Consider the following 71363-nt stretch of genomic DNA (forward strand, 5'->3'; position numbering starts at 1 on the left):
AACGGGACATTTATCATTTTTTACGTAAAAGTATGTTTATTCAAGAAAACACGTATTTTTTCATAGTTTTTAAGTATTAATAAAAAGAAAAGGAATGTTGTTAAAGAAAATTATAGGAATAAATATTATAAATATGAAAAAGTTAAGTTGTTTTATTATTTATATAAAGAGTCGGCGGTCTTCATTTAAATTATTTAGTCTTTGTACATGACTCACCAGCCACCTGCTTTAGCCATATGCATCGAAATCAATCTAGGTTTGTTTAGCAATTTTATATGAAACGTATGAAACTCAAGTATGTGTTTCATACAGTATGAAACACATACTTGAGTATATTTAAAAAAATAATTAAATAATACCCTTTCTTCAAAATGCAAAAACAACACTTTCTGTCCTGTAGCGGGTAAATATTAAGTTAAAAATACGCCGCTTTGGCTGGGATATAGTACATTTTCTGGGCATTCAGAAATCGCTACCGTTCAGGAGGTCCCGGGTTCGATTCCCAAGGGGAGGTAAAATTAAAATAAGTGATTTTTTCGCTGTCATATTTATTCAATATTACCCTGGACTGGTACCTGAAGCGGGGGGCTGATCACCTTTCCTTCATGTGTAAACGGTCAAGATAACACTGTGTTTATATGACGCAGTGCCCTATGCACCATTGGGGTGCGGATAAGGGTTTTATTATTATTTTATTATATTAAAAAGATACATTTTGGTAAAGTAAAGTCATGTTTATATCCCAAAGATTTTATTTAGATTTAGATAATTTAAATGTCCGCCTCCGTGGTGTAATGGTCAGTGTGTTTAGCTGCCATGCTGGAGGTCCCGGATTCGATTCCCAGGGGGGGTGAAAATAAATATTAGTGATTTTATATTAAAATATTTATTTAATACATATTACCCTGGACTGGTTCCTGATGCGCAAGAGTGATCACCTTGCCTTCATGTAAGTAATGATCAAGATAACACTGCGTTAATTCGATGCAGTGCCCTATGCACCATTGGGTGTGGATAAGGGTTTTAAGTAAAATAAGTTATTAATTTTCAACCTTAAATAGTTGAAGAATTGCAGCTATTCATATTAAATATTTATTTATTGATTATTTATACAATGAATTATTTACACAACATATGGCAAAATCTATTATTTTTATACTAATTTCTTGGTTTTAAGCCAATCCAGAATCCATTTTTTGGCTTCATGTTGAAGGTATCCCTACTCAGCTCCAGGGGATCTGGTGTTTTCTTGATTTTAACAAAATCAAACTTCAAAAGGAGATGATATACAACAGCCTTGGCTTCCATCAAAGCAAATCTGGATCCTGGAAAATATCAAATGAGGCAATTTAGATTACATCGCTCACTCCTTTCAAGAACGTCATAAATCAAAAATCGTCAATTTTCAGCTGTGCATGTTTTCGGAACGCCCAGAAAATGTACTAAATCCCAGCAAAAGAGGGAAAATTTTAACTTAATATTTACCCGCTAATTTTTCCATCCAATTTACTGAGAAAGTACAGAATTCAAGGTGGATAACAATATATTAAATAAATCTATACTATCAAAAACATTGGCCAACATGTAAGCCGCGGAATGGGAGAGAACATGGCATAGTTTGCATTATGTACAAATACTGCGAATACAGATTTTTGCCTAGTACCTCTTTGACGCACGCTAGGCTGCATTTGATTTAGGAGATCAGGGCTGTTAAGAATTTTATATAACAGGACCAAATCAGTAATTGGCCTTCTATCACTAAGATTAATTAATTTTAGCCACTTCATTATGCAATTATAATCTAACCCAACAATGGGTATATTTAGTTGTAAAATGAATGTATCTAAGGAAGTTGTGTTGCACTCTCTGTACGCTGTCAGCGTGTATAGCGTAATGAGGAGACCAGACTGTGGAGCCGTATTCCAACTGACTTCTAATTACAGTGAAACCTCTATCTATCGTTTTTAAAGGGACCTATTGAAATTAACTATGAATGCGGGAAAACAATGAAAGCGGGATTAAGAAGTTTATACACAAGGAGATGCTATCGAGTGAAGATACCGTCCTCCCAATCTGAATAACCATTGGTACGTTCAAATTCAAAGAGGAATACAACGTTTAGATGTAAATAAAAATATTTATTTAAAAAAAAATACAAAGCTAAAAAGAACCAAAAAATATTAAAGTTTATTTTTTATTTTAAATCATCTGTGATCGATATTTGTTTTTTTTTGTTTACTGTTTTATTACCGTAAGTCAACAGTATGTTTTCATCTTTGCAAATATTTTTTTTCGGCATTGTGCGTAGAAGAAAGTTTTCAATCTTTCAAAGAGTGTGCATCTAATTAACAACCAAATAAATTTTACATATAGTCCATTGTTTGATTCGACATCGAATAAACACGATTCGTCAATATCCAATTCGAACCCCCCCCACTCCTCTCATCCTACAAGTATATAAGTAAATTCGATTCCTAGTCTAATTCTAATATACGTTTAACCTCGGCTCGTAACGCATGTCTGTATTGAAAACTATAGTGCATGTTGGTCTTCGGGTCGACCAAAAATCGCATATGTTAGACATTTTGTGTAGTTTTGAGTGTGTAAATGGTGCTATGGTGGTGAAGGGTAGTATTGTTTGCATGCTGTGTTAGTGATTGTCCTGACGAAGAGACGGGTACGTCTCGAAACCGGTAGACGTAGAAATCTCGGTGAGTGGTTATATACTAATTTTATTAACATTTTTGTAAAAAAAAAAAATAAGTAAAAATGACTAACCACAAAGTAAATGCTTTAAATATTAATAATATTGAGAATCTAGTGTGCATGCTTCTGAAAATAAAGGTACAGGCAGCAGCTCCCCTTCATCAATATCGACCTCTCCTGCTGTATCTGTCAACCTTTCGATAGTTTCTATCCCACACGTTGGAATATTGTCATCGAATGTAACAACATTGAGGAGAGTGTAAAAAAAAACAGCCAAAATATATCAAATATGCAACGCAAATCTAACGATGAATGCGGTAAAATGGTGATAGAGAAACGATCAATGCGATCTATTTTTGTATGAAATGAATTCGGGGTAGAAGAAATAAACGACACATCCGGGAAAACGATTATTTTAGGAACGATAGATAGAGGTTTCACTGTATACGGAGGAATGGAAAGTGTTCTCTCCCAAGATTATTGACTTACAAATGTATTGACTAACCATCACGCCGCTTCTCCGCAGGGGTAGGCAGAGAGAATAGAACGTCACGCCGCTCTGTCTTTGCAAACATTATTCGCCTCTTCCACGTTCATGCATCTCCTCATACATACCCGCCGATTGTTACGACTCCTAACCTGACCACTTTCAAGTATTTGGCAAACCTGATCGCGCCATGTTTTTCTCGGTCTTCCTCCGCTCCTTTTCCCAATTACATTCGCCTCATAAATTTGTTTAACCGTTCTTTCCTCACTCATTCGTTCTACATGTCCAAACCATCTCCACACACCTTTCTTAATTTTATAGATAATGCTTACCTCAGCTTTGCATTCCTTCCTTATTTTACTATTCGAACATCTATCATACATCGTTTTGTCGCACATTCTTCTGAGAGATCGCATTTCGACTGCATTCAGTCTACTTTCATCCTTCTTTTGCCAACTCCATGTTTCACTTCCATACATTAGAGTTAGATACAAGATAGTAATGGAACAGATAATATAAACGACTCCGTTTCAACTTACCAATGCAATTCCTTGGTCCTATCCCAAATGGTATGAATGAAAACGGGACTATGTTGTCCTTATTATCATCAGAAAACCTTTCCGGATCAAACACTTCCGGATTTTTGTAATAACGAGGGTCGTGATGTATTCCAACCATGGGGATGATCAAACTATCCCCAGGAAATAACTGAAATATGAAGGATAACATTTTAAGTAAGTTAAAATATTTTTATCGTATCCCTTTATGTATCTGCTTTATAGAGCTATTATAGTAGTAGATTCGTTTCTGTGACGCCATTAGTTACCAACTTACAAAAACAACGTTTTTAAGAAGACAAATTTTGCAAAAGAAAATGATGAATGAAAATATTCATTTTATTTTTTGACATCTCATCAAAGATGAAAAAGAATATGGAAGTCTGGGCATTCGCGGGGCTGACGACCATCATAGGCTGGTTTAATAAGATCACTTTACACACGTGTAATATTCACCAATTCTACCCATTATTGACAACCACACTTCTCAAATTCTCGGAAGTTCTATATATAAAACCAATTTTGAAACATTGTTCTTGAATCACTAGAACTTCACCAGATACATCTATTGGTGAGATGGAAAGAAGCTTTTTATTGAGCGGAAACTCTTTTATTAGTGTGTGATGTCCGAATCCTGGAATACAATCACACACATGAGAAACGCCAGAAAATATCATTTTCATTATTATATTAAAATATTTGTTCACAAAGTCTGGGTTAGTCCTCTTGGATTCTTGGGTTTGTCCTAGCATTTGGCAGGTTTTGGTGATCACCATACACTGTATTACATAAAGTAACATATTAAGTCGATATTCGTATAGTGGCGTGTCCCAATTTTCCCATAATTTGTCTTGAACTTGGGCTTTGATCTTTCCATTTTCCCCTTTTTAAACATGTTTTGATATAAATCATGTCATAAATATGATTTATAAATAATACAGTAAATACCGTAAATATGATTTATAAATAATTCAGTAAATACCGTTAATATGATCCATGAATAATGCAGTAAATACCGTAAATATGATTTATAAATAATTCAGTAAATACCGTTAATATGATCCATGAATAATACAGTAAATACCGTAAATATGATTTATAAATAATTCAGTAAATACCGTTAATACGATCCATGAATAATACAGTAAATACCGTAAATATGATTTATAAATAATACAGTAAATACCTTAAATTTGATTTATAAATAATACAGTAAATACCGTAAATATGATTAATAAATAAAACAGTTAATACCGCAAATATGATTTATAAATAATACAGTAAATACCGTAAGTATGATTTTTAAATAATACAGTAAATACCGTAAGTATGATTTATAAATAAAACAGTAAATATCGCAAATATGATTTGTAAATAATACTGTTAATATGATTTATAAATAAAACAGTAAATACTGCAAATATGATTTGTAAATAATACAGTAAATACTGTAAATATGATTTATAAATAATACAGTAAATATAGTAAATACCGGCCGTACATGTACGGCCGGTACATATATTCTCCTCTGAGGAGAATTTGGTAACACTTGCGATGCCTTAATTTTCGAAAGTTGTATAAATGCATTATTTTAACAACCGGCTTGAATAGAAATGCCATCTGTTGTGGAGGCAAAGAGCTTTACCCTTCCGACCACAGGTGATCATTTTTTATATTTATTCTCTCCTGTCACAAGATTTTGAGTATTTGTCACAAATCCCGAGCTTGTTTGCTTCGGAGTAATTTATATTTATATATCAACAGAGATGAAGAAGAATGTGGAAGTCTGGGCTGCTTTGAATGACCTCACCCTGTATTTCCTGGTGCTCTCGTCGCTCGGAGGAGGAAGGTCGTATGTCTTCACACATTTCCTGTCGATCGATGGTACAGGAGGCCAGAATCGCAAAGTTTCTGTAACGAAATTAAATTGTGCGTAAATTATTTCATCCATCAAACTAAAGAAGGTGTTATTTTTCATATTATTTTTTAACATCTCATCAAAGATGAAGAAGAATATGGAAGTCTGGGCATTTACGGGGCTGTCGACCGTCATAGGCTGGTTTAAGTGATTTACACACATATATCCGGATGCCTTGGAAACTCGGTGTGGAGAAACAAACGCATGAGAATAGAAAGTAAAATGAAAATATAAAAAACATGTTTTCGACCAATAGCCACTTGTGGGATTGAGGCAAGAGCAAATACTTCTAGAACAAAATCTCGACTTTGAACCTCCGAGATGAAGACTCTCCGATCCATAACCGGAAACACATTGCGAGACCGAGTAAGAAATACCGACATCCGGAGCATGTGTAAGACGGAGGATATCGTGAGGTGGGGACGACAACGAAGGCGATACTGGAATGATCATGTAAACAGAATGTCAGAAGACAGACTTCCACGTATCGCCCTTCAAGGAATCCCTGAAGGACGCAGACCCCCAGGCAGACCTCCAAAAAGATGGAAAGACAGCTGGGAGTCAACATCCCAAGAGCTACAAGCGGAGGCACAAACAGATCATTAGGATCTAGAAAAAGAAGAAGAAGAAGAGCTTTACACACGTGAAACATTCACTAATTCTATCCATTATTGACAACCGCACTACTCAAATTCTTGGAAGTTTTATATATTTATGAACCAATTTTGAAGCATTGTTCTTGAATTACTAGAACTTCACTAGAGACAACTAGCGCTACTAAGAATTTTACTGTTTGGCAGTGCGGTTAGCATGGAAAAACGAACGATTGGCTTGCGCGCTTGTCCGTCTTTCTCCGGATCAGTGCGCTCGATCGATGCGTGATTACGGTGTGCGTGGACTCAATCACGCAAAACTGTCGTAGTAGCTTTATTTGAAAAAAAACGGACTTCCGGACGGTAAAATTCCATGTAGTGCAAAAGCGCCCTTAGGGGTTTTGTCTTGTATACGGAATCACACGGAATTTCACCGTCACAGTTAGCGTTTTAAAACGATGATTGGCTTGGCTTTTGTCCATCCATCTTCAGATCAGATCACGCTAAACTGTCATAGTCGCTTTAGTTTTTCAAAACCGGACTGCCAGACGGTAAAATAACGTATAGTGCACAAATATCTTAACCCTTCACTGCATGGGGTATCAAATTTGTTACATACCCAAAAGTAAGTGTTAAAACGTTCTTTAAATTATCTATCTTCCCTGTGTTATGCTAATATATGTTACCTTGACGCTAGCACGGAACTTATTAATCGTCTGGAGCGTCTTCAGAATCATGGTATTCGCTTTATTTTTAACTTAAGGAAATATGACCATGTTTCACCCTGTCGCACTGAATTAAAATGGCTTCATTTTAAACAAGGCATAAATTAACAATCTCTCGCCCTACTATATAACATTCTTCACGACCCCAGTGCACCAATTTATCTTGTAGAAAACTTCGTTTACCTTTCTGATCATGGTCTATCTTCCCAAGAGAGAACACTCTCCATTCCTTGCCACAACACCGCATTCCTCAGTAATTCCTTTACTGTCCAAGCGGCTAGACTCTGGAATGAGCTACCTCTACACGTAAAAAATGCACCTTCTATCTTAACCTTCAAAAAACACCTGAAACGTCATTATCTTACCTTAGAACCCTAACTGTCCATCTCCTCCTCCCCTGACCCCTCCTCTCTTCCTTAAACTTTCTACCTGATTCCCTTTTCCCATGCCTTCCTTACTCTATCGTCATTTTGTTTTTCTATTCATGTTACCCTGTTTAAATTCTTAATTTGTAACTATGCTCTCTTATGTTTCTTTGTTTTTCTTGTCTTAACCTGTTCAAGCATTATCTCCCCACTAATTTCTAACAGACATCAAAAGGTACAAGCCTAGATCGTTCACACTAGTCTGTTCTGTCTGTCTGGTCAGCCCGCCAATGTACACACATATTGTACAAAAGTTCAAATAAAAATATAAGCAACCATTCTGTGTTGTTACATATTAGATATATTCATAACTCACGTATATAGTTCATAATTTAGCCAAAAGACGCGCTATGAACGCCAAAATAATAACTTCACTTGTCTGTCGAACACGAACTGTCTATGCAAAAAAGTCAAAAAAGGCTAAACGCAAAATCTATAAATAATCAAAGATTTCACCTGTTACAACCATGTCCATGTACTTCATGCTCTGCAGGTGGCTGTAGGAGATGGTTTGGTCGGGATTTGAAGCTGCCACCGCATCAATCTCCCGCTGGAGCTTCTTCTGAATGTCCGGATGCATCGTCAGCTCGTGGGCAAGGAAGCAGAGGAGCGTGGAAGAGGTGTCGAAGCCGGCGATGAAGAATAAGAATGCTTGCGCCGTGAGCTCATCGTCTGTCCACTCTGCGGTAAATTGATGAAATTGGAACATATATTATGGATATTATTTTTTGACATCTCAACAAAGATGAGGTAGAATATGGAAGTCTGGGCATGTACCTTCATAGGCTGGTTTACGTGATCACTTTACACACGTGTAACATTCACCAATTCTACACATGATTGACCACCACACTACTCAAATTCTTGGAAATTCTATATATATCGCTCACTCCTTTCAACAACGTTATAAATAAAAAAAACTTGAGTTTTAGGAGATCGTTTTTAAAGTTTAAAAATATGATATAATGTATTAAAAATAAATATCAAGCCACTTATTGAACTTTTTACTCTGCAACAGATCTTTTTAGGTAAAACCTGAAGGTTTTTTCTCCTTTTGAAAAATATTTTTAAAAAATAATTAAACAATACCTTGTCTTCAAAATCCAAAAACAACACTTTCTGCCCTGTAGCGGGTAAATATTTAGTTAAAAATATGCCACATTGCTAGGATAAAGTGCATTTTTTGGGCATTCCGAAAACATGCACAGCTGAAAATTTACGATTTTTGATATATGACGTTCTTGAAAGGAGTGAGCGAAATATGATCCAATTCTGAAACATTGTACAAGAATCGCTAGAATTTTCACTAGTGTCATCTGTTGGTGAGACGGTTCTATAGGTTATGGGGCAATAAATGCACATAAATGTTGAGATGTCAAAAAATAACATAAAAATAACTCCTATAGTTGGAGATAATCAAGATTTCTGTCCTGACGAAGAGACGAGTATGTCTCGAAACCGGTAGACATAAAAATCTCAGTGAGTGGTTTTATACTAATATTTATTTAATAAAACGTTTTTGTAAAAAAAATTAAAGTAAATATCAAACGTTTCGGTAGTGTAAAGGCGAAGGGGTATATTTGTCAAATTTTTCATTTTCTAAGTTAGTTCCACAAACTGTCTAAAATAGTGTTTTCCATAATCTGGCTGAAGGATGTAGCTGTAGTTGCAATGCTTATTTAGTTTTATTAAGATATGTACAACATTTTGAGTGTGTCCAAATACTTGTTCACAAAATCTGGATTATCTCCAATTACAGGAGTTATTTTCATATTATTTTTTGATATCTCATCAAAGATGAAGAAGAATATGGAAGTCTGGGCATTTACGGGGCTCGCGACCGTCATAGGCTGTAAAGTGATCACTTAAACCAGCCTATGACGGTCGTAAGCCCCGTAAATGCCCAGACTTCCATATTCTTCTTCATCTTTGATGAGATATCAAAAAATAATATGAAAATAACTCCTGTAATTGGAGATAATCCAGATTTCGTGAACAAGTATTTGGACACACTCAAAATGTTGTAAATAAATTATCTGGTCATATTATAAGCTTAATAATAAAAATGAAAATGGTATTTTCTGGCGTTTCTCATGTGTGTGATTATAATCCAGGATTCGGACCTCACATACTAATATAAGAGTTTCTGCTTATTAAAAAGCTTCTTTACATCTCACCAATAGATGTCTCTAGTGAAGTTCTAGTGATTCATGAACAAGGTTTCAAAATTGGTTCATATATATAGAACTTCCAAGAATTTGAGTAGTGTGGTTGTCAATAATGGGTAGAATTGGTGAATGTTACACGTGTGTAAAGTGATCACTTAAACCATCCTATGACGGTCGTAAGCCCCGTGAATGCCCAGACTTCCATATTCTTCTTCATCTTTGATGAGATGTCAAAAAATAATAAGATATGTACATATAAAAATACATAAAACAAATGAGTTGTTTCATTTCACAAGTTTGTTTTTGCTCTCCTCTAAACTTTGGTCCGAGACAGATATACCCCTTTGCTTTTTTGTGTGTACATTAGGTTAAAATCGTTAAAAACAAAAAAAAATGTATTAAAAAAGAACTCCACCGACAAGGCACACAAGGTGGCTTGGTGGGTCTCTGCAAAAAAAGGTTCTAAATATGTATAAATTGTGATTTAAATGAATGTATACAAATAAAAAAAAAAAAATAATAATAAATCCCTTACCACACCCCAATGGTGCATAGGGCACTGCTTCATAAAAACGCAGTGTTATCTCGATCGATTACACATGAAGGAAAGGTGATCAGCCCTCCACTTCGGGTACCAGTGTAGTGTAATATTGAATAAATATTAAAGTGAAAAAAATTTACTTATATTATTAAACCCCCCTGGGAATCGAACCCGGGACCTCCAGAACGGTAGGCGAGCATGCTGACCATTACACTACGGAGGCGGACAAAATAATAAAATAAAATAATAAAAGAAACATAAAATATGTATTTTACTTTAAGAAGCCTTTTTTATAGAGCAGAAACTGTTATATTTGTATATGAGGTCTGAGCCAGACTTCCATATTCTTCTTCATCTATGTTGAGATGTCAAAAAATAATAATAGAAATAACTCCTATAATTGGAGATAATCCAGATTTATAAACAAATAATTGTACACTCTCAAAATAGAATAGAACCCCACACTGCTCTTAGTGTGGCGTTCTATTCTCTCTGCGGAGAAGCGTTTTTGATAAGTCTGAATTTGATGAAAATCGTATTCGAAACCGTTCTTACTTCTTTGAACGGATCCTTTTCCCACTGCAGACTCCTCGACAGTCGCGAATCCAGCTTCCTTCGTGTCCTCCGACACTTCGTGTTTCAGCACCCCCTTCTTGGCTTCCATCAGAAGCTGTATCATGTCCGGCCTGACCAAGTGCTTATCGTCTCGTTCCTTCATGGTGCCTTGCACCAAGTTCCTGAAGAAGCTTTGAACCCTCGGGCTGATGAAGGGGATCCTCAGCCACTGAAAACCCAGATTTTAACTTTTGATCAGCTGGAAATGAAATTTATCGTCGCATAAGAAGGATGAAAGCACTAACATAATACCTTTTGACATTCTACCAACTTATGAGATTACAAATACAATGCTTCAAATAGGTAATGTTTAAAAGGACTCGCAGCAACGCCATACCGATTTTTAACTAAGAAATTCATATTATTTATTGATTCGGCATTAACTTTGTGGAATGACATGATTATTTTATTAAAATTAAACAATTGAACAGTTTTAATTTGTACCAGAAGATGAAAACATCTGTCGTTTTCGAAACTAGTCGTAAATAAAAATAAAACTCATTTAAGTGGTATATAATAATAATAATAATAAAACCCTTATCCGCACCCCAACGGTGCATAGGGCACTGCTTCATATAAACGCAGTGTTATCTTGATCGTTTACACATGAAGGAAAGGTGATCAGCCCTCCGCTTCAGGTGCCAGTTCAGGGTAATATTGAATAAATATTACAGTGAAAAAATCACTTATATTTATTTGACTTTTTTAGGAGATCGTTTTTAAAGTTTAAAAATATAATACAATGTGTTAAAAATAAATATCAAGCCACTTATTGAACTTTTTACTGTGCAACAGATCTTTTAAGGTAAAACCTGAATGTTTTTTCTCCATTTGAAAAATATTTAGTATATTTAAAAAAAAATAATTAAACAATACCTTTTCTTCAAAATGCAAAAACAACACTTTCTGCCCTGTAGCGGGTAAATATTAAGTTAAAAATTTGCCTCTTTTGCTGGGATATAGTATATTTTCTGGGCATTCCGAAAACATGCACAACTGAAAATTGACGATTTTTGATTTATGACGTTCTTGAAAGGAGTGAGTGATATGTAGTGATTAGTCATATTTTCTTATTTTGTTTTTACCTTATGTTTTTTTTATATTTTCTCATTTGTTTATTTTAAATGAACATTTTATAACAGAATTTCAAACAGCAGTATCCGAAAATATGTGGACACGTGGAACGAATTAGCGAGGAAAGACGGTGAAACAAATTTATGAGGCCAGGAGTCGGAGTTATCAGCGAGTATGTATGTCCTCCTCCGTAGTGTAATGATCAGAACGCTCAGCTACCGTACTGGAGGTCCCGGGTTAGATTCCCAGGGGGGGTCACATAAATATGAGTGTTTTTTTCGCCCTACAAATTACAAAATACATATCACCGTTGCACGCGAAAGTTTTTTAGCACCTTAAGGGCAAGGAAAAAAAAACAGAGAACGCAAAAACCGATTCAATACTACCCCGGACTTGTGCCTGAAGCGGAGGGCTGATCACCTTTCCTTCATGTGTTAACGATCAAGATAACACTGCCTTCATATGATGCAGTGCCCTATGCACCATCTGGAGACAATAAGGATTTTAAAAAATATACGAGGAGATGCATGAATGTGGAATTGGCGATGTTTACAAAGACAGTGTGGTGTGGCGTTTCATTCTCTCTGCCTACCCCTGGGGAGAGGCGTCGTGATGGTTAGTTAATTTTTAGTTATGCTTCATAACTTCTCAAGTGAGGGAACCGCTATGAGCCAGATTCTATCAGAGGCATTCATAAAGTGTGTTGGACAAGCATCTATTCGGCTGTTCAAACTTAAAACACAGTAAGGGACATTTTTTTTGCAGTACGTTTTTTTGCATTTTTGGACCAAGAAGAATCTACTTAGTCCAAAAATGCAAAAGAAACGTACTGCAAAAAAAAATGTCCCTTACTGTGTTTTGAGTTTGGACAGCCGTATTCTTACCCGCAGTATTTTTGGCGATATAAACATGATGAAGAATTTGATCATGTTGAACCCTGAGAAGTCGGTGGCCTGTTGACCCATCTTGAAGAATTCGTTTTGCTCGTCTTTCAAGGAATTGACTTCCAGTCCGAAAGCTGATGTGGCTATCACATCGGTCGCGTATTTGGTGAAAGCATTCTTCATTTCAACCTCGACCAAGCCCTCCGCTGCAACAGATTACAGGACAATTGGTATATGTACTGATAAGTCTATCTAATTCTGTTCTAATATTATACTAGCCTGACAAATCTGACCTCCATACTGTACTCCCGTACACTCTGCACTCATTCTGACTACAGGTACATCTACCGTACACTGTTCTACCTTTGAGGATATGGTGAGCTCCATAATAGGTATAGATAATGCTTCCTTACACTTCGCACCCATTCCAACTGCAGGTACATCTACCGTACACTGTTCTACCATTCAGGGAGTAGTCTGACCTCCATTCTGCGGGCAGTGCTCCCTTACACTCTGCATTCATTCCAACTGCAGGTACATCTACCGTACACTGTTCTACCATTCAGGGAGTAGTCTGACCTCCATTCTGCGGGCAGTGGTCCCTTACACTCTGCACTGCAGGTACATCTACCGCACACTGTTCTACCATTCAGGGAGTAGTCTGACCTCCATTCTGCGGGCAGTGCTCCCTTACACTCTGCATTCATTCCAACTGCAGGTACATCTACCGCACACTGTTCTACCGTTCAGGGAGTAGTCTGACCTCCATTCTGCGGACAGTGCTCCCTTACACTCTGCACTGCAGGTACATCTACCGTACACTGTTCTACCATTCAGGGAGTAGTCTGACTTCCGTTGTTCTACCATACGTTGTTCCTACACTGTTCTACCATTCAGAGTGTAGTGACTTCCATAGTAGATGAAGATAATGCTCCCTTACACTCTGCATTCCTTCCGACTGCAGCTACATCTGCCTCGCACTATAGCGCACCTTTGTTTTCTGGTTTGTTGGCCTGCTCCATGTAGAAGTTGGCCATTTGCTCCCCGCAGCGAGCTACGAAGTCGAACATTCCTCTCATCTTGGCGCTGGTGAAGGCCGGACTCAGGGTCGACCTCATGTCCCGCCACTTCTGACCTGAATGCACAGTATATAATTTTTCATTTTTACATTCGAACCTTATCCGCACCCCAATGGTGCATAGGGCACTGCATCATATAAACACAGTGTTACCTTGATCGTTAACACGCGAAGGAAAGGTGATCAGCCCTCCGCTTTAGGTATAATCCAGGAGATAATCCAGAATTTGTGAACAAGTATTTGGTCACCAAATTTTCTAGAAGTACCCCAGTGTAGGCAGTGAAAGGGATTAGTGTTTAGTTCAGTTAGTCAGCTAGATCTGACTCCGACCCGACGCTGGCCGGTACACAGTCGCCCACAGCCCCGACCAGCACAGCAGACGGGATGATTCTACTCTACACATTTACGATAGTTCTGTGTTCGTGTGACGATTTACCTTTTAGGGAGAACAGGCCGTTTGCGAAAAGGGGATCGTTCTTCTCTTCTATGAAGGTCACGTGGTCACTGAAGTGATCAAAATCTTTGATCGTGACCTGTTTCAGCAATTCTAGATCAGTTATCATGATAGAACGCCGCAGAAACTGCTTCATACCAATATACCTGCGAATATAACAAACACATCAAAATCTGCAATATTCAATAATCAAAAAAATTGTGCCCAGTCACATATACAGTGAAACCTCTATCTATCGTTCCTCGAATGATCGTTTTCCCGGATGTGTCGTTTATTTCTTCCATCCCGAATTAATTTCATACTAAACTTAACCGCATCGATCGTTTCTGTATCACCATTTACCGCATTTATCGTTCGTGTACAACATTTTAAGTGTGTCCAAATACATACTTATATAAGAGTTTCTGCTCAATAAAAAAGCTTCTTCGTCCCACCAAAAGATGTCACTAGTGAAAATTCTAGTGATTATTGTACAATGTTACAAAATTGTCTCATTTATACAGTAAAACCTTTATCTATCGTTCCTCGAATAATCGCTTAGCCTCGTAATGCCGTTTAATGTTGTACTTTTTCAAGATAGTGAAATATAGTGAAATACTCCCATATATGGGATATTATACGAACTGCGCACGATGGAATGTTCTTTTGGTGATTTTGTGTACATTAAAGGAAAAAATGTGTGATTTGCTCCGCGGGCCGCAAGTAGGCACCCGGCGGGCCGCGGGTTGGCCACCCTTGCTCTTATACATGAACATTTTGTAATTTAAAAGCATTGTTAACTTTGTGGTCCATACCAATCTAACACTCTTATCGTTCTCCGTGTATACCTGTCACCCGGAAACGCGTTGTACATCCTCAGAACGAATTCCAGGAAGTGCTCCTTCCTGAGCACAGCTCTGGTCATGTGCCCTATGAAGGGCAGGACGGTGGGCAGACTCCTGACTCCGCGCCTCCTGAAGTAGCCATCCTCCCACCGTCCCAACAGGAACAGGGCACTCAGCACACCGACCGACAGCAGCAGGTAGTCTAGACTGCCGAATGACATTGCCTGGATCAAACATCACACCGGAGATATCATATATGATAGAAAAAGGGAGACATTGGTAACATGAACCAAGCTAGGGCACAAAATGCCCAACCCTCTTCTACTGGAACGGAAGGCCTGTTGAGTACAGTCAGCAGTCTCTGTGAGCGGCTTCTTCTGAGGAGTGCGACGTGGTTTCCTCCCAGCAATGAGCAAATGCTGACAAGTTCCTGTATGGCCCACACTAGATTACATCCCCTTTTCCTAACATACATAATATTTTTTTTGTTGATAGTATAAACAAAAATCCTGTTGGTGACACCCTAACCCTGGATTCTGCTGAGAATATTGACATTTAAACTAGAGATGAATATATATATATATATATATATATATATATATATATATATATATATATATATATATATATATCCAAACAAACACTAGAGCTCAGTCTCTTTTTTGGAGAGGCACAGCGAAACGAAATATAAAAGTTTATGTTATGTATTAATTATGTTATACTTAAAAAGGTAAATATATTAAATAAATAATATGTATATATATATGTATATATATATAAATATATATATATATATATATTATATATATATATATATATATATATATATATATATATATATATATATATATATATATATATATATATACATATTATTTATTTAATATATTTACATTTTTAAGTATAACATAATTAATACATAACATAAACTTTTATATTTCGTTTCGCTGTGCCTCTCCAAAAAAGAGACTGAGCTCTAGTGTTTGGAGAGGGACTTACACTCGTGGTTTAATGTAATATAATAAATGGTATATACATATTATATATATATATATATATATATATATATATATATATATATATATATATATATATATATATATATATATATATATATATACATATTATTTATTTAATATATTTACATTTTTAAGCATAACATAATTAATACATAACATAAACTTTTATATTTCGTTTCGCTGTGCCTCTCCAAAAAAGAGACTGAGCTCTAGTGTTTGGAGAGGGACTTACACTCGTGGTTTAATGTAATATAATAAATGGTATATATATATATATATATATATATATATATATATATATACCATTTATTATATATATATATATATATATATATATATATATATATATATATATATATATATATATATATATATATATATATATATATATATATATATATATATATATATATATATATATATATATATATATATATATATATATATATATATATATATATATATATATATATATATATATATATATATATATATATATATATATATATATATATATCTTTACTATGCAATACCAAACAATTCCAACTTAAAATATTTGGGACCCAAGTACTGCAATAACCTTCCAGGGGATATAAAAAATTTGAAGACACGCTAAAAAATAATGAAATATTTTTTTAAAAAATTAAAAAATGAACTCATTTTACCAACAAACGTAAACAATAAATAATAAGTGTAAGTCTCTCTCCAAGCACAAGAGCTTAGTCGCTTTATTGGATAGAACTGCGTTATTAATTTTAAGATAGTAAAAATAGAAATGTCTACAAAATTGATTAAATCATTTAAAAAAACGAATGAATGAATGATAAGAGTGTTTTTTTTTTTTAACTTTTGTAACCATGTTAGATAAATTAAAAATAAATTTGAAAAAAACCTGATTGTTTTTCTTTCACGTTTTGTATTTCTTTTCCAGCTTGTATTTTTTAAGTCAATTGTCAAATATACCAGGAACTAGACGTACACAATACGAGACCGAATTCGAGCAATAATCTTCAAATGATTGCGACCAAAAACTGTATTTTATTTTGACGCGCTGGATGTCCGCACACTCGCATATGTGAGAGAGAACTAATCACGTTTTGAAGTATACTTTTCCGTATGGCAAAAAGATTGTGTAATCATTATTATGATAAATCAACCGCCTTCAAACCGGTTCAAATATATCTAGCCTTGAACCGCGCTGGTCTCAATTTACCCAGATTATTACACAGACTGCGATGTACGCTTCTGTAGCACAGTAATTGGCACGTTCGGCTACTGCGACGAAGATCCTGCGACCAATTTAAAATAAATAACTACTGATCAATTCATTTACAAAACATACATAAAACAAACTAAAATTTAAAGTGTATACATTAAAAAATTGAAAATAAGCAAGGAGACTATTGTTAAAGTTGTAGAAGAATACCCCCTAAAGCACATGGAACAGGTATTGTTCAGCATATCTTCTTACAGGCATAACCATCGACAGGTTGCTCCTGTATATGGGAATGGGAAACTATCTATGCCGACGCTGTCTTAGCTAACTATCGGGAACATACAGACCAATGCTCCGGATAATTTCAGGATTATCCATCATAGCGTGCAACAAGCGATAAAAATGCCTCATCAAATACACATTCCTTCTAGTCTCTAGACTGTTGTAGCCGAGCATACCCTGGAGGAACTGGGTCGGGTAGAGCCGAGGATAATAGCCGTACTTTTTCATGTAAAGATACCTCAGGAACTTCTTTTGGACTTCTCTACCAAAAGAGAGTTCTCAAGCTGGTATTAATAATTGACAAGTAAGATAAAACGAGTAGGGTCAGATCAAAAATTGCGGAGAAAAGGTAAAAAAAAAACGAGGTAGAATAATATGATACACATTTGGGTTCCAAGAGTTGACTGTATGTTTCAAGAGTTAGTGAATTTTCGACAGCAAAAGATAATTCACATAGGAGATATTTCGCTCACTCTTTTCAAGAACGTCATAAATCAAAAATCGTCAATTTTCAGTTAGGCATGTTTTCAGAATGCCCAGAAAATGTACTATATCCCAGCAAAAGACGCATACTTTTAACTTAATATTTACCCGCTACAGGACAGAAAGTGTTGTTTTTGCATTAAGAAAAAAAGGTATTGCTTAATTTTTTTTAAACATACCAAGTATTTTATATAATAATAATAATAAATTTGGATAACTTGAATAGCGCAATTTTCGTAAAATAATACCTCAAGGACGCTTCGGATGGAGAAAAAAACTTCAGGTTTTACCTAAAAAGGTCGGTTGCACAGTAAAAAGTTCAATAAGTGCAGTGGCTTGATATTTATTGGTAGAATAATACATTGTATTATATTTTTAAACTTATAAACGTTCTCATGAAAAATCAAGTATTTTGATTTATGACGTTCTTGAAAGGCGTAAGCGATTTATGTATTGATACTAAATATCAATATATTGATATTATTTATCGATTCGGCATTGACTTTGTGGAATGACATGATTATTTTATTAAAATTAAACACTTCAATCCACTTAATCGAGTTTTATTTTATTTACGACTAGTTTCGAAAACGATAATTGTTTTCATCTTCTGGTACAAATTAAAACAGACATTATGTTTTAATTTGAACCAGAAGATGAAAACAATTGTCGTTTTCGAAACTAGTCGTAAATAAAATAAAACTCGATGGATTATTTTGGATGGATGGATTATTCAAGTGTTTAATTTTAATTCAAATTATAAGCTTAATAATAAAAATGAAAATGGTATTTTCTGGCGTTTCTCATGTGTGTGATTATAATCCAGGATTGGGATCTCACATACTAATATAAGAGTTTCTGCTTAATAAAAAAGCTTCTTTACATCTCACCAATAGATGTCTCTAGTGAAATTCTAGTGATTCAAGAACAAAGTTTCTAAATTGGTTCATATATATAGAACTTCCAAGAATTTGAGTAGTGTGGTTGTCAATAATGGGTAGAATTGGTGAATGTTACACGTGTGTAAAGTGATCACTTAAACCAGCCTATGACGGTCGTCAGCCCCGTAAATGCCCAGACTTCCATATTCTTCTTCATCTTTGATGAGGAGAATTTTAATCAATGTATTGATACTATGTACCAATATATGAAAAGCCACGTATCTGTTGCGTATGTTTTCTGTTTTGTATTTACTATTTTTTTTGCTGTTTTTAAAGCATCTTTCAACTGTTTATGTTTCTTTTTTAATTATTATTTTCACTTTAGCTCTAAATCAAGTCCGCCCATTAATCTTCTTAACTTTTGCTGTATTTCATTCTTGCTGTTTACTTTTAACTCCTTTCAAGAAAGTCATAAAAAAAATCGTCAATTTTCAGATGTGCACGTTTTCCAAATGCCCAGAAAATGTACTATATCCCAGCAAAAGAGACATGTTTTTAACTTAATAATATACGAAATATACGAAAAGTTTGACGCTCGAAATCAAGCAGCTTAGAGGTTAACACTTGGTTTGGTGGAAGTATCAGTAATGAACGAATGGATAACGAGAGAATGACTAAGAAAATACATGTGGCGAATGTGAGAGGGAAAACAGAACGAGGACGACCGAAAAAGACTTGGCACGATCAGAACCTAAAATCTGGCGGTGTCAAAAGTTTGCGTAATGTATGACTAGATGTATGGATGTGAGGAGGCGAGGAGTGTATGTCAGGATAGAAGAGTGTGGCGTTGTATCCTCTCTGCCTACCCCTGCGGGGAAACAGGGTGATGGTAGTAGTAGTAGTAGAAGTAGTAGTAGTAGTAATGAGTCAGGAACAAAAGACAATGGATCATTGTCAGACGGGAGGAATATCTAGTTGAACATACTCAACCTATAAAGGATTGTATTAGACTCGTGAAGTGTTTATAACAGCCGATATAATCAATATTTGCATTCATCATTTTCTTTTGGAAAATTCGCCTTCGTAAAAATGTTGTTTTCGTAAGTTGGTAATGAATGACGTCACAGAAACGATGGACTTATTTCAATATTGGTAACATTGCTAAATTATAGGCGGCTCTATTTGTTGATGTATGTCACAAACGGTAGTGTAGTGGTAAACAATCAATCCACACTACTACTAATACAGCTCTCTAAACCATAGACAATAGATCATATGACGTCATAGAACGTTCGATGACGGAAATTTGATGACGTATGCGAACGCACGTTTTTCGTTTTATTAAAATATGTAAAGTTTAAACCTTCATATCTCCCTTAGTTCCCTACAGATTTCAATAACAATGTTACCGATAGTCTTGTGTTTTTTCATATTAATTTATTAGCCAATAAACCAACATCGTAAATAAAATCTATTCAATTGGGGTATTTTACATCGAACTAGGTTTGTGTAGTGTTGATTTCAACATACCTAATTGATTAGTTTATACGTATACTACTTCTATACTACGTAAAACCGACACAACTGGTTACTAAGATTTTGCAGTCACACTTTTACTGCGTAATAAAATACAATCATAATTTTTAACTAATGTTTTACTTAGTAAATACCACTATTTCTTCTTAAGAAATAGTGGTATTTACCAAGTATAACATTCATTAAAAATGGATAGATTTTACCACAAAGTGACTGCCGAATCAATTAATGAAATTACAATCATAATCTTTATAAAATAAAACAACTTTATTCATGGACATCTCTTCAAAGATGAAGAAGAATATGGAGCCTGGGCATTTACGGGGCTGACGACCGTCATTGGCTGGTTTAAGTGATCAGTGACCACTTTACACACGTGTAATATTCGCCAATTCTACCCATTATTGACAACCACACTACTCAAATTCTTGGAAGTTCTATATATATTAACCAATTTAGAAACCTTGTTCTTGAATCACTAGAACTTCACTAGAGACATCTATTGGTGACATGTGAAGAAGCTTTTTACTAAGCATAAACTCTTATATTAGTATGTGAGGTCCGAATCCCGGATTATAATCACACACATGAGAAACGCCAGAAAATACCATTTTCATTTTTATGATTAAGCTTATAATTTGACCAGATAATTTATTTACCTTTTAACAAAAAAAATAATATGAAAGTAACTCCTGTAATTGGATATAATCTAGATTTTGTGAACAAGTATTTGGACACACTCGAAATGTTATGGGTAATTTTTTTTTTAAATCTCTGGCCCCGCTTATTCCTCTCCCTACAGATATCCATCTCATCCTGGCGAGCAGGAACTTAATTATGTACCGACTGTTAGTTGTTTTTCTGAAATTGAATGGAATAAATTTATAGTTTATCTTTATAATTAACAGTCTATCATATTTTATAATTAGGAATTCAATTAACTTGACATTGGCAAATGCATTGTATTACACCGCTCACTCCTTTCAAGAATGTCATAAATCAAAAATCGTCAATTTTCAGCTGTGCATGTTTTCGGAATGCCCAGAAAATGTTCTTTACACCAGCAAAAGAGGCATATTTTTAACTTAATATTTACCCTTTACAGGGCAGAAAGTGTTGTTTTTGCATTTTGAAGAAAAGGTATTGTTTAATCATTATTTTTAAATAAACTAAATATTTTTCAAATGGAGAAAAACCCTTCAGGTTTTACCTAAAAAGATCTGTTGCACAGTAAAAAGTTCATAAGTGGCTCGATATTTATTTTTAAAACATTGTATTATATTTTTAAACTTTAAAAACGTTCTCGTGAAAAATCAAGTTTTTTGATTTGTGACGTTCTTGAAAGGAGTGAGCGACATGTGCAACGCCATTCCATATAAAAAAGTATTTGATCGGATTTATTTGAGACGCCTTTACGCCTGTAGTCAAGAGAGATAATGGGAGGCGATATCGTAGCGTTCTTACAAATTATGAAAGTCATCGTTGTTTCTTTTTGTTTTAAATCTCGCTGTCATGCTGATAAGGAATGTTGATTATTCCACCAGAGGCGCTTGGCGAAATGCGATCTCTCAGAAGAATGTGCGACAAAACGATGTATGATACATCGCTCACTCCTTTCAAGAACGTCATAAATCAAAAACTTAATTTTTCAGGAGAACGTTTTTAAGGTTTAAAAATATAACACGATGTTTAAAAATAAATATCAAGCCACTTATTGAACTTTTTACTGTGCAACAGATCTTTTTAGGTAAAACCTGAAGGTTTTTTCTCCATCCGAAGCGCCCTTGAGGTATTATTTTACGAAAATGGCTTCAAGCCGTACCAATGTTTTATGTCTGTAAAATAGGGATATAATATAATTTTATAAACGCGGTTTGTATTTGACTGATGTAATGACGTGAAAACTGATGCATTTTATGTCGCGTGCCGATAGTAAAACAAAAGAAATTTAATATGAACTTAATACAATAGCAATAAAGCTCAAATTGACTACGTTTTAGTTAGAAAACGTTTGTATGGGAAAAAGAAAAGGGCTGTTTTAAGGGTTTTTCCGGCAATAATTCGAATTTTTCTCCGTAAAAACCATCCTTGAACTCCAACGAACATTTTTAAAAAAAATTGGCCAAATTGGTCCAGGCGTTGTTGAGTTATGCGCTTACCAACACATTTTGCGATTCGTTTTTATATTATAAAGATGTACATGCAAGTAAGAATAATTTGACACGTGTAGGGGACAGGTAGTCGTCAAGAAGATGGAATTTGATTGAAACTCTGTCACAGTAATGCAAACAACATTTCTTTATTTAATTGAAATACATACACACTTATTATAAATATTCATTTAATAACCCTACAATACATGTAACTAGCTTAATGAAACGCTTAATCTAACCTGCTAAGACCTGGATCGGCCACGTGCTAAGACAAGAGGGTTTCCTGCACCAAATGATAGAGGGGACGATCGAGGGAATAAACGCCAGAGGACGCCCTCGCACAGTGTTTCAGAATGCGATATTACGAGCTACTTAAGGTGAAAAACCCAATTACAGGGAAATGGTTAATTATGAGTGATTGGGGAAGAGTATTAGTCATCCAGTTCAAACAGTAGAGTTGAATTTTCGACCCCTAATTGTTTTTTTTGCAATCATGGTTTTTCAATATCCAAAGGCGTATAGCAGGGATGTGTAATGTCACCATGGTTGTTTAATCTGTATATAGAACATTGTATTAAAGAGATTGAAAGTATGGGAATCGGAGCGAAAATGATGAATAAATCTGTTAGTTGCTTGCTGTATGCGGATGACGCCGTACTGCTAGCGAGCAGCGCGAAGATTTGCAACTAAAAGTAGTGTCAAGAATGTATGATGTATGTATGGAAAATGATCTGGCAATGAATGAAAGTAAGTCAAAGGTCAAGTTGTTTGAAAAAAAGAAAGATTTGACAGAACACAAGATTATCGTACACAATGAATCCCTAGAACAGGTGCAAGAATTTTTATATCTAGGAAGCATGTTCACAAGGGATCGAAAAGTGGATAAGGATATTGAGAGACGAATGAATGCAGGCAGTGGAATAAATGTTGCTTTGAACAGAGTGATTGCAAATAAAAATATATCCATGGAAGCCGAGCTAGCGGTTCACATCGGCGTGCTGGTACCGACGCTAATGTATGGAAGCGAAACATGGTACTCGCTAAGGAAGGGCGAAAGCAGAGTGAACGCTGTTGAAATGCGCTCCCTCAGACTGTGTGGAAAATCATTGTAGGTCTGAATTAAAAGCGAAGATATAAGAAGGGAATGTAAGGCTGAACAAGGAATAATTGAAAAGATGAGGAAGAGTTCTTTACGGTGGTATGGGCATAGAGAGCGAATGGATAACGGTAGTAATAGTATTAGTTTAGTTTGGTATCAAATTTAATGTTTATAATTTAATTGTTGGCTAATTACGAGAAAAAAAAACTTTTTATCTAAACCATGAAACGTATGTTTGATATTTAATAGACCAATTTTGATTTTACATTATTCACACAGAGAGAAGGGTTTCTCACCAGTGTGAATTGTTAAGCGAGTCTTTAAAGTGTTTGTACATGAACATTAATAATCACATTCTGACAATAGAAGGGTTCACATACTAATATAAGAGGTTCTGCTCAGTGAAAAGCATCTTTACATCTCACCAATAGATGTCTCTAGTGAAGTTCAAGTGATTCAAGAACAAGGTTTCTAAATTGGTTCATATATATATAGAACTTCCAAGAATTTGAGTAGTGTGGTTGTCAATAATGGGTAGAATTGGTGAATGTTACACGTGTGTAAAGTGATCACTTAAACCAGCCTATGACGGTCGTCAGCCCCGTAAATGCGCAGACTTCCATATTCTTCTTCATCTTTGATGAGATGTTAAAAAATAAGAGAAGGGTGTCTCACCAGTGTGAATTAAAATGTGAGCCTTTAAATAATATTTCCGTGAACATTTATGATCACACTCTGATCTAAAGAAGGGTTTCTCACCAGTGTGAATTGAAATGAGAGTCTTTAAATGAGCTTTCCGTGAACATTTATAATCACACTCTAAAAAGGGAAGGGTTTCTCACCAGTATGATTAAACATGTGAGGCTTTCAAATCACTTTTCATAGGACATTTATAATCACACTCTGAACAAGAGAAGGGCTTCTTACCTGTGTGAGTAAACATGTGATTCTTTAAATACGTTCTGAATAAAAATTTACAACACACTCTCAACAAGAGAAGAGTTTCTCACGAGTGTAAATTGACATGTGAACCTTTAAATGACTTTTCACACAACATTTATAATCACACTCTGAACAAGAAAGGGGTTTTTCACCTGTGTGAATTGACATGTGATCCTTTAAATAAGCTTTCCGTGAACATTTATAATCACACTCTGAACAAGAGAAGGGCTTCTTACCTGTGTGAGTAAACATGTGATTCTTTAAAGACGATGTTAAATGAATAGAATAAATGTTAAATGTTAGATGTTAAAAAATAAGAGAAGGGTCCCTCACCACTGTGAATTAAAATGTGAGCCTTTAAATAATCTTTCCGTGAACATTTATGATCACACTCTGATCAAGAGAAGGGTTTCTCACCAGTGTGAATTGAAATGTGAGTCTTTAAATGAGCTTTCCGTGAACATTTATAATCACACTCTGAACAAAAGAAGGGTTTTTTACCAGTGTGAATTGACATGTGATCCTTTAAATAAGCTTTCCGTGAACATGTATAATCACACTCTGAACAAGAGAAGGGTTTCTCACCAGTGTGAATTGACAAGTGATCCCTTAAATGAGCTTTCCGTGAACATGTATAATCACACTCTGAACAAGAGAAGGGTTTCTCACCAGTGTGAATTGAAATGTGATCCTTTAAATAAGCTTTCCGTAAACATTTATAATCACACTCTGAACAAGAGAAGGGTTTCTCACCAGCGTGAATTGACACGTGACGCTTTAAATAAGCTCTCTGTGAACATTTATAATCACACTCTGAACAAGAGAAGGTTTTCTCACCAGTGTGAATTAATATGTGACGCTTTAAATCACTTTTCACTGGACATTTATAATCACACTCTGAACAAGAGAAGGGTTTCTCACCAGTGTGAATTAACATGTGACGCTTTAAATGATATTTCCGTGAACATTTATAATCACACTTCGAACAGGAGAAGGGTTTTTCACAAGTATGAATTGCCATGTGACGCTTAAAATGAGCTTTCCATGAACATTTATAATCACACTCTGAACAAGATAATCGTTTCTTTCCTGTTTCTTTCCTTTTCTTTCCTGAGTTATGAACTGACCCTTGATTCCGATTCATTGAGCAAGATGGTGTAATTTTCCTGAGACCGTAATTAGAAACATGCTTAGAATTTTCAAAATTGGTGATTTTTCTATAACCTTTAATTAAATCTGAAAACAAAAAGAAAATTATTGCAAAAACTGGAATAAAGCAGCAACACCGTTAATATAATTTTGGTCAACATAAAAATATCACTTTGGTTGAATGTGGAAACGGTAAAAGTCAGGCCCCCTGGAATGAGATGCGCTATGCTCGACATCTCTCTCTGAAACCGCGTCATAAATGTGTGAATATTTTTTTCATACCAAAAAATATTACTTACTAGATTCAGCATCATATCTGCTCAAGAATTTCGCGCATTCTTGTTTGATGTCAGGAAGATCAATGTCTATCTCGGTTAGGATCATGATATCGCTAGATATTACATTGTTATGGAGATCATAAGCAGTCCCCGGTACAGCTGGCTCCTCGTTCAAGTATTCCCCAATATGGAGAGTATCATCATCACTTCCTGGTTCCTCCTTGATTATAAGATCACCCGGGATAATAAACCTGGAGTACGACAAGTCAAAATAACATTGTCGTAGATTATAGTATCCCTCGAGTAGTGCCTTTTCTCGAGCAGGGAGAAGGAGAGTATCTCCTTCTGCATCTTCCGGTTCAGCCTTGGCAGGAGCTAAAATAGGCTCCATCTGTTTTTTAAGCGAGTCGAGTTTCGGCGTAAAAGATTCTGCAAATAGAAAACCTGAATTAAATTAGGAAAAAGACATAAGATATATATATATATATATATTTATATATATATATATATATATATATATATATATATATATATATATATATATATATATATATATATATATATATATATATATATATATATATATATATATTTATATATATATATATATATTTATGTATATACATATATATATATATATATATATATATATATATATATATATATATATATATATATATATATATATATATATATATATATATATATATATATATATATATATATATATATATATATATATTCATACATATAAAATGTTTCAAAATGTGTTCAGGCGTATAGAGCTTCCAAGAATGTGAGTAGTGTGGTTGTCAATAATGGGTTGAATTGGTGAATGTTACACGTGTGTAAAGTGATAACTTAAACTAGCCCATGACGGTCGTCAGCCCCGTATAAGCCCAGACTTCCATATTCTTCTTCATCTTTGATGAGATGTCAAAAAATAATAAGAGTAGTGCCTATCCTACATAACTAGTAGTGTAAATAAAATAAAATAACATCAAAATGTTTTTATCGTCAATCCAATAATTTATAAAACAACAATTAATTATGAAAAGTATTTAAGGCCATTTAAAGAGATTATTCAAGGAAATACAAACAACGTCGATTTTTCAGCATTTAGCAATTTAGCCTGAAAAGTGCATTAATATGAGAACGTGGAAGTGTGGGCGTTTTTAAGAATGACGATCTACAAAGGCCATTAGTGATCTTTCATATACTCAGTGGTGGGATTCAGCCGGTTCGCTAGAACGGGTGCCTAAACTTTTTAGAATTCGCCGAACCGGTCCTTAACCCTTTGCTGTCACACAGTATTCCGATTGAGATCATGTATGGGTACGTACGGAACACGTTCGGTTTACTTAATCCGCCACGTTGTTAAAATATTTAAACCTCACGAAGATAAAAAATATTAGAAAGATGAAAACCACAGGTAGTGGAAAATTTCAGTTGAGTTATTGCACTTAGTGAAAAGAACATCGTGAAAGATATACGCTTCAAAAAATGTACAAGTAAACAATGTTTTCCTTTCTATAACATGCCGGTCTCGCACAGGGCCAGAAGGAGATAGAAACATTCAATGCATAAAAAAACTTATTTTTATAGGGGGGGGGGGTTAGGAATAGTACCTAAAGGGCGAACCGGTTATTGAAATTTTTGAATCCCATCACTGCGTATACTGTATGCATGTTGCAAGTGACCACACACAACGCTTTCTCACCTCAGTTATCACAAATCATCTCCCGATGAAATTGCACGGTTTTAATTTTGACAGTTCAACTTTCTTAATTGACTGTCGTTTTTAAGGGGGAAACATTAAGTATTACCAAGAACGCTTATTGTCATGACAAAACGCTAGTTTACTGCAGTGAAATATTATATTCATAACGTATTAATTTCAATAAATTAATAATTATTAGAATAACTACCTTTAACGGTAAGCGCGACGCCACCGACAGCGGTACGTAGACAATAATATCATTCATAGACAATATCGGGACATTGAGTTTCGAAAAGCAACGGCTAAGTACTTACCTTAACTTTTTGGCCCAACTCGAGTTATTTCTCATTTTGGGACATGGGAGTAAGGTTAACAAGACTGGAAAACAAAGTTCCGTAAAGTGGGTATACATTACACCAAAATATTGCATTTTTTCAAAAAATTGTCTATTCAGATCGGGTTTTTTACTTTTTCTGAGGTTTCAACTATTGCAATGTAATAACACATATACCTGTAACATGTCTGATACGTTTTTAAATTTTTATCTATTTTGCTTGTATTTTTTTTATTTTTATATTTTGGTGCACAGTATCCCGGGGTAAAGTACAACTTTGCACCATGATATTTTCTCTACACTTTTCGTACTATAATCCAAATTTATGCAAAGTAAAGGCTATCCTACATGTTTTGTTTCACCTTATGAAAGGTTTTGGCTCACAGTTTACTAAATGCAGATTATAATATTGTATAATTATGGAAAAATAAGACACTTGATGGAATTTTTTTTTTTAAATATTGAAAAATCTAACAAAAATGTTTTTTTTTTCAATACTGAAGGTTTAAAATTATATAAAATAAAAGGTGGATATTAAAACATATCGTACTACATAGGTAATAGGAATTAAAATTAAATTAGGTCTAAATATGGTCAAGTTCCGAGACGGTAAAGAAACCTCTTTTATATTGCATTTTCAGTTCTTTTATGGAACCCGCTACATCCTTCCAAGAATATTGAAGAAAGTTATCCTTCATCGACCACTTCCACGATTTGAGACTCTCCTGCATGGATTTAACAGCTCTGTCTTTCTTTATTTCCAAAACCTGTCCCGGAAATTTTTCTCCTTCATAATGAAATACGACATATTCTCCCACCTTCTTTTTTACTGGTCCTAATGAAACGGAAGAACAAATACGATTACTGGTTTCAGTCATCGTTTTTGTTCTTCTCCCTCTTCCTCAAAGCTTCTGTGTGAACTATAATCAATAATTGCTAGATATACTGGAAGTTTCGATGCGGAAGGTGGGATCATTGATGTAGTTGGTTCAGGTAGCATTTGTGTCTCGTTAGCGTTCATTTCGACATTTGGATCGTGAGCAATGCTCTTACCTGGTTCTATCGGTATCATTTTCCTGCGTTTTAAGACTGAATTCTTTGGGTCGAATCTGTTTTCTTCCAAAAACTGTTGAAAACTCTGGCGCACGTCATCGTCATACGCTTTTAATGGCAACCGATTAAGCAACTGACTAGTTTTAGCAACATTCAAGGTTTTATGTCTTTGCAAAAATGATCTTATCCATTCAGAGCCTGGTACGTTGTTATTTAATATTCGTACTCTTCTGCCAAATCTATCCAAATAGGCTATTAGAATGTAGCGAATGTTAAAAACACTCACTGGGAAACCGTACTCACTCATGTCTACTATGCAGTTTACGAAGGATTGCTCTTCGCCCTTGTCACATATCGGAGGTTTTCCCACAGGTTTTGTGTGCTGACCTTTGAGCTTATAGTTAATTGTCCTTCTGGGGATTTTGAAAATTTCTTCAGCCTTTCTTTGACTGATTGTACCATTTCGAATGGCCTCCAAACACTGCTCCACTCTCTTCGGTGTAAAATCGCAGTATCGTATGGCATAAGGCCGCTGTTTGTGTGTTCTTGACATTTTAAAAAAGATATACCACCAGGAATTAAGTAAGTACACAAAACCTATAGATATTTAGCAAACATGTCAAGTTGTATTAGCCGTTTTAAGACTTTTCATCAAATTAATTAACTATGGCCTTTTGTGGATACTTTGCACTTGGTGCAATGTTACCCCAAATGTGGTCAATACAAGTCAGTTCTTAAAAAAATATTATTTTTACATAAACTTGACAACGTAAATAAAAAATACAGCATTTGAGAAAAGCAGGGCCTATCTACCTACGATTTAGAGACCACTCACTTGTTGTAACTAGTTTCAGTATACTGATTCCACTGGATTTTTTCGGACACAATTTTCAGACAGAAAACTTTCTTTACGTTCGGACAGGAAAAACGCATTGAAGCAATAGCGACCGACTGTTACTTCAGTAAACTTAAAAGTAGATTGAAGTGCCATCTACCAGAAACAATAGAAAGTAGAATGAAAAATGACATGTATCAGAGATGACCAGCTCTACAATTTCTTTACAGAAGGTGGTGCAAAGTATCACCCATGGTGCAAAGTATACCCACTTTACGGTAACAAAAAAGATTTTTTTAAATAACCAAACTTTTACTAATACATGGCGAAACATGAAACAATAAACAGGTATAATAAATAGGCATAAGAAGCATATTTAAAAGAAATTAATTAGAAAAGCATAAGGTAAGAAGCATATTTGAAATAAACAAATGAGAAAATATAAAAACATAAGGTAAAAACAAAATAAGAAAATATGAGTAAACACTACATATATATAAATCTTTCCATGAAGTACCTTTTTAGATCATTTATTTTGGATCCCCGAATAGGTTTTATTTTATATTGAATAATATTTTATGTTGAGTTTTATTTATATTAAGTCTTTCGTCTAAAATTACAGGAACACTTATGATGAGGAAGACGGAAACGCGCATATGAAGACAATTATTTATTTATCGAAAATTATAAAAGCTATAAGGCCGAGAAGAACAAAGCGACGCCAATAGAAAAAGAACGAGCGCGACGTACATACGTTTGAATTTTAACCCATCGGCCTATCAGCCGCCATCCGTTGGCGGTAGGTATGTTTTTACATTTGCAAATCAGCTGCCGTTTAAGCCACGCCCCCATTCGTGGTGGTTCATATTATAAAGATACTTTCGTGCGATATCTTCCAATCAGCAAAGAAAGCTTTTTGTAATGCATTATTTCTTATAATTTTAATACAAATTTACTGACGACACTTGACCAAAGATGTCCCTGTAAGGATAGAATCATCCTTTTGATTGAAATATCAACTAAAATCAGTGAGAAATCAAAACTGTACATCCCGGGAGTAATGTTTTATTGAGTTATATTTTCAAGTTTTCATGTTAATTTATCACATTTCTGATCTAGACACACGATAACATACGTGCATAATAGTTATATGTACCATATTTATTGGTAAAACAGTAAAAGTTATAATTTTATGAGATTGTTTATTTTTATAACTCGGTTGAATTTGAACGCCGTTGACGCCGCAGCCACGCGCGCGGTGTCATTGGTCGGCTGTTGGACCGCGCACTAAACATCAAATGTTTAGTGCGCAGTACCTTTTTCTGCATTAAAGATTATTTCTATGTTTGTTCTCGTTATATCAGGTGCAAAATTTCTTACTTGCGGGGATACATTCAATTAGTGTATTTACATACATGTTTTGAAAAAAAACTGATATGCGGATGGGTCAATCTTATCTGAGCAAACAAATATTGGTCCTCCACCACTCATATACGATTTTAAAGGAGTTGCATGTGGTGGGGACAACATTGTAAACATTTAAAATGAACTGCGTGTCTTTGTTCTTCTCGAATACATTTATGCCATACATAATCTTAATTTCTATACATGAATATTACATTATCAAAAAATACACTTTTTTATGGCACATGCACAAATACATAAATAACTAACTAACTAACCATCACGCCGCTTCCCCTCAAGGGTAGGCAGAGAGAATAGAACGCTACACCATTCTGTCTTTGCAAACATTATTCGCCTATTAATTTATTATAAAAATTATTATAAAGCAAAAACATATAGGTATAACGTAGTATGTTTAATGCGAAATGTGAACCTGTTTAACTGAGCGCAGGCGATCTAAATTTGGAGCAATTGTTTATAGGGATGCTATTTTCTTGTCCGCCTCCGTAGTGTAATGGTCAGCACGCTCGGCTACCGTTCTGGAGGTCCCGGATTCGATTCCCAAGGGGGGTAAAATAAATATAAGTGATTTTTTCACTGTCACATTTATTAAATATTACCCTGGACTGGTACCTGAAGCGAAGGGCTGATCACCTTTCCTTCATGCGTAAACGATCAAGATAATACTGCGTTTATATGACGCAGTGATCTATGCACCATTGGGGTGCATACTAGTGCCAAAAACTAAATTTTTCAGTGTCAAACCAACTTATCACCAGGGTACACCAGTGTGCCGCGGCACACACTTTGCGGAACACTGTGTTAATGGGGCGTATCCTTTTATGTATCTGCTTTAAAGAGCTGTAATAGTAGTAGTGTGGATTCGTTTCTGTGACGCCATTAGTTACCAACTTATAAAAACAACGTTTTTACGAAGACAAATTTTGCAAAAGAAAATGATAAATGAAAATTCAAAAAGTGTGACATTCTACCTGAGAATGATACAAAAGGTTTGTTTTGGGGGCCGGCTCGGTACCCGTCACTCGGATGTCCGGCTACCGGCATCAGTTACACTCGACCCGTGCGCATGTGAGCAGCAGTGATGACGATTCCATCCACAATAGCCTACGTGTATGGAAAAATGTTACGCTCAACGAAAAATTCCTGGAGGTAGGAAAGAAACAAGATACATTTGCGTCAACTACGAGAGAAAGCCCGGCCTTTGCATCGGTGACTGTTTTCACCGATATCATACATTGCATCAGGGGTGCCCAATCTTTTTCAGCCCGCGGCGCACTTACAAGCTTAGTATTTTGTCACGGCGCCCTACTTTAGTAAGCTATTTGGAATAGACATAGTGACTATATATAGGGTCTTTCAATAAAGACTTTCAAACTTTCACAATTAATAGCGACCATATTGTTGATGCTACATCTCTGACGCACACTTCGTTTTATTAAAATTTAAAGATATTAAAGCACTAAATGAAAGATCCTGTATTTATTATAGTCGAAAGAAATAGGTACAAAAAATAAAATATCCACAGTATGAAACTGAGTTTTACTTTATTTATAAGAATTCAGAATTGAAACAGAGAACAGCAAAAAGGAGAATATTTGTGGTTTCTGATAACGATAGAGGATCGACTCACGGCGCCCCTCATTACTTTCTACGGCGCACACTTTGGGAACCCCTGCATTACATGTTTATAAAATGTAATGATAAGAGACTAGATTGTAAACATTCAATATAAAAATGAAATTGGATGTATTTGTAACCGACGCGGGTTACGGGCGATGACTCGGAAGAATATACACGCCTCGCCTTCACTCGGAATCTGCCAACTTGCCACCGTTGTACGGGGTGACGTTTCAGACGGCCCCGCCGTACCGAGTTGTAAGCTGGATACGGACGGAGGTGACTGGATGTGTGAGCCAGGAAGAGCGAGCACTGGACCGACAAGTCAACCTCAATAGCCCTGATAAGGGCTTTCCGAAACTGGTCCGTGAATCGGTGCAAAGAGGCGAAACGGTCCAGGCTGGCGGCGCGGCGAGGTGTCCAAGGAGCGGGAGCGGAGAAATGAAACACAGGTTTCAGAAATTAAAAAAAATAAAAATATAACTTTTGTATTACCATGTTAGTATTCGGCTCAACACAGGCCATGCCTAAAGAGCCGTAATACGTATAATAAATGTATATATGAAATGAATGTGTATATTGAATGTATCTATGTATTATGAAAAATAAAAATAAAAAAAAATAAAATTAATATATAGAACATCCAAGAATTTAAGTAGTGTTTGTCAATAATGGGTAGAATTGGTGAATGTTACACGTGTGTAAAGTGATCACTTAAACCAGCGATCACTTAAACAACCTATGACGGTCGTCAGCCCCGTAAATGCCCAGACTTCCATATTCTTGTTCATCTTTGATGAGATGTTAAAAAATAAGAGAAGGGTCTCTCACCACTGTGAATTAAAATGTGAGCCTTTAAATAATCTTTCCGTGAACATTTATAATTACACTCTGAACAAGAGAAGGGTTTCTCACCAGTGTGAATTAACATGTGAGACTTTAAATGAGCTTTCCGTGAACATTTATAATCACACTCTGAACAAGAGAAGGGTTTTCCACAAGTATGAATTGACATGTGAGCCTTTAAATAATCTTTCCGTGAACATTTATAATTACACTCTGAACAAGAGAAGGGTTTCTCACCAGTGTGAATTAACATGTGCGTCTTTAAATAAGCTTTCTGTGAAAATTTATAATCACACTCTGAACAAGAGAAGGGTTTCTCACCAGTGTGAATTGACATGTGACGCTTTAAATCAAATTTCACAGGACATTTATAATCACACTCTGAACAAGAGAAGGATTTCTCACCAATGTGAATTAAAAAGTGACGCTTTAAATCACTTTTCCAAGCACATTTATAATCGCACTCTAAACAAGAAAAGGGTTTCTCGCCAGTGTGAATTGACATGTGGCGCTTTAAATAAGCTTTCCGTGAACATTTATAATCACACTCTGAACAAGAGAAGGGTTTCTCACCAGTATGAATTGACATGTGGCGCTTTAGTTTGTATTTAAAAGAACATTTATAATCACACTCTGAACAAGAGAAGGGTTTCTCAACAGTGTGAATTGACATGTGGCGCTTTAAATTACTTTTCAAAGGACATTTATAATCACACTCTGAACAAGAGAAGGGTTTCTCACCAGTGTGAATTAACATGTGATGCTTTAAATCACTTTTCACAGGACATTTATAATCACACTCTGAACAAGAGAAGGGTTTCTCACCAGTGTGAATTGACATGTGGCGCTTTAGTTTGTATTTAAAAGGACATTTATAATCACACTCTGAACAATAGAATTGTTTCTCACCAGTGTGAATTGACATGTGGCGCTTTAAATTACTTTTCAAAGGACATTTATAATCACACTCTGAACAAGAGAAGGGTTTCTCACCAGTGTGAATAAACATGTGACGCTTTAAATCACTTTTCACAAGACATTTATAATCACACTCTGAACAAGAGAAGGGTTTCTCACCAGTGTGAATTAACATGTGAACCTTTAAATGACTTTTCACAGAACATTTATAGTAACACTCTGAACAAGAGAAGGGTTTCTCGCCAGTGTGAATTGACATGTGAACCTTTAAATTTCCTTTCCGTGAACATTTGTAATCACACTCTGAACAAGATAATCGTTTCTTTCCTGTACGTAATGAGTTATTAACTGACCCTTGATTTTCCTGTTTTTTGACCGTTTCATCGAGCAAGATGATGTAATTTTCCTGAGACCGTAAGATGAAAAGGGCTTAGAATTCTCATAATTGGTGATTTTTTTATCAGTTCTTATTAAATCTGAAAACAAAAAGACAATTAATGCAAAAACTGTATTAAAGCAGCGACACCGTTAATTTAATTTTGGTCATTAAAAAATATTTCTTTGGTTGAATGTGAAAACGGTTGAAAGACTTAAAATTTATGGTTATAAAACAAGTCGGGCCTTCTGGAATGAGATGCGCTATGCTCGGCATCTCTCTCTAAAACCGCGTCATAAATGTGTGAATATTTACTTCATACCAAAAAATATTACTTACTAGATTCAGCATCATATCTGCTCAAGGATTTCGCGCATTCTTGTTTGATGTCAGGAAGTTTAATGTCTATCTCGGTTAGGATCATGATATCGCTAGATATTACATTGTTATGTAGACCATAAGCAGTCCCCGGTACAGCTGGCTCCTCGTTCAGGTATTCCCTAGTATGGAGAGTATCATCATCACTTCTTGGTTCCTCCTTGATTATAAGATCACCCGGGATAATAAACCTGGAGTACGATAAGTCAACATAACATTGTCGTAGATTATAGTATCTTTCGAGTATTGCCCCTTCTCCAGCAGAGAGAAGGAGAGTATCCCCTTCTGCATCTCCCGGTTCAGCCTTGGCAGGAGCTAAAGTAGGCTCCATCTGTTTTTTAAGCTAATCGAGTTTCGGTAGAAAATATTCTGCAAATAGAAAACCTGAATTAAATTAGGAAAAGACATAAGATATATATATATATATATATATATATATATATATATATATATATATATATATATATATATATATATATATATATATATATATATATATATATATATATATATATATATATATACATATATATAAATATATGTATATATACATATATTTATATATATATATATATATATATATATATATATATATATATATATATAATATATATATATATATATATATATATATATATATATATATATATATATATATATATATATATATATATATATATATATATATATATATATATATATATATATATATATATATATAAATATATATATATATAAATATATATATATATATATATATATATATATATATATATATATATATATATATATATATATATATATATATATATATATATATATATATATATATATATATATATATATATATATATATATTATATATATATATATATATATATATATATATATATATATATATATATATATATATATATACATATATATATATATATATATATATATATATATATATATATATATTTATATATACGTATATATATATATATATATATATATATATAAATAACTGGTTCGCCCTTTAGGTACTATCCCTAACCCCCCCCCCTATAATAATAAGTTTTTTTTATGCATTGAATGTTTCTATCTCCTTCTGGCCCTGTCAGAGGGGTAGAATTGGTGAATGTTACACGTGTGTAAAGTGATCACTTAAACCAGCCTATTACGGATGTCAGCCCCGTAAATGCCCAGAATTCCATATTCTTCATCTTTGATGAGATGTCAAAAAATAATAAGAGTAGTGCCTATCCTACATAACTAGTAGTGTAAATAAAATAAAATAACATCAAAATGTTTTTATCGTCAATCCAATAATTTATAAAACAACAATTAATTATGAAAAGTATTTAAGGCCATTTAAAGAGATTATTCAAGGAAATACAAACAACGTCGATTTTTCAGCATTTAGCAATTTAGCCTGAAAAGTGCATTAATATGAGAACGTGGAAGTGTGGGCGTTTTTAAGAATGACGATCTACAAAGGCCATTAGTGATCTTTCATATACTCAGTGGTGGGATTCAGCCGGTTCGCTAGAACGGGTGCCTAAACTTTTTAGAATTCGCCGAACCGGTCCTTAACCCTTTGCTGTCACACAGTATTCCGATTGAGATCATGTATGGGTACGTACGGAACACGTTCGGTTTACTTAATCCGCCACGTTGTTAAAATATTTAAACCTCACGAAGATAAAAAATATTAGAAAGATGAAAACCACAGGTAGTGGAAAATTTCAGTTGAGTTATTGCACTTAGTGAAAAGAACATCGTGAAAGATATACGCTTCAAAAAATGTACAAGTAAACAATGTTTTCCTTTCTATAACATGCCGGTCTCGCACAGGGCCAGAAGGAGATAGAAACATTCAATGCATAAAAAAACTTATTTTTATAGGGGGGGGGGGTTAGGAATAGTACCTAAAGGGCGAACCGGTTATTGAAATTTTTGAATCCCATCACTGCGTATACTGTATGCATGTTGCAAGTGACCACACACAACGCTTTCTCACCTCAGTTATCACAAATCATCTCCCGATGAAATTGCACGGTTTTAATTTTGACAGTTCAACTTTCTTAATTGACTGTCGTTTTTAAGGGGGAAACATTAAGTATTACCAAGAACGCTTATTGTCATGACAAAACGCTAGTTTACTGCAGTGAAATATTATATTCATAACGTATTAATTTCAATAAATTAATAATTATTAGAATAACTACCTTTAACGGTAAGCGCGACGCCACCGACAGCGGTACGTAGACAATAATATCATTCATAGACAATATCGGGACATTGAGTTTCGAAAAGCAACGGCTAAGTACTTACCTTAACTTTTTGGCCCAACTCGAGTTATTTCTCATTTTGGGACATGGGAGTAAGGTTAACAAGACTGGAAAACAAAGTTCCGTAAAGTGGGTATACATTACACCAAAATATTGCATTTTTTCAAAAAATTGTCTATTCAGATCGGGTTTTTTACTTTTTCTGAGGTTTCAACTATTGCAATGTAATAACACATATACCTGTAACATGTCTGATACGTTTTTAAATTTTTATCTATTTTGCTTGTATTTTTTTTATTTTTATATTTTGGTGCACAGTATCCCGGGGTAAAGTACAACTTTGCACCATGATATTTTCTCTACACTTTTCGTACTATAATCCAAATTTATGCAAAGTAAAGGCTATCCTACATGTTTTGTTTCACCTTATGAAAGGTTTTGGCTCACAGTTTACTAAATGCAGATTATAATATTGTATAATTATGGAAAAATAAGACACTTGATGGAATTTTTTTTTTTAAATATTGAAAAATCTAACAAAAATGTTTTTTTTTTCAATACTGAAGGTTTAAAATTATATAAAATAAAAGGTGGATATTAAAACATATCGTACTACATAGGTAATAGGAATTAAAATTAAATTAGGTCTAAATATGGTCAAGTTCCGAGACGGTAAAGAAACCTCTTTTATATTGCATTTTCAGTTCTTTTATGGAACCCGCTACATCCTTCCAAGAATATTGAAGAAAGTTATCCTTCATCGACCACTTCCACGATTTGAGACTCTCCTGCATGGATTTAACAGCTCTGTCTTTCTTTATTTCCAAAACCTGTCCCGGAAATTTTTCTCCTTCATAATGAAATACGACATATTCTCCCACCTTCTTTTTTACTGGTCCTAATGAAACGGAAGAACAAATACGATTACTGGTTTCAGTCATCGTTTTTGTTCTTCTCCCTCTTCCTCAAAGCTTCTGTGTGAACTATAATCAATAATTGCTAGATATACTGGAAGTTTCGATGCGGAAGGTGGGATCATTGATGTAGTTGGTTCAGGTAGCATTTGTGTCTCGTTAGCGTTCATTTCGACATTTGGATCGTGAGCAATGCTCTTACCTGGTTCTATCGGTATCATTTTCCTGCGTTTTAAGACTGAATTCTTTGGGTCGAATCTGTTTTCTTCCAAAAACTGTTGAAAACTCTGGCGCACGTCATCGTCATACGCTTTTAATGGCAACCGATTAAGCAACTGACTAGTTTTAGCAACATTCAAGGTTTTATGTCTTTGCAAAAATGATCTTATCCATTCAGAGCCTGGTACGTTGTTATTTAATATTCGTACTCTTCTGCCAAATCTATCCAAATAGGCTATTAGAATGTAGCGAATGTTAAAAACACTCACTGGGAAACCGTACTCACTCATGTCTACTATGCAGTTTACGAAGGATTGCTCTTCGCCCTTGTCACATATCGGAGGTTTTCCCACAGGTTTTGTGTGCTGACCTTTGAGCTTATAGTTAATTGTCCTTCTGGGGATTTTGAAAATTTCTTCAGCCTTTCTTTGACTGATTGTACCATTTCGAATGGCCTCCAAACACTGCTCCACTCTCTTCGGTGTAAAATCGCAGTATCGTATGGCATAAGGCCGCTGTTTGTGTGTTCTTGACATTTTAAAAAAGATATACCACCAGGAATTAAGTAAGTACACAAAACCTATAGATATTTAGCAAACATGTCAAGTTGTATTAGCCGTTTTAAGACTTTTCATCAAATTAATTAACTATGGCCTTTTGTGGATACTTTGCACTTGGTGCAATGTTACCCCAAATGTGGTCAATACAAGTCAGTTCTTAAAAAAATATTATTTTTACATAAACTTGACAACGTAAATAAAAAATACAGCATTTGAGAAAAGCAGGGCCTATCTACCTACGATTTAGAGACCACTCACTTGTTGTAACTAGTTTCAGTATACTGATTCCACTGGATTTTTTCGGACACAATTTTCAGACAGAAAACTTTCTTTACGTTCGGACAGGAAAAACGCATTGAAGCAATAGCGACCGACTGTTACTTCAGTAAACTTAAAAGTAGATTGAAGTGCCATCTACCAGAAACAATAGAAAGTAGAATGAAAAATGACATGTATCAGAGATGACCAGCTCTACAATTTCTTTACAGAAGGTGGTGCAAAGTATCACCCATGGTGCAAAGTATACCCACTTTACGGTAACAAAAAAGATTTTTTTAAATAACCAAACTTTTACTAATACATGGCGAAACATGAAACAATAAACAGGTATAATAAATAGGCATAAGAAGCATATTTAAAAGAAATTAATTAGAAAAGCATAAGGTAAGAAGCATATTTGAAATAAACAAATGAGAAAATATAAAAACATAAGGTAAAAACAAAATAAGAAAATATGAGTAAACACTACATATATATAAATCTTTCCATGAAGTACCTTTTTAGATCATTTATTTTGGATCCCCGAATAGGTTTTATTTTATATTGAATAATATTTTATGTTGAGTTTTATTTATATTAAGTCTTTCGTCTAAAATTACAGGAACACTTATGATGAGGAAGACGGAAACGCGCATATGAAGACAATTATTTATTTATCGAAAATTATAAAAGCTATAAGGCCGAGAAGAACAAAGCGACGCCAATAGAAAAAGAACGAGCGCGACGTACATACGTTTGAATTTTAACCCATCGGCCTATCAGCCGCCATCCGTTGGCGGTAGGTATGTTTTTACATTTGCAAATCAGCTGCCGTTTAAGCCACGCCCCCATTCGTGGTGGTTCATATTATAAAGATACTTTCGTGCGATATCTTCCAATCAGCAAAGAAAGCTTTTTGTAATGCATTATTTCTTATAATTTTAATACAAATTTACTGACGACACTTGACCAAAGATGTCCCTGTAAGGATAGAATCATCCTTTTGATTGAAATATCAACTAAAATCAGTGAGAAATCAAAACTGTACATCCCGGGAGTAATGTTTTATTGAGTTATATTTTCAAGTTTTCATGTTAATTTATCACATTTCTGATCTAGACACACGATAACATACGTGCATAATAGTTATATGTACCATATTTATTGGTAAAACAGTAAAAGTTATAATTTTATGAGATTGTTTATTTTTATAACTCGGTTGAATTTGAACGCCGTTGACGCCGCAGCCACGCGCGCGGTGTCATTGGTCGGCTGTTGGACCGCGCACTAAACATCAAATGTTTAGTGCGCAGTACCTTTTTCTGCATTAAAGATTATTTCTATGTTTGTTCTCGTTATATCAGGTGCAAAATTTCTTACTTGCGGGGATACATTCAATTAGTGTATTTACATACATGTTTTGAAAAAAAACTGATATGCGGATGGGTCAATCTTATCTGAGCAAACAAATATTGGTCCTCCACCACTCATATACGATTTTAAAGGAGTTGCATGTGGTGGGGACAACATTGTAAACATTTAAAATGAACTGCGTGTCTTTGTTCTTCTCGAATACATTTATGCCATACATAATCTTAATTTCTATACATGAATATTACATTATCAAAAAATACACTTTTTTATGGCACATGCACAAATACATAAATAACTAACTAACTAACCATCACGCCGCTTCCCCTCAAGGGTAGGCAGAGAGAATAGAACGCTACACCATTCTGTCTTTGCAAACATTATTCGCCTATTAATTTATTATAAAAATTATTATAAAGCAAAAACATATAGGTATAACGTAGTATGTTTAATGCGAAATGTGAACCTGTTTAACTGAGCGCAGGCGATCTAAATTTGGAGCAATTGTTTATAGGGATGCTATTTTCTTGTCCGCCTCCGTAGTGTAATGGTCAGCACGCTCGGCTACCGTTCTGGAGGTCCCGGATTCGATTCCCAAGGGGGGTAAAATAAATATAAGTGATTTTTTCACTGTCACATTTATTAAATATTACCCTGGACTGGTACCTGAAGCGAAGGGCTGATCACCTTTCCTTCATGCGTAAACGATCAAGATAATACTGCGTTTATATGACGCAGTGATCTATGCACCATTGGGGTGCATACTAGTGCCAAAAACTAAATTTTTCAGTGTCAAACCAACTTATCACCAGGGTACACCAGTGTGCCGCGGCACACACTTTGCGGAACACTGTGTTAATGGGGCGTATCCTTTTATGTATCTGCTTTAAAGAGCTGTAATAGTAGTAGTGTGGATTCGTTTCTGTGACGCCATTAGTTACCAACTTATAAAAACAACGTTTTTACGAAGACAAATTTTGCAAAAGAAAATGATAAATGAAAATTCAAAAAGTGTGACATTCTACCTGAGAATGATACAAAAGGTTTGTTTTGGGGGCCGGCTCGGTACCCGTCACTCGGATGTCCGGCTACCGGCATCAGTTACACTCGACCCGTGCGCATGTGAGCAGCAGTGATGACGATTCCATCCACAATAGCCCACGTGTATGGAAAAATGTTACGCTCAACGAAAAATTCCTGGAGGTAGGAAAGAAACAAGATACATTTGCGTCAACTACGAGAGAAAGCCCGGCCTTTGCATCGGTGACTGTTTTCACCGATATCATACATTGCATCAGGGGTGCCCAATCTTTTTCAGCCCGCGGCGCACTTACAAGCTTAGTATTTCGTCACGGCGCCCTACTTTAGTAAGCTATTTGGAATAGACATAGTGACTATATATAGGGTCTTTCAATAAAGACTTTCAAACTTTCACAATTAATAGCGACCATATTGTTGATGCTACATCTCTGACGCACACTTCGTTTTATTAAAATTTAAAGATATTAAAGCACTAAATGAAAGATCCTGTATTTATTATAGTCGAAAGAAATAGGTACAAAAAATAAAATATCCACAGTATGAAACTGAGTTTCACTTTATTTATAAGAATTCAGAATTGAAACAGAGAACAGCAAAAAGGAGAATATTTGTGGTTTCTGATAACGATAGAGGATCGACTCACGGCGCCCCTCATTACTTTCTACGGCGCACACTTTGGGAACCCCTGCATTACATGTTTATAAAATGTAATGATAAGAGACTAGATTGTAAACATTCAATATAAAAATAAAATTGGATGTATTTGTAACCGACGCGGGTTACGGGCGATGACTCGGAAGAATATACACGCCTCGCCTTCACTCGGAATCTGCCAACTTGCCACCGTTGTACGGGGTGACGTTTCAGACGGCCCCGCCGTACCGAGTTGTAAGCTGGATACGGACGGAGGTGACTGGATGTGTGAGCCAGGAAGAGCGAGCACTGGACCGACAAGTCAACCTCAATAGCCCTGATAAGGGCTTTCCGAAACTGGTCCGTGAATCGGTGCAAAGAGGCGAAACGGTCCAGGCTGGCGGCGCGGCGAGGTGTCCAAGGAGCGGGGGCGGAGAAATGAAACACAGGTTTCAGAAATTAAAAAAAATAAAAATATAACTTTTGTATTACCATGTTAGTATTCGGCTCAACACAGGCCATGCCTAAAGAGCCGTAATACGTATAATAAATGTATATATGAAATGAATGTGTATATTGAATGTATCTATGTATTATGAAAAATAAAAATAAAAAAAATAAAATTAATATATAGAACATCCAAGAATTTAAGTAGTGTTTGTCAATAATGGGTAGAATTGGTGAATGTTACACGTGTGTAAAGTGATCACTTAAACCAGCCTATGACGGTCGTCAGCCCCGTAAATGCCCAGACTTCCATATTCTTGTTCATCTTTGATGAGATGTTAAAAAATAAGAGAAGGGTCTCTCACCACTGTGAATTAAAATGTGAGCCTTTAAATAATCTTTCCGTGAACATTTATAATTACACTCTGAACAAGAGAAGGGTTTCTCACCAGTGTGAATTAACATGTGAGACTTTAAATGAGCTTTCCGTGAACATTTATAATCACACTCTGAACAAGAGAAGGGTTTTCCACAAGTATGAATTGACATGTGAGCCTTTAAATAATCTTTCCGTGAACATTTATAATTACACTCTGAACAAGAGAAGGGTTTCTCACCAGTGTGAATTAACATGTGCGTCTTTAAATAAGCTTTCTGTGAAAATTTATAATCACACTCTGAACAAGAGAAGGGTTTCTCACCAGTGTGAATTGACATGTGACGCTTTAAATCAAATTTCACAGGACATTTATAATCACACTCTGAACAAGAGAAGGATTTCTCACCAATGTGAATTAAAAAGTGACGCTTTAAATCACTTTTCCAAGCACATTTATAATCGCACTCTAAACAAGAAAAGGGTTTCTCGCCAGTGTGAATTGACATGTGGCGCTTTAAATAAGCTTTCCGTGAACATTTATAATCACACTCTGAACAAGAGAAGGGTTTCTCACCAGTATGAATTGACATGTGGCGCTTTAGTTTGTATTTAAAAGAACATTTATAATCACACTCTGAACAAGAGAAGGGTTTCTCAACAGTGTGAATTGACATGTGGCGCTTTAAATTACTTTTCAAAGGACATTTATAATCACACTCTGAACAAGAGAAGGGTTTCTCACCAGTGTGAATTAACATGTGATGCTTTAAATCACTTTTCACAGGACATTTATAATCACACTCTGAACAAGAGAAGGGTTTCTCACCAGTGTGAATTGACATGTGGCGCTTTAGTTTGTATTTAAAAGGACATTTATAATCACACTCTGAACAATAGAATTGTTTCTCACCAGTGTGAATTGACATGTGGCGCTTTAAATTACTTTTCAAAGGACATTTATAATCACACTCTGAACAAGAGAAGGGTTTCTCACCAGTGTGAATAAACATGTGACGCTTTAAATCACTTTTCACAAGACATTTATAATCACACTCTGAACAAGAGAAGGGTTTCTCACCAGTGTGAATTAACATGTGAACCTTTAAATGACTTTTCACAGAACATTTATAGTAACACTCTGAACAAGAGAAGGGTTTCTCGCCAGTGTGAATCGACATGTGAACCTTTAAATTTCCTTTCCGTGAACATTTGTAATCACACTCTGAACAAGATAATCGTTTCTTTCCTGTACGTAATGAGTTATTAACTGACCCTTGATTTTCCTGTTTTTTGTGATTTGACCGTTTCATCGAGCAAGATGATGTAATTTTCCTGAGACCGTAAGATGAAAAGGGCTTAGAATTCTCATAATTGGTGATTTTTTTATCAGTTCTTATTAAATCTGAAAACAAAAAGACAATTAATGCAAAAACTGTATTAAAGCAGCGACACCGTTAATTTAATTTTGGTCATTAAAAAATATTTCTTTGGTTGAATGTGAAAACGGTTGAAAGACTTAAAATTTATGGTTATAAAACAAGTCGGGCCTTCTGGAATGAGATGCGCTATGCTCGGCATCTCTCTCTAAAACCGCGTCATAAATGTGTGAATATTTACTTCATACCAAAAAATATTACTTACTAGATTCAGCATCATATCTGCTCAAGGATTTCGCGCATTCTTGTTTGATGTCAGGAAGTTTAATGTCTATCTCGGTTAGGATCATGATATCGCTAGATATAACATTGTTATGTAGACCATAAGCAGTCCCCGGTACAGCTGGCTCCTCGTTCAGGTATTCCCTAGTATGGAGAGTATCATCATCACTTCTTGGTTCCTCCTTGATTATAAGATCATCCGGGATAATAAACCTGGAGTACGATAAGTCAACATAACATTGTCGTAGATTATAGTATCTTTCGAGTATTGCCCCTTCTCCAGTAGAGAGAAGGAGAGTATCCCCTTCTGCATCTCCCGGTTCAGCCTTGGCAGGAGCTAAAGTAGGCTCCATCTGTTTTTTAAGCGAATCGAGTTTCGGTAGAAAATATTCTGCAAATAGAAAACCTGAATTAAATTAGGAAAAGACATAAGATATATATATATATATATATATATATATATATATATATATATATATATATATATATATATATATATATATATATATATATATATATATATATATATATATATATATATATATATATATATATATATATATATATATATATATATATATATATATATATATATATATATATATATATATATATATATATATATATATATATATATATATATATATATATATATATATATATATATATATATATATATATATATATATATATATATATATATATATATATATGTATATAAATATATATATATGTATATATATATATATATATATATATATATATATATATATATATATATATATATATATATGTATATATATATATGTATATATATATATATATATATATATATATATATATATATATATATATATATATATATATATATATATATATATATATATATATATAAATATATATATATATATAAATATATTTATATATATATATATATATATATATATATATATATATATATATATTTATATGTATATAAATATATATATATATGTATATATATATATATATATATATATATATATATATATATATATATATATATATATATATATATATATATATATATATATATATATATATATATATATATACAGTGGGTGGCCAAATTATTAGGGACACTTGTACTTTTTTGTAATTTTCAAGTTTAAATGAATTTTTTGGTCAAATTAATAAGTTTTAATTATTTTTTCTGTTGTATTTTTGTTGCTGGTATCATAATTATTGTTTTGAAGATGTATTAATACTGTGAAATATCAAAAAAGTAAGTTTTTTTTCATTTGGATGTTGATTAGTGAAAAATGATATTGGTGTGAGCTCAGTTAAAAAAAATTTAAACCATTTTTCTGTAAGTTTTTTGAGTTTAAGACTATAAAAACGTAAGTGTTGTTTAATAATTTATTAGTTTTGCTAATTTAATATTTTAATTTCAATGAATTTTTAAATAAAATTCAATTTAGTTTGAACTGAACCATAATATTCTCAATTTAAGTATGGGCAAGTCTTCAAACATATCTCCGAGAAAATATAGGGAAGTTATAGCCTTACTACTTCATTCCACATATTTTCAGAGAGAAATAGCAGCACTTACAGATGTTTCCAAGTCAGGAGTCCATCGGATTTAAAGAAAAATTTATAAAAACCTGCGTCTAGAATCAGCCCGCGTCGGAAAAAAAGGCAGAAAAAGCATCACAACTCCGCGTGGTGCCCATAAAATCAGGGACATCTATTTCCAAAATCGTAAAAAGTCTGTTGATTGTCTAATTGTTGTTGATTTCTGTTGATAAACGATGAAGGAATCAACGTATTCAAAAGGACAGTTCAGAGACGGTTAGTTGAAGTAAATCTAATGGGTCGACGTCCAACCAAAAAACTACGCCTGACTGAGGCATGAAGAAAAAACGACTCCTATGGGCCAAAGAACACCGGAATGAAACTGTTTCGGACTAGATTCGAATATTTATGGCTTGTATTCGTATAATAAATTAAGAAGATAAAAAATATATGTATTTTTGCAATTATGGTAATACATTACACGTCTGCTTCTTGGACGAGTCAACATTAAAAATTTTGTCGGGAAAAACTTCATTTTTCCGACGTGGCCCAGGAGAAAAATTCCACCCAGACTGCCTTGTGGATATGGTTAAAAATACCCTGTTAGCATAATGTTGTGGTCCGTTATCTCATTTAAGGGTATGGGATGCCTCTTTATCATGGAAGGGACCATGAAGCAAGAATAGTACCAGCGAGTACTGAAAAGTCGACTCCAGCCGAGGCTCAAGAATGGTTCCCTGGCGATGAAAAGTATGTGTTAATGCATGACTCGGTATTGTGTCATAAAGCCAAGAGTGTTATCACATTCCTGGCTGAAAAAAACCTCTGTGTTTTGCCTTACCCGGGGAATTTGCTGGATATGAACCCCATTGAAAACCTTTGGGAACTAACGAAACGTGAGATTGCTAAAGAAGTCATCACCACTAAGCGGCGAATGATAGAAACTCTTATCAGAGTATGGCATAATAACCCTAATCTCTGGCACAATGCAAAAATCTGCATTAAAAAGTATGCCCTGACGTTTGGAGGTTGTAATCGCAGCAAAGGGTGTTATTACTAAAAATTAAGATTTTTTCGAAATTGTTGAATAATCACTTATTTTGATAAAAATGAATTGGTATTATTAAATCCATGATAATATAGTTTCTAAATTCTAAATAAAGCACCCCAATCAATAAAAAAATATTCAAAAAACCAAATTATTTGCTCATTAAATTCATTTAATAATGAAAATTACAGGAAATTCGAAGTGTCCCTAATAATATGGCCACCCACTGTATATAAATATATATATATATATATAAATATATATATATATATATATATATATATATATATATATATATATATATATATATATATATATATATATATATATATATATATATATGTATGTAAATGTATATATATATATATATATATATATATATATATATATATATATATATATATATATATATATATATATATATATATATAAATAACTGGTTCGCCCTTTAGGTACTATTCCTAACCCCCCCCCCCCCCTATAATAATAAGTTTTTTTTATGCATTGAATGTTTCTATCTCCTTCTGGCCCTGTCAGAGACCGGCATGTTATAGAAAGGAAAACATTGTTTACTTGTACATTTTTGAAGCGTATATCTTTCACGATGTTCTTTTCACTAAGTGCAATAACTTAACTGAAATTTTTGAGAATTTGAGTAATGTGGTTGTCAAAAATGGGTAGAATTGGTGAATGTTACACGTGTGTAAAGTGATCACTTAAACCAGCCTATGACGGATGTCAGCCCCGTAAATGCCCAGACTTCCATATTCTTCATCTTTGATGAGATGTCATGAGATGATGAAAATAATAAGAGTAGTGTCTACCCTACATAACTAGTAGTGTAAATATATAAAATAAAATAACATTAAAATAGTTTTTTCGTCAATTCAATAATTTATTAAACAACAATTAATTATGTAATTAATTATTATACTCAGTGGTGAGATTCAGCCGGTTCGCTAGAACGGGTGCCTAAACTTTTTAGAGTTCGCCGAACCAGTCCTTAACCCTTTGCTGTCACACAATATTCCTATTGAGATCATGTATGGGTACGTACAGAACACGTTTGGTTTACTTGATCCGCCACGTTGTTAAAATATTTAAACTTCGTGAAGATAAAAAATATTAGAAACCACAAGTAGAGGAAAATTTCAGTTAAGTTATTGCACTTAGTGAAAAGAACATCGTGAAAGATATACGCTTCAAAAAATGTACAAGTAAACAATGTTTTCCTTTCTATAACATGCCGGTCTCTGACAGGGCCAGAAGGAGATAGAAACATTCAATGCATAAAAAAACTTATTTTTATAGGGGGGGGGGGTTAGGAATAGTACCTAAAGGGCGAACCAGTTATTTAAATTTTTTAATCCATGCATGTTGCAAGTGACCACACACAACCTTTCTCACCTCAGTTATCACAAATCATCTCCCGATATGCTTTATAAATATTTGCACGTTGAAATGTGAGAAATTGCACGGTTTTAATTTTGACAGTTCAACTTTCTTCATTGATTGTCGTTTTTAAGGGGGAAACATTAAGTATTACCGAGAACGCTTATTGTCATGACAAAACGCTAGTTTACTGGAGTGAAATATTATAATCATAACGTATTAATTTCAATAAATTAATAATTATTAGAATAACTACCTTTAAGGGTTAGCACGGCGCCACCGACAGCGGTACGTAGACAATAATATCATTCATAGACAATATCGGGACATTCAGTTTCGAAAAGCAACCGCTAAGTACTTACCTTAACTTTTTGGCCCAACTCGAGTTCTAGAATGAGGAAATAATTGTGTTTGAAATTATTTGAACTTAACCAAAGCTGGTTCGAAACTTCAATTAGTAGAGAAACGAGGAGTTGATCTGCTGCTGCTGCTCGTCAATCAATAAGTGGACTTGTATCGAATATAAAGCAATGTTTTGGCAGTCTGTATGTGTATCTGAAGCGGTTGTGCTCGAAGTATTGTCCTAATGTGTTGATGAGTGGGTTTGTGTGAGATGGAAGTTACTCGTAATTTTTTCGGTATGCACTTGAATATTTCTTAGCGTTTTTATGTATTCAGCTTTAGCTTAACTTTCTTATCTACACAAGGATCCCTCGTGAGTTGGTTCTTATGATTATGTAATAGGTTAGGGCATGCTATTTTTGCATAAACTATTTTTTTTAGTTTGTTTTTAACCTTTTCATAGCCGCAAATAAATTACGCCGCAGTGCTCAACAGGCCAAATATTTTTTTGAAAAAAAAAAGTTGTCTAAAGATTTTTTTTTTGTTGTTTTTATTGAATTATAATTTACTTACCAAATATTATATCCCGCATCGATTGTTAGAGTTTTATTCTCTAAGTTAAACCAGTTTCAAATTTTCAGGGTTGTCACACTAAGTCGCACACGCAAGTTTTTATTAAATTTAATATTAACACACAACTATTATTTATCAATGGAATATTTTAAAATAATAAGAAAAACACAAAAAAATTGAGCAAAATAAAAACCCCTGGCGTTCAAAACAATCGATTAAAATAATCAATATTTCAAGTGGTTTGAGTGGTAGCCCTAATGACATCTGTCAACTGTCAGCTGAAAGTGATACCGATAAATCACTTAAAAGTATTTAAAAACTTTATAAAATATTTTGTGACAACTTCAACTGATGGCAATGTATGTTCCGTTTTTGACAGATTGTCAATATGAGTTAAAACTGCGGAGTAATACGTCATCAAAAGTACTGACGAGATATCTCGTCTCTGGCCATACGGGCACTCCGCCATTTGCCGAGATATCTCGTCTCTGGCAACCATCGGGTTAACTCATCAAATCAAGCATATGTATGACCACTATTGGTGTATTAGATTCACCCATCTGAAGGTGCCGTTTTGTTACACGCAAAGCATCGATTTCACCAGAAGCGGTGCATCAAAATCTAGGTGTGTGTGCATAACATATGTTTTTGTATATGTCATCCGTATGTACACATAAGAAATCACCCTTTAGAGGTTGAATGTGTTACCCGTTATGGTACACAAGGAGCATCCGTTTGACCACTTGTAGTGCATCAAAATACACCTTTCGGCACTGGTGGTCCGAAATAAAAGAATCCACATTGAAACTATCCTGGAAAAAATATACCCACAAATGATACGCATCATCTAAACCCTGACGAATCCCAGAGAACTATAACAAATGTCGTAGTTTCAGTGATAAATGAAGGAAACTTGGATCCAATCCATCCAATCGCTTTCAGAGGTTATAGAAAATGAAGGCGAAGATGTTGAAAAAGATTAATTTTAACAAAAAAATATATGAATGAAGCCTTCCCGCATCTTCATACAATTTTGGCTATCAATGTTATGATGATGGATGAGTGTGATACCAACACAAGTATATATACCTATATATTTATATATATATATATATATATGTATATATATATATATATATATATATATATATATATATATATATATATATATATATATATATATATATATATATATATATATATATATATATATATATATATATATATTTATATATATATATATATACACCGCAGGACAAAAAAAATTACGAGTTTACCTGCTACCGCACGCCTTGACTTTACTTAAATCTTTTTCTAAGAAATCCTTTTTCGATACCTCTTTCTTTTGTTCGATAAATTAAGGACACCATGTGTCACCTTTCTACAATATTTATATTTAAAAATGTCTCAAACAGTCTTGTTTTACCCGCGTTTGAGTGAACATAACGCAACAATCATGAAAAGTGCAAAGAAAATGTCGATTGCGATAAAATCCAAAATAATCACACTGTCGCAACAAAACATATCTAATTGTGAAATATCTCGTCGAGTTGGGTGTTCAGAAGGTGCAGTGAGGTTTTTATTAAAAAAATTCCAAGAAACTGGATCCATAGAACGGAAAAAAGGAAGCGGACGGGGGCGCGTGACATCTGCCCGAGATGATCGCTTAATAAAAAAAATTGTTATGCGCGATCGATTTTTAACGGCTCCTGAAATACACGCAGAGGTGCAGTCTACCAGCACATCAACATTTTCAGTAAAAACAGTGTCCAGCGGCTGTTGGAGCATGGTTTCCAAGCACGAAGACCCGCAAAGAAACCATTACTGACAAACAAAATGAAGAAGGCTAGACTGGATTGGGCGAAGGAGCACCAGAATTGGACCTTGGAGGATTGGCAAAATGTTATTTTCTCCGATGAATCAAAATTCAACCTTTTTGGTCCAGACGGCATAAAGATAGTTCGACGAAAACCTGGGGAAAGATATCATCCGTCGTGCGTCACTCGAACCGTTAAACATTTACCCTACGTCATGATTTGGGGGTGCATGACAGCGTACGGTTTGGGACCTCTAAATTTTGTACAGGGTACGATGAATGCCATCCAGTACAAAAAAGTGTTGAAAAACCATCTTATTCCAACAATCGAGGACATTACGCAGTATACCGTGGACCCGATTTTTCAGGACGATTCTGCGCCGTGCCATAGAGCCCGCACTGTTAGTAGAAATATTTTATTTTTTTAATGCATTTTGTGACCACTTGATAAATAATTTATTGTTTTTTTTACAGATCAATGAATTCAAGGATAAAATTGGCTTAAAATCGATGACGTGGCCCGGGAATAGTCCTGATTTGAACCCGATAGAAAATTTATGGGCTATTATGAAGAAAAAAGTCGGAAAAAAATAAAAAAACATTGAGGAATTAAAAAGAAACTTGATTCAAGTTTGGGAAGAAGAAATAACTTCAGAAATTTTAGATTCACTTTACGCTTCGTTAAATAATAGAATTTTACATGTCATAAAAAATAAAGGTGAATTCACTAAGTATTAAATATTTTTAAATGTTATAAATATGTTTTAATGTAAAATACCTTAATTTAAAATAAAGCGATTAGAACCTACTTCTTAAATATGAATTGAAAAAAAACATGTCTTTTATTATTTCATCACAAACACTCTACCATAAATGAACCGTTATGGGTTTCTAAGGTTCGGGTAATCTAATACCTGATATATAATGGCGATTTCCAAGTACAATTCATGAGTGGGATCTTTTTTTTAACCTTGAAGTAACGAGTAGTCATCACATATGTCAAACAATACAAAAAAAAAACTAATTAAATATCAAGAATAATTCATTACGTGTCAATTTTAGTTTTTTTGAGGACTCGTAAATTTTTTTGTCCTGGGGTGTATATATATATATATATATACATATATATATATATATATATATATATATATATATATATATATATATATATATATATATATATATATATATATATATATATATATATATATATATATATATATATATATATATATATATATATATATATATATATATATATATATATATATATATATATATATATATATATATATATATATATATATATAAATATATATATATATTTATATATGTATATATATATATATATATATATATATATATATATATATATATATATTATTATTTATTTATATATATATTTATATATATATATATATATATATATATATATATATATATATATATATATATATATATATATATATATATATATATATATATATATATATATATATATAAATATATATATATATATATATATATATTTATATATAGAACTCTTTCAGGAAATGAAAAAAAAATAGGTTATTCAACAATTTCTTTACGAATTCGAGAAAGAAAATATAAAAATTTAAAATCATCTAATTACTCAATTATGTTCGTACTTATTTAATAGGTAAACAAACATTTAATTGAAAATACTTACCATTTTAATATTTTTTTATTACATGACCTCCATTTTCAGGGCAGTCTGCTCTACCCTTAAGACTAATCTCTTCTAAACAACGCAAGTATATTATTTTAATAAATTTACAAATTAAATACATTTTATTACATATTTTTTATTCATAATCATTTTCACATTTTCTTAAAAAGTATAATGTCACAATAGTGCCATACACAAAGAAATTATAACGAATCAATTCACCAGGAATCTTAACACCTTAGTGATGTGCTTATTTAAAGGTCTTATTGTTGATTGAACTTTCCATGCGATTGATGAAACTATAGTGACTTTTTTTTTTTTTTTTTTCTTTATTTAAAATTCTTTTGCATTACATAAATTCAAAAACAAAAAATATTTATAAAAAATAAAAATAAATACAAAAAAAGATCCCACAAAGGCATGGCCTGTGTGTGGGTATACAAAATAAATAGTCATAGTACAGGGTATAAGGGTATAGGTTTCTGAGTATAATTAGTTAATACAAAATACAAAAAACTTAAATTAAATACAAAAAATAAAAAATAAAAATAAAAAATAAACATAAAGAGTAAATCCACTCACGAGTAGGCATAGGCTATAAAACTTATAATGTTGAAGCCTGAGTAGGGACATGATAAACGGTGTTGCATAAGTCGTAGCAAGATTTCAGAGTCACTTGGACGTGACTTCCATTAACTTCAATCATAAATTCAAAGCCTTTATTATCTACAAAGCAATATATCTTGCTTCTTTATTCGGTAGGTTGTAATTTCTGAATTACACAGAGATATGCTTTTAGATTTTAATAAGGTTCGTACATAGTGCACAGCATAAGACACAGTAAATGAAAAAAAGAGCGCCCTTTGAATACAGTTTTTTTTTAAAAATGCGTTTTTATATCTAAATCGTAAGTGTTGTTATCATTCAGCTGCTAAGTGTATCCTTCATACAATATATAATTCAAAGAAAAACAATTGTGTTTAAGGGCCGTGGAATACTCCAACTCCAGTACTGGCAGACGTAATAAATCAAAATTAAATAATAGTGTCGGGTTGTGGTCCCGTGGTTAGTGTCGCGGACTCTTAAGTCAGAGTTTCTCGGTTCGAACCCAGTGTACCACAATTTGATAAATATTTCTTTTAATGAGCCGCGATAATACGAGAAGTGCCTACCCTACATAACTAACTAACAAACTAACTAACCATCACGCCGCTTCCCCGCAGGGGTAGGCAGAGAGAATAGAGCGCCACACCACTCTGTCCTTGCAAACATTCTTCGCCTCTTCCACGTTCATGCATCTCCTCATACATACCCGCCGATTGTTACGACTCCTAACCTGACCACTTTCAAGTATTTGGCATACCTGATCGTGCCATGTTTTTCTCGGTCTTCCTCTGCTTCTTTTCCCGCTAACATTCGCCTCATAAATTTGTTTTACCGTTCTTTCCTCACTCATTCGTTCTACATGTCCAAACCATCTCAACACACCTTTCTTAATTTTATCGATAATGCTTATCTCAGCTTTGCATTCCTTCCTAATTTCACTATTCGCACATCTATCATACATCGCTTTGTTACACATTTTTCTGAGAGATCGCATTTCGACTGCATTCAGTCTACTTTCATCCTTCTTTTGCCAACTCCATGTTTCACTTCCATACATTAGAGTTGGAACCAGGACTCCGTTGTGCACTGCAAGTTTAGCTTCCGCTGATAGGTAACTAGTAGTGTAAATATATAAAATAAACAACAATAAAATATTTTATCGTCAATCCAGTAATTTATTAAACAACTATTAATTATGAAAAGTATTTGAGGCCATTTAAAGAGATTATTTAAGGAATACAAAAAAACGTCAATCATTCAGCACAGACAAAACATGTATATAAATTACACACTAATTGAATGTATCCCCGCAAGTAAGAAAGTTGCCCTGCCCGGAGGGGAGGTGATATGGGTTGTCAAACAAGGAGGCGCTAATATTTTGCACCTGATAAAACGAGAACAAACATAGAAATAATCTAAATGCAGAAAAAGGTAAAAAAGGTATATATGTTTATATATATATATATATAAATATATATATATATATACATATATAAATATATATATATATATATATATATATATATAAATATATATATTTATATATATATATATATATATATATATATATATATATATATATATATATATATATATATGTATATATATATATATATATATATATATATATATATATATATATATATATATATATATATATATATATATTATATATATATATATATATATATATATATATATATATATATATATATATATATATTTTTAAATAAATAAATATATATTTATTTTTATGAATATACATATATATATATATATATATATATATATATATATATATATATATATATATATATATATATATATATATATATATATATATATATATATATATATATATATATATATATATATATATATATATATATATATATATATATATATATATATATATATATATATACGTATATATAGAGATTTTATGGGAATATATTTCTGTAATAATGCGTATATTTAATTCTCTTTCAAATTCATTGGCGCTAATATTTTGCACCTGATAAAACGAGAACAAACATAGAAATAATCTAAATGCAGAAAAAGGTATAAAAGGTATATATGTTTATATATATATAAATATATATAAATATACATATATATATATAAATATATATATATATATATATATAATATATATATATATATATATATATATATATATATGTATATATATATATATATATATATATATATATATATATATATATATATATATATATATATATATATATATATATATATATAATATATATATATATATATATATAAATAAATAAATATATATTTATTTATATAAATAAACATATATATATATACATATAAATATATATATATATATATATATATATATATATATATATATATATATATATATATATATATATATATATATATATATATATATATATATATATATATATATATATATATATATATATATATATATATATATATATATATATATATACGTATATATAGAGATTTTATGGGAATATATTTCTGTAATAATGCGTATATTTAATTCTCTTTCAAATTCATTGTTTATAATTTTATGGTTTGCTTTATTACGACAATTCCCAAACTATCCAAACAATAAAAGGTTTTTTTTTAAATATGTTATAATCAATTTCGAAATTTCATAATTCACACGAGTTTTAGACCCGAGGGAGTAGTGTGATCAAAGAAATACCTTTTCCGAGAACGTTTATAATGACTCTGAACTAACTCTTAAAGTTCTTCAATGAGTTAAAATGTGACCCATTAATTGCCATTTTCGTGAACATTTTATCATCACACTCTTTACAAGAAATGGATTTCTAATCGGTGTGAATTGACATGTGAACCTTTAAATTCCCTTTCTGGGAGCATTTAAAATCACATTTTGAACATGAAAAGGGTTTCTCACCAGTGTGAAATAACATGTGACGCTTTAAATGACTTTTCTCAGAACATTTATAATCACACTCTGAACAAGAGAAGGGTTTCTCACCAGTGTGAATTGACATGTGAACCTTCAAACGAGCTTTCTGTGAGCATTTATAATCACACTCTGAACAAGAGAACGGCTTCTTACCGGTATGAGTAAACATGTGATTCTTTAAAGACATTCTGTATGAACATTTATAATCACACTCTGAGCAAGAGAAGGGTTTCTCACCAGTATGACTTAACATGTGAATCTTTAAATACCCTTTCAGTGAACATTTAAAATTACATTCTGAACAGGAGAAAGGCTTCTCACCAGTGTGAATCGACATGTGAGCTTTTAAATACACTTTCTTTGAACATTTAAAATTACACGCTGAACAAGAAAAGGGTTTCTCTCCAGTGTGAGTTAACATGTGCATCTTTAAATTTCTTTTGAGTGAACATTTATAATCACACTCTGAACAAGAGAACGGTTTATCACCCGTGTGAGTAAACATGTGAATCTTAAAAGACTCTTTCAGTGAACATTTATAATCACATTCTGAACAAGAGAAGGGCTTCACACCAGTGTGGGTAGACATATGATTTTTTAAATTCCCTTTCTGTGAACTTTTGTAATCACACTCTGAACAAGAGAATGGCTTTTCCCCAGTGTGAAATAACATGTTAACATGTGTTTCTTTAAAGAACCTCTCTGTGAACATTTATAATCACACTCCGAACAAGAGAAGGGTTTCTCCCCAGTGTGAATTGACATGTGGTTCTTCAAAATACGTTTCAGTGAACATATAAAACTACACTTTGAACAAGAGAAGGGTTTCTCACACGTGTGAGTTAACATGTGAATCTTTAAAGTGCTTTTCCGTGAAGATTTATAATCACACTCTGAACAAGAGAAAGGTTTATCACCTGTGTGAGTTAAATTATGATCCATTAAATGTCCTCTCTTCGAACATTTATAATCACACTCTGAACAAGAGAAGGGTTTCTTACTCGTGTGACTTAACATGTGAATCTTTAAATATCCTTTCAGCAAACATTTATAATCACACTCTGAACAGGAGAAAGGTTTCTCACCAGTGTGATGAGACATGTGAACCATTAAATGCACTTTCCTTGAACATTTATAATCACACTCCGAGCAAGAAAAGGGTTTCTCACAAGTGTGAGTTAACATGTGGTTCTTTAAAGTGCTTTTCCGTGATGATTTATAATCACACTCTGGACAAGAGAAGGGTTTTTCACCCGTGTGAGTTAAAATGTGATCCTTTAAATGGCCTTTCTGTGAACATTTATAATCACATTCTGAACAACAGAATCGCTTCTTCGCTGTATTTACTGACATCTTACCTAACCCTTTATTCTGTTTCATTAAGCACGATGATGTTATTTCTCCGAGACCGTAAGAATGAGAGTGCTTAAAATTCTCTAAACATTTGGAGTTTATATCACTTCGTATTAAACCTAAAAGCAAAACAGAAATGAATACTAAAAACTTAAATAAAGCAGCAACAAAAAAAAACAGAACATCATCTCATCAATTAAATTTTGTAGAATTAAATTATGAACTTTTTGTTTAATTTGGTCATACAACAAGTCGGGCCTCCATCAATGAAATGCGCTTTGCTCGGCATCTCTCTCTGAACCGCGTCATTTAAGTGGATATTATTACTTCATGTTACAAAATGCTTCTTACCAGATTCAGCTTCAAGTCCGCTCGAGGATTCCGCGCATTCTTGTTTGATGTCAGGATGATCGATACCTGGCTTGGTGACAATATCGATATCCCTAGATAATAATTTGTAATGTAGATCAGTAGCACTCTGCGGTGTTGCTGGCTCCTCTTTCAGGTATTTCTCAGTATTGAGAGTATCATCACTTTTTTGTTCCTCCTTGATTAAAGGAATATCCGGGTAAATAATCCCGGAGTGCGACAAGTCAACAAAACTATGTCGTAAATCATAGTAACCCTTGAGAAATGCCCCTTCTCCAGCAGAGAGAAGGAGAGTATCCCCTTCTCCATCTCCCGGTTCAGGCTTGGCAGGAGATAAAGTAGGTTCCATCTGTTTTTGATTCGAGCCGTGTTTTACAAGAAAAGATTCGTGTATACTGCAAACAAAAAACCTGAATTAAATACGGGAAAATGTAAAGTGGCTTATGTGCGACACAGGCACGCATGTAGTGCCTACTTTACCTCTTTCGTGGTTTAAAAGTATGTATTTTTAATAATAAAATATATTTGTGGGATGTCCAGAGTGGATTTATGTACAGAAGAGGATGTACGGAACAAATTTTTGCCTTGCGCAACATTACCGAAAAGTTATTGGGCAAAAACCAGAAACATTTCTGTGCTTTTGTGGATTTGCAGAAAGCGTATGACCGAGTTGATAGAACGCTTCCTCACTTCAGTTATCGCGAATCATCTGTCCATTTACTACATAATTTGAAATTTAAGAAATTGCACTGTTTCAATTTTGACAGCTACAACTGTCTTCATTGATCGTCGTTATTAAGGGTGAAACATTTAGTTTTACCAAAAACATTCATTGTTATGACGAAACGCTAGTCTCCTTCAATGAAACATATATAATGGTTACAGATTATTATGATATAAATTTATAATTACGACAATAATTACCTTCAACTATAAGCACAACGCCACCGATAGCCATACGTACACAATAATATTTTTCATAGACAATGGAGAAATTACTAAGTAGGTACTTACTTCTTACGGTTGGCAACGAGTATATATATGTATATATATATATATATATATATATATATATATATATATATATATATATATATATATATATATATATATATATATATATATATATATATATATATATATATATATATATATATATATATATATATATATATATATATATATATACATATATATATTTTTATATTTATATATATATATATATATATATATATATATATATATATATATATATATATATATATATCTCCCATTTGCAAATAAAAGGACTAAGAACGTGTATGTTACGTATATTTTTAAATCGACTATGCCTAACGTTACCATTGTTATCGTATTACATGTAATTAGTTAATAATTTGCTACTAGATCATTAATAAAAATATGTTATCTTAATTATTATGAATCTTTATTTTTATTATTATGTTAACTAAATATTTAATTATTTTTATCTCAATTATCAGATAGGCTTTGGAAATAATAACAAAAGATTTGAAGAGAAGGAAGTTTAGAACCATAGTAAATATAATTAGTTGTAAATGGTATTAAAAGCTTTCAACTAGGTTATAATAAAAACATGTTATCTCAATTATTATATAGGCTTTGGAAATAATTACACGAGTTTTTACAACGGAAGAAAGTTTTTTTTTTATTTAAGGCGGTTCTTTGGAGGATTTTTTCGAAATGTATTAAGAAAACAATATTAGTCATTGATAGACACTATTTAAATATATTTTTTTTAAATAATAAAAATAATAAATACATTGTTTGATTGTGAGAAAAAAAGTCTAAAGTATAGAGTACGATATTGAATATTTAATGAGAATGATGTTGAATATTTTTTTATTTATTTATTTTATATCAAGAGTAAATATTACTTTAATCGGGTTCATTCATTTTTATATATATTTTTTAAAAAATATACTTTTTTTTATAAATAAAATTCAAAATTCAAAAAAATATTCTCGCATCAATTTTTTTCGTAAATTTAAAAAAAAAATCATCGTCAAGAAATATGATTATTGTTTTTAGTGTTGAATTTATCTAATTTTATAAATAATTAAAATTACGCGACCGGGAGGTGCTGCCGCCAATCGTTATTGTGTCAAAAATTAGAACTAGTAACTATTATATTTGCTCGTTTCCAGTCTCTACTGTCGAATTGTCTATACGCCTAACCGGATTTAACGAAAAATAATTCATGTAAAATGATCTTCAAAATGTATGTATTAATTCTACGCATGCAATATAAAGCAACGGTTCAAGATGCATCCCTTTTTGTGTGACAGGAATTCAACACGTATCCTATCAATGCGATGAAGTCGATCTAGTTTTAGCCACGAATTTTTTAGCTGAACAATGAAGTTTTGATAAAATCGTAAAAAGGTCAAATTTATTTGTATTTTAAAAATAAATATTTTATATACTGTAATCAACTTTTTTGCGCTTCGGGTAGGCGGTGGCGAAGGGTTATCTTGATGGCCGCTGGCAGCAATTGTCCGTCTTCGTAAAGATGTCTCAATCCAGAATTTCCATGTTCAGTGCAGCCATTAGGATGCAGGGGATGCTGGCGGCAAAGATGCAGACGGGTCCAGGACGTAGGCACTGAGGTTAAGTGACCGTAGAACGTAAGTCAAGCCGTAAGAGGCGACTTGTGTCAAGATACTAGAGAGTAGTGTCTTGAACCAAACAGCTTGAGAGAAGCCAGGAGAGAGAGCTGTTTTTTTATTACCTAACGTCCAAGTGACTCTGAAATCTAGCAACGGCTTATGCAACACCGCTTATCATGACCCTACTCAGGCTTCAACTTTTTAAGTTTCATAGCCTTTGCCTACTCGTGAGTGGATTTACTCTTCATGTTTAAAGTTACTATAATTTCATGTAATTCATAAGTGAAAATTCTAGGCAAAAACACTCGCTATAGACAGCTTTTGATACTGTTGTAATGCGTTTTATACCCTCCCCGATAGGGGAGAGGGTTAGACCTAACTTAGCATTGGCCAAATTCTCCTCCTTCACATCACAACGTTGCCTTTCTACTACATTATTTTATTACATTTTCATGCAAATAATAAGCCGTATTATCATTTCGGCTGTCCAAATTTAAAACACAGTAAGGGACATTTTTTGTAGTAGGTTTTTTTTGCATTTATGGACTAAGTAGACTCTACTTAGTCCAAAATGCAAAAAAAACCTACTACAAAAAAAATGTCCCTTACTGTGTTTTTAAATTTGGACAAACGATTTCCTTTCTTCCTTAAAAAAAATCCTTCCTTTTAAAAACTAATCAAATTAATTATTTCTAAAATTAAGCTAACAATTAAGATATATGTTTTATAAGTCTGCAGCCTTCAAAAGGAACTGGGAGTGCGATTAGGACTCGCAGGGTCCGCATTTAACAGTATGAAGGCTGTCTGGAGATCGGATTTATACTCGTTGAAGACCAAATGCCGCCTATACAATGCCTGCATTGCTCCTGTTCTCTTATACGGCTGTGAAACATGGCACCTTACAAGGGCCCAGAGCAGCCGTGTACTATGCTTTGAGAATAGGTGTTTGCGGAGAATTTTAGGCGTGCGGTGGTGGCGCTCCATATGCTCCACCTAGGAAGCGGATGTGGTTTATTATTTTTTTTAAAAGTAATCATTTAACAATGAAGCATTTTTTTAAACATACATACAAGTAATATTATTATGATCATTTACTAATTTAATACTTTATCAATGTGATAAAAAGAACCGAATATAAACTAATCTTATATATTAAAGTACAAATACAAATATTTTCTGAATTAAACGACAACTATACATATTGTACAATGCTAATATAATTATATTTGTATGTATGATTATTAACTATCTTTATACTATATCAACAATGCAATAAATATAAACGAATATAAACTTATCTTACATATTAAAATGTATATACTATAGTTTGGGGGGCAAACGGGGATTCAAATTATTCTGGGAAATATTGTTTATTATGCCAACCAAGGTAGAGTATACTTAGATCTTGGGAATGATTTGTGTCTCAATTCCGATCTTCACCTCCGCGCATGGTGTCCCCTGGTAACTTGGGAATTGTTGTTGAAGATTGGGTGAAAACCCCAGTGGGATATAATACTCTCAAGGCCAACGAAAACGGAAGACTCACCAACCCGCAAGGCTAGCGTGGTGTTTTAATGCCAAACCCCCCCCCCCAAAACCATGAAAATACAAAATCAAAATCGACCCCGAGTTCCCAGCGTCCCGCCTATCCCTGACTACGGCGGCGGTCAGAACAGGAGACGGGACAGGGGTGCGACAAGGAATCCCTGGGTTACGGCCGGCTGCCATACCAGCATTGACCTGGCTACACTAAATGCAAGATCCCTTTCAACTGATGACAGAATGTTGGAACTAGAAGAAGAACTGTCTAAGATTAAATGGACTGTACTGGGCCTTTCAGAAGTAAGAAGGAAAGGAGAAGAATGTATTACTCTTAAATCAGGTCATTTATTCTACTTCAAAGGAAATACGCAGTCCAGAAATGGCGGTGTTGGCTTTCTCATTCATAAAGATATTAAATCCCGAGTTGTAGAGTTTAAAAGCATATCAGATAGAGTAATTTCTACCACAATAAAAATTAATAAAAGGTACAGCGTAAAAATTATACAAGTTTACGCCCCGACCAGCAGTCACGAAGACTGGGAAGTAGAAGAGTTCTATGAAGATATAAACACAGCCAAAACTAATTCTCCAACAAAATATAATTTTGTTATTGGAGACTTCAACTCAAAACTTGGAGTAAAGCAAGGAAACCAAGAAGTAGCAATCGGAAACTTCGGAACAGGGACCCGGAATAACAGAGGTACCATGCTCCTCAACTTTCTTCATCAGACCAGCCTGTTTGCTATGAATACTTTCTTTAAGAAAAAATCAAATAGGAAATGGACGTGGAGAAGCCCGGATGGAATTACGAAGAACGAGATTGACTTCATTCTAACAGACTGCAAATATATAGTTCAGGACGTTACTGTACTAAATCACTTTAACACCGGAAGTGATCATCGCCTCGTAAGAGCAAAAATAAAAATAAATATCAAAAGCGAAAGGCGAAAATTGACAATGAAGAAACCGAGTAGCAAAAATGACATTATTAATTCAATAAAGAGTAGACAAGAGGAATACATCAACAATGTGGACCAAAAACTGATATCCGGAAACTATGAAGATATGAACATAGAGACCTTAAACGATGAAATCAAGACTGCACTAACAGAAGGACTAAAAGAAATCCTAACAAATTCCCATACCACAGAGAAAAAACTCAGTCAAAACACTGTCAACATGATGGCCAAACGCCGAAACCTCGCGGGAAATTCAACAGTAAACCAACTTAGAGAAATAAACAAAGAAATTCGCAAAATGACACGTAAAGACTTAAGGCATTACAATCTACAAGTTATTGAAAAAACTATTCTAGAAAACAGTAGTAGAAAAGTACTTATGTCTAAACTGTCGAGCGGGAAAAATGAAATTTTCAAGTTGTTGGATGAGAATGGAGAGGTTGTAACAAACAGAGAAGAACTATTAAATATTGCTTTTAAATTTTACAAGGTTCTTTACCAATCAAAAATCCCGAGACCAGCTGAGTCTACCATCTACAGTTATAGGAGAAGAGGTCCAATCTGCAATGTCGGATCGGAGGATCTGCCTAACATAATTGTGGATGAAATAGATAAAGCACTTAAGCAAATGAAAAACAGGAAGAGTCCAGGAGAAGATAACATAATTCCCGAAATGCTCAAATCAACCAGCCCACATTTTAGGGAAATCTTGGCTCTCCTATTCAACAAATGCCTAGAGGAGGGATCTATACCATTAGATTGGTGTAATGCAATAATCATTCTTCTTCATAAGAAAGGCGATGCCAGAAAGTTAGAGAACTATAGGCCTATCAGTCTCCTCTCACATCTTTACAAGCTTTTTACAAAAATCATAGTCAACAGAATCACAGCAAAGCTGGACCTCTACCAACCACGAGAACAAGCTGGGTTTCGCTCGGGATATAGCACAAGTGACCATCTGCAGACCCTTAAACTGGTGATAGAAAGGTATAACGAATACAAAAGACCACTTGTGGTGACTTTTGTTGACTATGAGAAGGCTTTCGATTCTGTAGAGATGTGGGCCATTTTGGACGCTTTGAAAGACAGTAGAATAGATGAGAGATATGCGACCCTCCTGAAAAACATATATGGCAACGCTACGTCAGTAATCCAATTACACGACAATACGGACAAGTTCGCTATTCAGAGAGGCGTAAGACAAGGGGACACAATATCTCCAAAACTCTTTACACTCACTCTAGAAAATGTTTTTAAGCGTCTAGATTGGAACCAAAAAGGCCTGAATATCGATGGGGAGCGGCTTCACCACCTAAGATTCGCAGATGATATTGTCCTTATATCCGAGAGCCTTGATGAGATGACTGTGATGATTGAAGACCTAAAGGTAGAATCTGCCAAAATTGGACTCAAGATGAATATAGCAAAGACTAAATTGATGACAAACGTCAACATCAATGGGAATCTACCTATAGAAAAAGTCGAAAGCTATGTTTATCTTGGTCACAAAATCACCATCGGTAGAGACAACCAGACCAGCGAGGTGGATAGAAGAATAAATCTCTCTTGGGTAGCTTTTGGAAAGCTTGATTCCACATTCCGAAGCCCCATTCCCAACTCACTCAAGACAAGAGTGTTTAACCAATGCGTTCTACCCGTCCTAACCTATGGCGCGGAAACAATGACTCTGACCAAGCAATCCTCCCATAAGTTGCAAGTTGCACAGAGGAGCATGGAGCGAATTATGCTTGGAATAACATTAAGAGACAAAAAAAGGAACGATTGGATCCGACGCCAGACACAGGTCTGTGACGTGGTAGAGCGAATTGCTTGGCTGAAGTGGAAATGGGCCGGTCACATAGCCAGAATGACCGACGACAGATGGACGAAACGTGTTCTGGTGTGGAGACCGAGGAACCAGAGGCCTCAAGGACGTCCACCGACGAGATGGGTGGACGACATCAGGAAGTTTGCTGGAAGACAGTGGATGGGGACGGCGCAGGATCGGGAGGAGTGGAGGCGGAAGGGGGAGGCCTTTGTCCAGCAGTGGACCTCAACGGGCTGATATGATATACTATAGACAGACAAAAATTCAAGCTAACTTTTAGTATTAAAAAATCGTTGGCAAAATGTGAAAATAGTGATCCTTGTAGAATGTACCTGGGTTGGTAAAATTAACAACATTTAATTAAAATGAAAGCTTAAGATTGTTCGTGAAGAACTAGTTAAACCGCACTGAGATTTTGAACTACTATTCAATATAAAATTTATTACATCAAACTAATATTGAAGCTTACTGGAATACACAGAAATACTTATTATAATACCTATAGACAGTTATATTTAAGTTGCTATTATTTATTAACACACAGATATTTACTTAGATTTCATACTATTTCTGGAAGCCTACGCGGCTCATTATTAGAAATAGGTATCAAATTGTGGTAGAGTTGGTTCTAACCCAGAAACTCCGTGACACTAACTACGGGACCACAACCAGAAAATATTTGGAATAAAAAGTGTTGAGATATCTTAAGGGTAATGGAAATATTGCCTCCGGTAGTAAGGGATGTTCTATTGTGCGCCGAGAAACGGGGTTTCAACCCTATTGTCTTTTTTACTATTAGGCAGTGGGCGGTAGGCATTCAAAGCTCGTATACATTCGTGGCCGCCGGGAGAGGGCCGAGCCGCAATCATGTCGAGGCTATGGATGACGCGCCAATCCGACGCCAAATAATCAGCGGCAAGGCACGACGCAGTTTACAGCTGCGTTCCGCGTAATACCGGCTATCAGCCACACGGTGCCCACATATCTTGTTTACTTTAAACTTTGTCAGTGTTTTTGTTTTAATTTCAGTCGAAAAACATATTTGAATTTTTTTTAAATTACGATTTGCTCTCCAGTCAAAATTTTTCTACTTTTTCATGACTACTAGTGTTATTATTTATATGATAGTATTATATTGTAAAAGTGATCTCGTAAATGTATTTTTGTGTGTAATATATTTTGATATTTTTATTCAATATATATTAATAGATTTAATGGGTCTCTTATTTCTGAAATCATGCGTATATATAGTTTTCTTTTAACTTTATTGTTTATTATTTCATTGTTGGTTTCATTGAAAAAATCTTTTGTCTAACCAATAAATCGAATTTTTGATAATTTGTAGTCAATTTTTTTTGCATTATTTATATTTCACGGATTTCAGACGGGTTTCATAACCATGGAAGTATTAATGTGGTCCATATAATACCTTTTACGAGAACATGTATAATGACTCTCTGAACTAGAGAGGGTTTTCGTAAAGTTCTTCAATGAGTTATAATGTAACACATTATTTGCCATTTTCGTGAACATTCATCACACCTTTTACAAGAAATGGATTTCTAATCAGTATGAATTGACATGTGAACCTTTAAATTCCCTTTCTGGGAACATTTAAAATCACACTTTGAACAAGAGAAGGGTTTCTCCCCAGTGTGAAATAGCATGTGACGTTTTAAATGATATTTCTGAGAAGATTTATAATCACACTCTGAACAAGAGAAGGGTTTTTCACCAGTGTGAATTGACATGTGAACCTTCAAACGAGCTTTCTGTGAACATTTATAATCACACACTGAACAAGAGAAGGGTTTCTCACGTGTGTGAGTAGACATGTGATTCTTTAAAGACCCTCTATGTGAACATTTAAAATCACACTCTGAGCAAGAAAAGGGTTTCTCACCAGTGTGACTAACCATGTGGATCTTTAAATAGCCTTTCAGCGAACATTTAAAATCACATAAGGAACAAGAGAAGGGCTTCACTCCGGTGTGAATTGACATGTGGGCCTTTAAATTCACTTTCTGTGAACATTTAAAATTACACTCTGAACAAGAGAAAGGTTTCTCATCCGTATGAGTAAACATGTGCATCTTTAAATTTCTTTTAAGTGAACATTTATAATCACACTCTGAACAAGAGAAAGGTTTATCACCCGTGTGAGTAAACATGTGAATCTTAAAGGATTCTTTCAACGAACATTTATAATCACATTCTGAACAAGAGAAAGGCTTATCACCAGTGTGAATGGACATATGATTTTTTAAATTTCCTTTCTGTGAACACTTATAATCACACTCCAAACAAGAGTAGGGTTTCTCTCCAGTGTGTATTGACATGTGCTTCTTTAAAGTACCTCTCTCTGCACATTTATAAACACACTCTGAACAAGAGAAGGGTTTTTCACCACTGTGAGTGGACATGTGAACCTTTAAATTGCTTTTATGTGCATATTTATGATCACATTCTGAACAAGAGAACGGCTTCTCACCCGTATGAGTGACCATGTGAATCTTTAAAGTGCTTTTACGTGAACATTTATAATCACACTCTGAACAAGAGAAGGCTTTCTCACCAGTGTGAATTAAAATGTGATCTTTTAAATACTTCTTCCGTGAACATTTATAATCACATTCCAAACAAGAGAAGGGTTTCTCACCCGTGTGAATTAACATGTGAGTCTTTAAAGTGCTTGTTCGTGAACATTTATAATCACACTCTGAACAAGAGAAAGGTTTCTCACCCGTGTGTGTTAGCATGTGACGCTTTAAATAACTTTTCTGAGTAAAAATATAATCACACTCTGAACAAGAGAATCGTTTTTTCTCTATATGTACTGACATCTTACGTAACCCTGGATTCTGTTTCATTGAGCAGGATGATGTAAGACCGAGACCGTTAGAAGGAGAGTGCTTAGAATTTTCTAAACATGTAGATTTTCTATCGCTTCTAATAAAATCTGAAAACAAAGAGGAAATTAGTGCACAAAACTAAAATAAAGCTACATAAACACAGAAGTCATCATCTCATCACCTTCATAAAATAAATTATCAAATTATCACTGCGGTGGTCTATGCACCATTTGTGTATGGATGGACTCCAAAAATAAAATCGGCTGTAACCATTATTATATGGTGATAAGAAAAAATAAAATATCTGTATTTTTTCCTTATTTTAATACAATAAAAAGCAAAGACAAAATCAAAGTACCGATTAACTATTAACATTGCCATAATTAGTCCCTCGATCAAAAGCGGACTCGTAAATATTAGCAGATTACATCATTGACGTACTTAGTATGTTTTTTATAGCCATGCTTTTATGCAACCAAAAGGTTTCTGGTTATTTACGTACATATTTCTTTACACCCAAAAAATATTGCAATATTTAGCGGCAATTCGACAATTAGACTAGACATGAGAGTGAAAATTTAAAGACGCGTCACGTTTATTAGGCACATTTTGTTACACGAATAGTCAACTCGGGGCGCAATTTTTCAAGTGTGCTGGGAACGATTACGGCACCACCTGCAAACGGCAAACGCAATTACCAGTGGTGAAAGCGTTTTGGAACAGCTTGTTTGCTGTTTTTCTTTTACATTTTTTTATAAAACGGAAACCATTTCGATGTGCGAAGAGATTATGTTAAATAAATAAATTGTAAAAAAAAGAACTCGAACACTTCAAGGAATTGATCAACGCACTAGATCTTTTGGATTTAATAGGGAAGTATCTTATACTTGTAACATGTCTTTTGAGTTTGAGGAGAAGATAAAGTTAGAAGGAGCGAGATCAGGTGAGTAAAGTGAGTGGGAATGAACAGAGATCGAGTGTTTGGGCAAAAACTCACAAGTTCTGAAAACTGAATTGGCTAGAGCGTTATCGATTCATCAGCTTTAAGCGTTCGAGGACTGTTTCCAAAAATGGAAACACCGTTGGCATAAGTGTGTGCGTCGGAGAGATGAATAATTTGAAGGGGACCCCGACATGTACCTTCTACATGTCGGGTACAAATAAAGTACATTTTGTTTTATAACACAGGATATAGATAAGACGTAGGATAAGATATGGAAAGGAAAGTAAATGCTGAGAACGGATTGAATGGTGCACTGAAATCGGTTATAGCGAATACCCATCAGCGAAAGATAAACTGGCAGTACACAACGAGACATTTGGGTTAGAGTTTTGGTACCAACCCCAACGTATGTAAGTAAAGCATGGAGCTATTAAAAGAAGGATGAATGTAAACTGAATGCAGGTTTATACGAATACCAAAGATTTTATGTTCACAGTGCATTTGGAATTGGTCACCAATAGTAAACAATGGTGTAGTAGAACAATTTAAACTATTCGTGCTTGTCACTTAAACAAAGTTTATTCTGTTTGCTCACCAAAGACACATTGTAATATTACTTCGGCTGGTTGTTGAAAAGGTTGAAAGCGTAAGCAGATAATCATACATTGATTTAAATTCAAACTAAAAATATTATGGATAAAAGGTTTAAATAAAGTGATAGGATTTTTGTTTTATTTGGTTTTACAACAAGTCGGGCCTCCAGCAATGAAATGCTCTATACTCGGAATCTCTCTAAATCGCGTTATAAATATTCAGATTAATTACTTCATTTAACAAAATGTTACTTACTAGATTCAGCTTCAAGTTTGGTCGAGGATTCCGTGCATTCTTGTTTTATGTCAGGAAGGATCGCGACATCCCTAGATATTAATTTGTAATGTAGATCAGTAGCAGTCCCCGGTACAGCTGGCTCCTCTTTCAGGTGTTCACCAGTATAGGGAGAATCATCTTCACTTTCCGGTTCCTCCTTGATTATAGGAACTTCCGGGTAAATTATCCTGGAGTACGACAAGTCGACATAACAATGTCGTAAATTATAGTATCCCTCGAGTAGTGCCCCTTCTCCAGCAGAGAGACTATCCCCTTCTGCATCTTCTGGTTCAGCCTTGACAGAAGCTAGAATAGGCTCCATCTGTATTACAATGGAGTCGAGTTTTGGAAAAATTCGTGGATCCTGCAAATAGAAAACACGAACTAAAATTATAAAAGAACACGATGATAAACACAAAAGCAGTAGCGTGCTTGCCACACAGGTACACAAATAGTGCCTAGCCTACCTTACTTGTGGTGAAAATATATTTTTTGGATGGCGACCTAACAAGGTCAAGCGTACCTTATACGCTGTATTGCATTCACCATTCTACCTATGATTGACAGCCAATTTTAGTGATGTAATTTCGAAAAGTTGTATGCATGTTGCAAGTGATCACACACAACGCTTTCTCACCTCAGTTATCACTAATCATATCTCCATTTCCTATATCTTATACTTTGAAACTTCCACTGTTCCAATTTTGACAGCTACA

At 33.9% G+C, this 71363-nt stretch overlaps 3 protein-coding genes and 1 long non-coding RNA gene across 13 annotated transcripts in view; all 4 read right to left on the reverse strand.

Annotated features, from left to right (window-relative positions):
• Nucleotides 1-734: 734 nt before the first annotated feature.
• LOC148305895 (cytochrome P450 9e2-like) lies at nucleotides 735-17156 on the reverse strand. Of its 2 annotated transcripts, none has more exons than XM_088265989.1 (10): nucleotides 16961-17156; nucleotides 15053-15273; nucleotides 14208-14371; nucleotides 13685-13828; nucleotides 12694-12899; nucleotides 10676-10904; nucleotides 7868-8092; nucleotides 5561-5661; nucleotides 3733-3901; nucleotides 735-1325 (listed from the first exon to the last, which is right to left on the reverse strand). In XM_088265989.1, exons 2-10 carry the CDS (start codon nucleotides 15268-15270, stop codon nucleotides 1159-1161), a joined length of 1623 nt encoding a protein of 540 aa, XP_088122115.1. In that variant the 5' UTR covers nucleotides 15271-15273; nucleotides 16961-17156; the 3' UTR covers nucleotides 735-1158. The 2 variants fall into 2 exon arrangements, with proteins under 2 accessions (XP_088122115.1, XP_088122116.1); XM_088265990.1 differs by having other exon boundaries at nucleotides 1040-1325; nucleotides 17048-17156.
• A 5593-nt stretch (nucleotides 17157-22749) lies between these two features.
• LOC148305896 (uncharacterized) lies at nucleotides 22750-28078 on the reverse strand. Of its 2 annotated transcripts, none has more exons than XR_015838087.1 (3): nucleotides 28016-28078; nucleotides 26109-26516; nucleotides 22750-25896 (listed from the first exon to the last, which is right to left on the reverse strand). It is a non-coding gene; the product is annotated as an uncharacterized LOC148305896 (long non-coding RNA). The 2 variants fall into 2 exon arrangements; XR_015838088.1 differs by lacking the exon at nucleotides 28016-28078 and adding an exon at nucleotides 27808-27985 and having other exon boundaries at nucleotides 22808-25896.
• A 5737-nt stretch (nucleotides 28079-33815) lies between these two features.
• LOC148305897 (uncharacterized) lies at nucleotides 33816-49646 on the reverse strand. Of its 7 annotated transcripts, XR_015838098.1 has the most exons (4): nucleotides 49355-49609; nucleotides 45329-45736; nucleotides 44960-45089; nucleotides 42711-43258 (listed from the first exon to the last, which is right to left on the reverse strand). XR_015838098.1 is itself a non-coding variant. In XM_088265973.1 (3 exons), the coding sequence occupies exon 3, from the start codon at nucleotides 35092-35094 to the stop codon at nucleotides 33859-33861; it is 1236 nt and encodes a 411-aa protein (XP_088122099.1). In that variant the 5' UTR covers nucleotides 35095-35311; nucleotides 35551-35958; nucleotides 49355-49609; the 3' UTR covers nucleotides 33816-33858. The 7 variants fall into 7 exon arrangements, 3 of the variants coding, with proteins under 3 accessions (XP_088122099.1, XP_088122100.1, XP_088122101.1); XM_088265973.1 differs by lacking the exons at nucleotides 42711-43258; nucleotides 44960-45089; nucleotides 45329-45736 and adding exons at nucleotides 33816-35311; nucleotides 35551-35958; XM_088265974.1 differs by lacking the exons at nucleotides 42711-43258; nucleotides 44960-45089; nucleotides 45329-45736; nucleotides 49355-49609 and adding exons at nucleotides 33816-35311; nucleotides 35551-35958; nucleotides 37803-37824.
• A 16744-nt stretch (nucleotides 49647-66390) lies between these two features.
• Nucleotides 66391-71363, reverse strand: part of LOC148305898 (uncharacterized) — a 5169-nt gene continuing 196 nt past the window's right edge. Inside the window, exons 1-3 of one of the 2 annotated variants that reach the window (XM_088265932.1) lie at nucleotides 71285-71363; nucleotides 70627-71011; nucleotides 67230-68941 (exon numbers count right to left, since the gene is read on the reverse strand). The exon at nucleotides 71285-71363 is cut by the window's right edge and continues 36 nt beyond it. In XM_088265932.1, the coding sequence (XP_088122058.1) occupies nucleotides 67545-68941; nucleotides 70627-70969 (1740 nt within the window). In that variant the 5' untranslated portion in view covers nucleotides 70970-71011; nucleotides 71285-71363 and the 3' untranslated portion in view covers nucleotides 67230-67544. Of the gene's footprint in view, nucleotides 68942-70626; nucleotides 71012-71284 lie in introns of both variants that reach the window. The other variant, XM_088265931.1, reaches the window with a different exon arrangement.

This window comes from Brachycentrus maculatus, unplaced genomic scaffold (genome assembly GCF_059751285.1).
Source record: "Brachycentrus maculatus isolate JH-2025_06_01 unplaced genomic scaffold, ASM5975128v1 h1tg000259l, whole genome shotgun sequence".
In the NCBI taxonomy this organism is placed as follows: Eukaryota; Metazoa; Arthropoda; class Insecta; order Trichoptera; family Brachycentridae; genus Brachycentrus; species Brachycentrus maculatus.

What these genes read in the sequence shown, in the direction of transcription:
- LOC148305895 (XM_088265989.1), bottom strand. Translation starts at nt 15,270, where the DNA reads ATGTCATTCGGCAGTCTAGACTACCTGCTGCTGTCGGTCGGTGTGCTG. An exon ending in AAAAGGATCCGTTCAAAGAA is followed by an intron (nt 8,093 to 10,675) that starts GTAAGAACGGTT and finishes AATTTACCGCAG; the next exon opens with AGTGGACAGACGATGAGCTC. An exon ending in AGAGCACCAGGAAATACAGG is followed by an intron (nt 3,902 to 5,560) that starts GTGAGGTCATTC and finishes TTCATATTTCAG; the next exon opens with TTATTTCCTGGGGATAGTTT.
- LOC148305897 (XM_088265973.1), bottom strand. Translation starts at nt 35,094, where the DNA reads ATGTCAATTCACACTGGCGAGAAACCCTTCTCTTGTTCAGAGTGTTAC.